Source organism: Fukomys damarensis, unplaced genomic scaffold (genome assembly GCF_012274545.1).
Source record: "Fukomys damarensis isolate Sample0158 unplaced genomic scaffold, DMR_v1.0_HiC HiC_scaffold_34, whole genome shotgun sequence".
NCBI classification, from domain to species: Eukaryota; Metazoa; Chordata; class Mammalia; order Rodentia; family Bathyergidae; genus Fukomys; species Fukomys damarensis.
Window position 1 is genome coordinate 21,862,024 of NW_022900946.1, and position 66,926 is coordinate 21,928,949.

Genomic DNA, 66,926 nt, shown 5'->3' on the forward strand with positions numbered 1-66,926 from the left:
AAAAGTATGAAACATCTCCAAATCCTCAAGTAAAAAAGATTTTTTTCCGCATCCGTGAATGGAGTCAGGGCCTCGTGTATGGTAGACAAGCACTCTACCACTGAGCTGTGCTCCCAGGCCCAGATTGTGTTCTTAAGAACACAAAGCCCAATGGTGATAAAGGAAAAGATTGATGCTTTGACCTCACTTCAAACTAAAACTGAACGATGAAGACCCTGGGGGGGATTAAGCTGCAGATGGGAGGCTACAATGTAGTGTCCGGAATATATCAAGAGACAGGGATTCAGCAATTTCTTGTGACGGCCCTGGATCAGCCAGCAGGGAGGCTCTCCGACCTGAGCGGCAGGAGAGTCGAAGTCTTGCTTCCCAGGCTCCTCCCCATGCAGGGCTCCAAAGAATTAGAGGCCACCAAGCCCTGCAGTTTGAGGGTTGACCGAGGCATGGTGCTTCTACGAGGCTGCTGGCGAGGGGGTGTGGTTGCTGTCCTTTGGGACCTCTAGTGGGAGAAGCAGTGGCCTGTGGCCACATGGCCAAGGCTGAGCAGGAAGATCTGTTCAGCTGCAACACACACACACACACACACACACACACACACACACACACACACACAATGCTACACACTCTTACACACACACGTATGCACGTCCACCTGCTCACAGCCTGACTGGTGGCAGGTCCCTCCCCAAGCTGGCTGGCAGTATGGTTTGGTGTGGTCCCTGGGGGCTCTGCTTCCAGCCTATTCTGAGTTTTTAATGATGTTTTAAAAAACCCAGTTCCTGCTCTTAGATTTCTTGATGCTCAGACAGCCAGTTGGTTTTGCCTGAGCCCAGCCTGGTACCACAGAGCCGACAATCCCAGCAGGGAACCTCTAGGGCCCGGAAATGAAATGGGTATCTAGCCCCACAGGTAACTGGCTGAGCCTGTGTTCCTCACTCAGTCCCCCCGCCACCCCTCACCATGACGTTTTATCATGAAAACTTTCAAAGACGCAGAAACGAGGAAAGGATTTTTGCAGGGAGCCCCTCCACCCAACCATTACTCGGCCTCTATAGGCAACAATCCCAGATCTCTTCATGAGTCATAATCAACACACCATGAAATTCGCTCTCGTCTAGGCACACTTTGCTGGGTTTCACTCATTCACAAGTACGACTGTCACCGCTAGCTACTTTCTGAATACTTCATTGGCCTGCAAGAGAAACCCTGTGCAATGGCTCCTCCCTCCTTAGCCAGGATAGCCACTGTCCCCCTCTTCCGCCAGGCTTCCCAAGTAGATAGAGTCTCATTCAGAAGCACAGACCCCAGCTCCTGGGCTGGCTGCTCAGTGAACATATCCTCAGGATTTAAGTCTCCACCCCCTTCTGCCTCTTGCCTCAATCCTGGCTGTGCACTTGTCTCTTTTTTCTGGGTCCTTTTTTGGGTTCTAAGAGGCTCTCTTTGGGCGTGCAGGCATTTGCCAAACTTTTCCTCTACCTCCCTCTGTTCTTCAAGATTGTTAAAATCTCTCACCAACATGTCCCTCCTGCCCTTCTGCCTTTCTCTGTCGGGTCCCTGCATCCTGGAATGGAGAAGTGCCAGTTGTTCTACCGGGTGGAGCCTGGAGCCCTGAAGAAACACACTTAGGAGACTTACCGTGGGGCCCCTCACCTCTGCACTGCTGTCCTGTGCCTCCCACCAGACTTCAGGCCTCACTCATTTTACTGGAAATCCAGCTGGGACTATGAACATGGCCTCCTTACACCAATCCTTGGTTAAATCCCACATGAGTATTCCTGATTTCCCCACACTCCCGCACCTGTCCATCTGTGGTAGTTTCCTGGGCTGCCCCAACTATGTGCCACAGACTGGGAGCAGAATCTTATTCTGTCACTGCCCTGGAGGGAGGAGTCTAAAATCCAGGTCTCGGTGGGGAGGGTCCCTCTCAGGCTCCTGCCTGCTTCCTAATGGCCACCCCAGGGTCCTTCCTTACGGCCACCTTGCTGCCTCCATCTCTGTCCTCCTCAGTCAACTCACTAGCTCTCATCCTCCCTCTAGTTTCTCTTTTTTTTTTCAGCTTTGAGTTTATTGGTACATTTTAGGGATACAGTACAGTTACATTCATTGTTGGGATCTTGTACCTCTACATGACAAGTCTTGCTTCTCATTTTTTCCCCTAGTCCCTGCCCTCCCTTCACCCCTCCTCCCCTCCCCATCTACAAACACTTTATTTTCATGTTTTCATTCTCTCACATTTTTTTCTTTTCCCTTTTTACTCTTCCCCTACCCATCCCACCTTCCCTACACCTTTAGCTCCTTTGTTCCCATTTCTAAATGTCAGTAATCTTATTAGAATCTTATGCATTGTTTCAGATTATTTACACCAGGGAAACGATTCGGTATTTACACATGTGTGACTTATTTATTTCACTTAGGAGTATATCTTCAATATGTATCCATTTTCCTATGTGTCGCGAGCCGCGACGTCAGGATCCTGCCAGCAGGTCCTAAACCTGAAAGGACGAGGACAGAGAGACGGGAGGCACCTTTCTTCTCAAGTTCCTTGCTTGCTTTATTACAGAACTTCTTCCTTTTATACTCTCCAGCTGCACGGGAGCGAGGGCTGCACGGGAGCGAGAGTACCGCCCACACATTCCAGAAGGAAGCAATAACAATTATTATGAGTTACATCTGCTAGGCAATAGATCAGACCACCAGCTGAACTAGCCCGTTGCTAAAGAGACGGCACGTCCACACTGCTCCGGTGAATCACAGGTCAATATGGCTGTGCTCATGTCGTGTTCCTTTACAATACTCTCCATACCTATGAATGAATCTATTTTCTCATTCTTTATGGCTGAGTAATATTCCATTTTATAGAAAAACCACAACTTCTTTATCCAGTTTCCAACGGATGGGCAAATAGGCTGTTTCCAAGATTTAGCTATTACAAACTGTGCTGCTATAAACATGGGTGCACATACTTCTCTGTGATATGATTCTTTTAGTTCTCTTGGAAAGATACCCAGCAGAGGGATGGCTGGGTCAAATGGAACCTCCAGTCCAAGCTCTTTGAGGTATCTCCATATTGATTTCCATAGTGGTTGCACCAGTCTGCACTCCCACCAACAATGGAGAAGGGTTCCTTTCTCCCCACAACCCCGCCAACATTTGTTATTGTGTGATTTCTTGATAGCAGCCATTCTTTGTGGGGTGAGGTGGAATCTCAGTGTTGTTTTCATCTGCATCTCTCGAATGACCAGTGATGTGGAACATTTTTTCAAATATTTTCTTGCTGCTTTTACTTCTTTGTCTGAGAAATGTCTGTTCATTTCGGATGCCCATTTTTGAATTGGGTCTTTATATTTGGGGGGACTGATTGTTTTGAGTTCTTTATATATCCTTGATAATAGTCCTTTGTCTGTCCCTCTAGTTTCTCTTAAAAGGACCCTTGTCACTGGATTTAGAGCCAGCCTAACCCTCAACTTGATTACATTTCCAAGTAAGGGCCCATTTCCAGGCATAGGGTAGGCATAGTTAGGATTTAGACAGATCTTCTGGGGTACCTTGTTCACTCCATCACAGCACCCAGCTCTTGGGGGGAGCCTCCAGCAAAGACGCAGTGTGGCAGCCTCTCAAGTCTCCCCCTGAAAAAACCCTATTTAGGTGGCCGCATGCTTCATTCCACTGTAACCTGCTTTTGCAGAGCAGAATCTGGGTGCTTGCCTCAGTACAGGTCAGAGGCTCTGGCTACCCAGCCTGGATCTCACTGGCCAAGACATCCTTTCGCTTCTGGCAGCCTCGCCAGGAGACAGGTCATAAGGAAGGCTTGGCCCTCACCCTCCTGCTCAATGGGCTCTGCTTTGCGGGCCATCTCTAGTCATTCCGGCCGTCCTGGATACCTGCTTCAGGCATCAGGGTGGAGGCTGGGCCTGTCTTATACCCTAGTCTTCACACAGCCACCGTGTGCAGAGCCAACTTCCCCGTGTCTCAGTCAGACAGGGCTCACTGAGAACCAGAGCCCTGGCTGAGTACCTGTCCTCCATTCCACCTCTCCCTGTTCACAGACCTCCTGGCTTCCAGCTACTCCCTCTCTCCTTGTGCCTGCAATAAAGCCGTCCCGTCCCTGGGCCTGAGCAGACAGCCTGAAGCAAGGGTGGGCTGAGCAGGAGGCGCTGAGCCTCCTGGAGGCTCCTGCAGAAGGGAGGGCGTGCTATGTGGACAGTAGGGGACTCAGGGACCCAGCCTCCTCAAACTTGCTCATTCCTTGTTTCTGAGCAGAATCCAGTTCTGTTTCTCTCTTGGGGAAATGCCATTTCTTCAAATTCTCCAGAACTTGGGGTTCAAGGTGTTGGGTGCCTGTGTGTATGTGACTTGTGTATCTGCCACAGCCCCATGGATGGGCACAGGGGAGCAGTAGCTCTGTCTCTCGGTGCTGGAGGCCAGAGTCTGAAGCAAGGTGCTGACTGGGAAGGCTTCCTCTCAGGCTCCAGGAGGGTTCTTCCTATTCCTCCGAGCTCCTGGGTACTCCAGGCACTCTGTGGCTTATGGCCAATCATTTAATCTCTGCCATCTTCGGTGGAGTCTCCTTGTGTCTGTGTTTTCTCCTCCTCCTTGACATATAAAGACACCTGCCTTTGGGTTTAGCGCCATCCTGATCCAGGTTGACTTCAACTTTGATACTGGCAGAGATAAGATCACATTCTGAATTTCTAAGTGGAAAGAAATTTGAGGGGGCTCTATTGAACCCCATTCATGGAACTTAAGTACATTTATTACATCAGGAAGAGTCTGAGGTCACAGTCCCTCCTAGGATAGACGGGATAGACCCTTCAAGGGGTCCTGGACTTCTGTGGCAGGATCAGGATGAGAGCCTGACTTGGGACTCAAATGCAGCTCGGGGCCCCTTGCATGGCCGGTACTGCCTGTGGCTGGTGATGAGTGAATCTGCCTCAGCCACTCTGTTTTTCCTCGTTTTCAGAACTCAGTAGAGCAGGGCTGGGTGAGAAACTCTTCTCCACAGTTCTAACCTTGCCCCTCCTTTCAGTTTCCCCCTGGAGAAGCTTCACAGGGGAGCGATGGAGCTCACTGGTGAGAACGTCCCGTCCACAACCCAGTGCCCAGCGCACACGTGGGTATGAAATGAATGTTACGGGCTTGTTCTGGGACAGAGGAGCAAGGCCCCTGGCCCACTCTAGCCTAGACTGTGCTCTCAAGCGGTCGGTCCAGGCCATCAGATCTCCCTCTCCCTTTCTTGAAGAATGAATGTAACACGCACCTATGACATTAAACCAACCAGCGGCGGCAGATGTGGGGAAGACAACCAAAGTTAGGTTTGGGATCCAATTCTGCCCACAGCATGTGGGACGGGGGGCAGTGTAAAGTGCGGTTGGCTTGAGAGGAGGTTAGGGATGAGTTCTGCCCTTGCTGAAAGGTGAAGGGTAGTAAGTAAAAGAACAGAATTGTAATGAATAATTTCTAAAGCAGGAAGCGAGGAGAAACGAAGAGAATTAAAAATCCCATCAAGCCAGAAGATAGTTGAGAAATAAACGCACACTCTTGTTTGCTGAAATCCTCTTCCGCTCGCACTGACTAGGGTGGGTTCTCACGCTGTCACTAGGAATAAGGCAAGAGTGAGAAGGGGGTGATTATTCACAGGTGACAACTGCCCGTGTTCAAAGAATCTACCAACAGACAGGCTGCTGGGACCAGTCACAGCCCACAAGCCTGTTGGACCCCACAGGGCAGTGCAGAAAAGCAGAGCACCCCTCAAGGAAGACACGGAGCAGAAAGATCATTTTTAAAAAAGATGGACATGTGCAACGGACCCACAATTATCAGGCACGCAGGGACAAACTTAGCGGATGTTGTGTAATAAGAAATTCTGAAAATGGGACGATGGGCATCAACGGTGGTCCACAAGAAAGGAGAAATAGATGGGAACTTTGAGGCTAGAGAGATTGCTATTCTCCCCATCGATTCAGAAATCCGACTTGATTGCAGTCAGTATCTTATCAAGGTTTTCTACAGAGATGGAAACACTGATTCTGCTACACAAAGGAAAGAGCTAATGTCCAGGAACCACAGGAATCGTTGAAGAGGAAGAATAAGGTGGTGGTGGTGATTCTGAAATATAAAGACTAGATTAGGAAGCTGAGCTGAAACAGGCACCCTCAGAGAGCTAGACATGGGGCAGAATGGCTCCTCTTCACCCAAAGGACACTGGGACTCATGCAGTGGCTGCTGCCCCTGTCACTCAGTTCCACAAGTGACAGCAAGAGCTGCTCCCATCCCTGTATTGGCCATCTCCTTCCAGAGGCCCTGCCCACATCCAGCTGCCTGGGGACATCAAGCACTGGCAGGGGCTCAGCAAGGACACTCTGATTTCCTTTGGCCTCAATTCAGGCCCACTTGAATGATGGAACATATTATACAAACTCGTACTGATTTAGTTAATTTTGTAGAGTATTAGCATCTTGACTTATTAATTTTTGTCATGTAGTAAGCAATGCATAAAGAGATGCAGCCACAGCATCCTCCATCTGGCCCTCCAACTCTGGCACCTGCCCCTAAGGCCATTCCCTCCTGCAGGTAGAAAAGAACATGTGTAAATGGCAAAAAGGCTGGTTCCCTGGTCTTGCCTGTGCCTGCTGCACAGGGCCAGCCTGGCCCTGAGGAAGCCAAGTCAGCAAGTACCTTGGTCTGAGGAGCGACTCCCAGGAGCCCAGCAGTATGCCCCGGTCAAGCCAGACCACCCCTGGGCACTGCCCCCTCTTGCCAGGTATTGCCCTGCATCCTGGGGCCCCAGAACAGCTATGGTAGGACACACAGGGTGCACCTGCAACTACGGTATGCCCACTTCCAAGCTTAGCCCAGGCACGTGAGGCCATCTTGACCCAAAACCCATGACTTGGCCTAGACACCAACCTAAGTGATCTTTCCAACATGAGCTATTCCTCCTGAAAGGCCCTCAATGAAACAGGTCCAGAGAGAAGACCTGTGTCAGGTGCAGAGGAGACAGAATCCAGGGTGTTCCAGGTGCTGATGGGCCTGGGAGACATGTGCATGCTGGTCCATCCAGTGCATACACATTCACACACACACACGCACACAGTAAAAACACACATGCACATACATGCCCACATGCATATAATATGTGTGCACATAAATGCACAGGTGCATATAATGTTCTAGTGCTCACACGTGCCATACAACCCTTATACATGTGCAGATATTCACATGTACATAATGCACATGCTAGCTCACCCACAGCCATATGCACACACAAGCTCACATGTGCACACACCTGTTCCAGCTCACCCAATACCACTTAGGTCTACTTTTTCACATCACCTCTGCAGAGACCTTCACTGATCACCTATCAATGTACTGTTCCTTCCTCTTATCTAATTGCTAAATTTGCATGTGGTAGAATTTGCTCTTTTTTTGGAGGGGGTACTACAGATTGAACCAGGCCTTGTGCTTGCTCGGTAAGTGCTTTTCCACTGAGCTACACCCCTAGCCATTTTTGTTTTGAGACAGAGCCCCAGCATATAGCCCAAACCGCCTTGGAACTTGTGGTCCTCCTGCCTCACCCTCCTAAATAGCTGAGATTATAGGGCACCACATGCACTGAAACCCCCTCTTGGTGGTGTACGGCTCTGTGGGTAGAAGTTCCAAGTCCCAGTCAGCGTCATAATTCTCCCACTGTCCAATAGTTTAGGGTTTTTTTTTTCCTTCCCAGTACAGGGAATCGAACTCAAGACCTTGCACTTGCCAGGCAGGTGTGGTGCCACCGAGCTAGACCTCCGGCCCTAGGCTGAAAGTATCTTGAGGGCTATATATTGGCTTCACTTTAAGCAAGTGGATTGTTGAGTAGTTGTGTGAAATGGTGCTTGAGTAAAAATCGAACGGATGGGAGAATACATGGACCAAGCAGAGGACGGTGATTGGTTGGAGGGAGGGACGTTACAGGGGTGGGTAGATGGACTGAGGGGTGAGTGGAGGGACAGAGCTGGATGGCTGGACCTGTGGATAATGAATGAATGGATAAATGGGGGTGTGAGTGGATGTAGTACAACGACTCGGTGGTCTCAGCTGGACTATCGTTTTGGACCCAGACACACTTGACTCGGGATTGACGATAATTAGGTAGGGCAAACACACATGCAGGAATGTTTATCCCATCACTACAAAAGTTTGGAAACCAATAAATGTCTGTCCATGGAGAATGGGTTAAATAAGTTAACTCCAAACATATATAATTAAATAGTGTGCCTTGCTATTTAATAGCGTGTGGTTCAGGTGGGTGCAGAGGTGCACACCAGTAATCCTAGCTACCTTGATGTTGAGGGAGGGCAATCACAAGTTCAAGGCAAGCTTGGAAAACTTAGTGAGATCTTCTTTCCAAAGAATAAAAAATAAAAGGGTTGAGGATTTAGCTCAGTGGTACAGTGCCCCTGTGTTCTTCAGTAAGAAAAAAAGTGCATTTCATTCACCTCACAAAATAGCTGCATGTACTGTATCTGGCAGGAACTTGATGTATCTATCAAAATCCTCTTGGAAAAACCATCTCTTTGCCCAGGAGGGCAGTGGCCGAGGGGCGGGGGGAAGTGGGGACACCTGGTAAGGAAGACCATATAACTGCCGGCGACAGAAGGTGAAGCTGAGCGGATTTGATGTGGTGTCCAAGGCTAGATTCTTCTCCAGGGCTCCCAAAAGAGGGAGAAAGGAACTTGTTCGCATGCAGGTGCACTGTGTCCAACCAGGAACTCTGGGATTATCACTCAGGTGGTTCCACCCGCATCCCAGGCTGGGTTACAGTAGGGATGCAGGAGAAACAAGATCATGGATGATGGCTTCCAGTAAGTTCAGGCCCTCTCAGTCTCTGTTGTGAGATGCTGGTGTGTGATTGGTTCCTCTGCACCGCCTTTCCCAACCTGCTCTCTTACAACACTGGCCCTGGGCAGCCACGCCCTTTGCCTAACGGTGTCCATGATCCATTATCATTGGCTGTGCTCCTGACCCAGTCCTAACGGTTGCATGACCCGCTCATACAGTCTGGGTTCTCTCTCTGATGCTATCACCGAAGGCCCTTATGGTGGCCTGGTCCAGACCCTATCAGGGTGATCTGACATCTTGTTGCCAGGCCTCGTTGCTTAACAGTCCTAGCCAGGGTCACCAGCGGGGAGCCTCAGGTTGATCACGACCAGATAAAGGACCAGAGGCCCCACCATTGGTACAGAGAGCAGCACACACAGAGTGAGTGTGTTCCTCACAGAGATGGCCTTCTTGCCACTTACTAGACTGTGGTGGCTGTCCCAGGAGGGCATGAAGGGTGCACCCCTGTTCCCCCAAGTACACCATCTGTCTGGAAGGTCTAGGCTGCCTCCTCAGCCACACCTGCTGGTTCTCCGACACAGCCCCCTCCTCTCCTTTCCTCCAGGTTGGGAGCCAGGTTGTCTCTGGTTTTCACAGGGCTCAGCCTCCCTCCCTGCCGTCTCCCTGCAGTATCACAGCCTGGGGCCCTTGTAGGCTCAGACTCATGCCCCCGAATGCCAATCCTGGTGTCCCTGGAATCTTCGGGCCCACCCTGCCCCTCAGAGTGTGTGGGAAGTCTCTTAGACTCCTTTCCCATTACCCAGCCTGCTATGTGGGCTCCAGGGCCAGACTACTGCTGAAGGGAAAAGAGAAATGTGTGCCCTGGGCAGGGACAGGAGGAGCGCCACCCGGGGCACCTTGGGGGTCCAAATCAAGTGTTACTCAGACGTGAGATGGGACACACCAAGGTTAGCCACAGTGACCCTGGGCCCAGGGCAGTAGAGATCCCTGCCATGGCAGTAGGGAGGTGGGCTGTCAGCTCCCACAAGCCCGCTGCAGTCCTTGTGACCTCAAGGATGTCTCTCACAGGTTTGTGCTTAGGCACAGTGTGCAGGAGCTGTGTGGGGTGCAGTTCTGGAAGGGAGAAGCTCAGCAGGGGCCCTGGGACACCTGATTTCCCATGATGTGGATACTTCGGCCATATGCTCTAGCCTGGGATATTTGGTCTCTTGGTTCTGAGTGTCACCTCTACAGCTGTGCATGTGTGCATGCATGCATATGTGTGTTGAGGGGGTAAGGGTGGTTTGAGGATAGGACGAGGACCAGATGAAACTTCAGTGACCACAGGTCGAGGCTAAGCAGCCCTGCTCTCACCACACCTTCATAGTCACACTACATTTCATTTGTTGATAGCACACATGGGTGCCCTGAAAGGACACAGGGCCACTTGTCTGGATCTCTACCACCTATCACAGCCTGAGACCGAATGCCACTTCCTGCTTATTCCTTCTTCCAGGGAAGCACAGGTCAAACCCCTCCTACCCACTTCCGGTGGCTGCAGGATAAAGGGGCCCAGTGGCCTAGGGAGGAGGAGTGTGGAGTCACGCCACGGTAAGGGCCCATCCCCTCCTGCACCTCTGGTGGCTCTGGCCCTCTCCATCCCTGAGCTGGCCACCCCAACCCCTCCGTGCCTCTCTGCTCCACAGATGCTGAGCCTGCTGTTTGTGACCCTCTTCCTCGTAGGGTGCTCTGTCGCTAAGCCCCCAGGTGAGTCTTGACCCCCATCGTGCCATCCCATTCCCAGAGGCCTTGGCGAGCCCCGTCCCCAGCTCCTGGGGCCCGTGCAGCAGACTGAGGGTCTTCTGTCTGAGCCCAGCCTCCCTGATGCTCCACATATTACTTACAGCAGGGGCCATCGACAAAGAGCTGGTGGGCATCGTGGGGGGCCACAATGCCCCTCAGGGGAAGTGGCCGTGGCAGGTCAGCCTGAAGGTGTACAGCTACCACTGGGCGGCCTGGGTGCACAGATGCGGTGGCTCCCTCATCCACCCACAGTGGGTGCTGACTGCTGCCCACTGCATTCACCAGTGAGTACTGCTTGTGCTGTCCTGGTGGGATGTGGGTGGAGAGAGGAGGTGCGGGTGAGGTCTGGGGACTGGGGACTCCAGGTGGTTCTGCTCAGGACTTCTGAGCCCTTCCCACGTACTCAGTGGGGGCCCCATAATGAGCTGTCCTCGGGGCTTCTGACTGCAGTAGAAACGCTGACCCGTCAACCTACCGGATCCAGGCTGGGGACGTCTACCTGTACGGGGACCAGACGCTGCTGAGTGTGAGCCAGGTCATTGTCCACCCAGACTTCGTTTATGCTCATCTTGGTGCAGATGTGGCACTGCTGAGATTGGCGGAACCCGCAGATTGCTCTGCCAACGTGAAGCCTGTCAAACTGAGCTCCCTCAATCTTAAGGTCACCCGGAAGGACGAGTGCTGGGTGACAGGGTGGGGCGATCTCAGTTTCTTTGGTAAGTGTTGGCGACGACCTTGTGTATTCCATCGGGAGCCTCTGTAGCTGAGGCCGAGGCAAGAACAGGACTGAGGGCAGAAATACTTCTTATTCTTTTGTACAGAAAAAAGTTTTTTTGGAAACAGAACACATAGCTAGCTCTCTTATTTCTCTGATGCTTCCATGGGTAGAATCTTAGGATGGCAGAGGGACATGGGCCAGAACATTGGGTTCCCCACTCTGTTTTCTAGGAGGGGAAGTTGAGGATCAGGGTTGAGAGGGACCTGGAGAGGGCGCAGCTCACCTCAAGCCTGGATACGGTGCCCATCAGGACTAGCCAAGTTCAAGGCGCTTATGGGAGGGGCCCGAGCACCCGCACTTCTGCCAACTCCGGCTCCCTCCCACCCCCAGGATGGCTGCCACCACCCTTCCGACTTCAGGAGGTGAACGTGCAGGTGGTGGAGAACTCTCTCTGTGAGGAGCTGTACCAGAACGCTTCTAGGCACCGCTACAAAGACAGGAGAATCATTCTCGACAGCAATGTGTGCGCTGGCAGTGAGGGCCGGGGGCCCTGCTTTGTGAGTTCAATCTACCCTTGTCTCCTGCCATCCCCTTCATCTACGCTTCAGGGCCAGTATTCATCGTTCCTTTTTCTACCTAGGGCGACTCCGGTGGCCCCCTGGTCTGCAAGGTCAGAGGTTCCTGGACCTTGGTGGGAGTGGTCAGCTGGGGCTACGGCTGTGCCTGGCGTGACATTCCTGGAGTTTTCGCTCGGGTCCAGACCTATGTGCCCTGGATCCAGCAGCAGATTCACAGTTCTTCCTGAGCCCAGTCTACTGACCTCCACTGGCCAGCCAAGGAGCCTGCTGCCCTCCAGCGCCTGGGTCTGCTGCTTCTGCTTTTGCTTACCCAAGACGCACTTTCTCCTCCGGCCTCCTCACAGCCCTGGACTTCCCTGACTGCTGGCAGGCTGAGGGCCTGTGCCTGGCTCTTGCTGTCTGTCCCTCATGAAAGGGCACAAGGTGTGTGGGGCGGGGGTTTGAGCTCCGAGGAATTCGTGCCGGGCTTGCTGAGCACCGAGCTGCTGGAGGACACCTGGATATTTCTGCTTTCTGCCTATTCTGAATAAAGATGCTACGAACCATCCTGCTGAGGCTTTTGTGTGAGCACAAATCACCCTTTCTCTGGTACAAACACCCACAACCGCCACTTCAATGCCCTTTTCCAAATTCCCAATCAAGGCCTTAACCCTCCAAAGTTGGGGCTCAGGTGAGCCCTAGGTCTGACACATGCCAATCCCGTCTCTGCGTTCCACATCTTGTCCCCTACCCTGGGACTCACAGGTGGTTATCAGGTGTAGATCTTGTCACCCTGTTCCTCCAAGGACAGAGAACCCACATATGTCCTGGAGCCCAGACTTGACTGTGCAGCACAGGAAGTGGGTGACCCTCACGGAGGCACCTGCCCATGCCCCGGAAGGCTCAGTTCTCCAGCCCAGCCCACCAGAGGGGCAGGGCTTTCGACCCTGCTCCAGGCCTCCTAGGACGGTCAGGGAAGGGGGTGGGAATTCAAGGAGGAGCCTCTGCTCCTTCTCTGTGCAGGTCCTCAACCGGCAGAGAAGAATACGGGGTGGGGTGGTGTGGTGTAGACAGAAAAAGGATTTGCAAAGAGAGCCCTCTGGGAGAGCGGACAAAGGAGCTGATTACATGTGCCCGGCATGCACACACCCTGTCCCCACCATCTGGAGGGACGTCACTTCGAAACACAGGCAGGAATTCCACAGCAGCACGGGAGGTGGTTAAAAACCAGGCTCGCAGCTCACGTGGCCAAAGAGAGCCCCACGCATTCAACCTTCAGCACCAGCACTGACCAGAGCACTGACAACGTGTGCCCACCTACTCGCTGCCCACCCGGGCTCCCTACCTGTTGGTCCTCCGAGTATAAGGCTGGGTGCTTTTCCCAGGATGAAGACACCACATGCATTAAAACTCAGCTCCTTCTAACACGAGTTGCCTGTGACCACCCGGTGGTGAAATCCATCACAAGAAGAAGCATCTTCTGGAAGCTTGCCCCTGGCCAGTAGAAATTACTGGCCTTTAGCCCACCCCAGTATGAAAAGAACAGAAATCTGCTTTTTCCTTTTGTTCTGGGAGCAGCAGCTTGGCCAGTCCCTTGAGCAATTGTTCACAAGACATTCCCCAACCTTGTAAGGTCTGGGCTGGGCGGGAGTGTGCGGGTTTGAAATGTGTAGCCCGGGCTCATTTTGACTGTCTCTGTGTCCAAGGATCCCTTTGCTTGGTATCAAGCTCTTCCTTGAAAGACTGGTCATGCAGTGGAATGGAGCAAGCTTATGATGTCCCTGCTATGTAGTTTATAAACCTCCCTCTGCTGGGATGGAGTGTGGAACAGGGCACTGTGGATATCTGTGTAAGCCAACTGACGACAATGGACAGTCCCATGACTTTCTGGCCAGCATGTCTGGCCTGTCAACATGGGACAGCTCAGAGGTGCTGTTCTTAAGTGTACAGCCCTGTAGATTCCCTGAGCGATGCTACTGATGAGGGTGTGACCCTTGTGAGATTTTGCTGAGTGGCATTGCTGGATTTCTGCATGCTTTTCGTTGGCCTCACTCTGTAGCAAGTTGCAACTAACCCTAGCCTTTGCTGTGGGTGCCCGTTGATAAGTCATAGTAAGTCACATGGCTCACAAGCTGGCTCTGTTTTCTTCAGTTTTGCCGCCATAGCCCACTGTCCCAGTGCACCCAGGCCATGGGTTAGACCAGATGGGCCCTTAGTCTACAGGGGTGCTAGTTTCCAAAGAAGGGGCTCTGGGTGGGGGTGGCTTGCTGCACTGCTCCGTGATCCTCCCTCAGTCTCCATCAGCCAGTGGCTTTGTCTCCAAGGTTTTGTCCTCAGTCTTTGGGAACATCTAGTGGGACATCCCTAGAGAGTGGGGCCGGATGCCTCCGCAAGCCGCCTCATTAGCTGCCCTTGGTGCTGCCCACTGTGTCCCCAGGTGATCCCCACAGTAGGGAGGCCCAGGCTGTAGCCCGCTTTAGCTCAGAGCTCATGGGGAGGAGAATAAGTATCCCTAAGTCAGTGCCCTCTCCATGCAGGTCTGGGGGCGTTCTTGACTTCCTGGCACAGGTTGGTAGTTCCTGCAGGCTAGGCTCCTTTCAAACTTGCTGTTCCCTTAGGAATGGCCCAGGCTTTGCCCAGTTTCCACAAACACAGAAGATGCACTTTCATTTTGGCTATGGTACTAGTAGAAATGTTTTAAACAGCAAATGCTGTTTAAGGAGAAAATTCAAAGGGAAACCCATGAAACAGCAACTGAATGCCGAGTCCCACACAGAGATCATTTATAATAGATATGGTCATAGTCAAGCTGAGCTATACCGCGTTAGGTTCCCTGAAGAGGTGCATAGCGAATACAAAACAGGCTTGTTATATTTGTCATTTTGGGGTTGATATACGTTTCCCAATTTTCTTGGTGCCAGAATGCTTTCTGGAATATTCCTGGTAGACTTACTTCCTGGAAATAATGACCAACAGCCCCTGGGTGCTTCCTAGGGCCATGGTTCAGTCCAAGTATTACCAGGTGGGTCACGTTCTTGTCCCGAGACAGCACTACCATCCCTATCTTGTTGAAGAGAAAAGTGAGGCACAGAGAAATGCGTCATTTCCCCAGAGCCTGCACACACCTGCAGACACAGGCTGGGGCCGCACAATCGCCAACCCTGGGTCTTTTCCTGTTTCCCTTTTAGGCCAAATCCCACAAGAATACACAGTGCAGGGTCAGTCCAGGCGCTCACAGTGAACACAGGGCACCAATGCGGCAAGACCGGCTTCCCCAAGGGGCCCAGGCTGCCCTGACCAAAGGCAGCTGAGAATCCCAGGCCTTCCCACGCCGCTTCACCCCAGGCCCCCTCTCCCATCCCTGCCTCCCAGGCTGATGTCCCACTTGCCCCAGCCTGAGCCCGGCCACTCCCAGATACCGGGGTGGGGGCGCCCAAGGTGCTCTACCATCTCCACAGCCCCACTGACTGTCATCTAACATGAGAGACAGCAGGGAGCCAGCCTATCTGATCTTTTGCCAAGATCTTTTGGAGTCTTCTCCAAGATTCTAAGCAAAAGGCAGGAAGGACTTTTCTGGCCTTGCAGGAGCACTGTACCCGGCGAGGGATTCTGCGATTGTCACTCGTGTGGTTTCATTTGATCCCAGGCTGGGTTATTGTAGGGACTGGGGAGAAACAAGATCACGGACCATGCATCCCCAGAGGACTCAGCCTCTGTCCTGAGATGCGGTGTCCCTGACTGGTTCCTCTGCTCAGCTTTCCCAACCTGCTGTCTTGCAACACTGGCCCTGGGCAGCCACATCCTTTACCTAACGGTGTCCATGACCCAGGCATCTTTGCTACAGGGCTAGATGCCACATATCATTGGCTAGTCCCCTGACCCCGATCCTAACGGTTGCATGACCCTGCTCACACATTCTGGGTTCTCTCTCTGATGCTATCGCTGAACATGTCCAAGGTGGCCTGGTCGAGATCCTATCAGAGCCACCAAGTTCCTGTCCAGGCCCTGGTGCTGAACAGTCCCAGCTAGGACCACCAGTGAGGGGCCTCAGGTTGATCCCACCCAGATAAGGACACAAGGCCGCAGCATTGCTACAGAGAGCAGCACAGAGTGTGTCCCTCACAGAGGTGGCCTTCCTGTCGCCTACTAGGCTGCTGTGGCCATCCTAGGAAGCCGCTCCAGGCAGGTATGAGGGCTGCACCCTTTATGCACCAGTACTGTTATTTATTCCTGTCTGTCTGCCCCAGGCTCATCTGTCATCTTCCCAGGCCCAGACTCGTGCCCCTGAATTCCAATCCTGGAGTCCCTGCCATCTTTGGTCCCATCCTTTCCTTGTGTGTTTGTGTGGGAAGTCCCTCAGACCAGGCTCCAGCCATCCAACCTGCTATCACTTTCCTGAATCCAGCCTGTCACTGTGGGCAAAAGAAGAGTATGTGTTCTGGGTAGGAACAGGAGTGTTAGCTGGGGGCCTTTGGGGCTCCCTGGCATAAGAGTGACTTCGATAGGTATGGGACACACCAGTGTTTGTCACAGAGGCCCCAGGCCCTGGGAGTTGGTGATTTTAGCCTGTGGTAGGCTCCACCCAACTCTGGTTTCTCATATCTGTAGTGAGGTGGGCTGTCACGTCCCTGAAGACCGCTGCAGTCTGTAGGACCTCAAGGATTTGTCTCCCAGGCACACGTGTGGGCAGTCTGCAAGCACCACAGAGTGGGCAGTTCTGTAAGGTGGAGGGCATTTGCTCTCTCATGACCTCGATACTCTGACATCTGGGATGGTCATTCCCCCGGTTCAGAGTGGGATGTCTGCATGTGGGTATTGGTTGAGGTGGTGCTGACCTGTCAGACTCTTGTTGAGGGTCCTGCCTAAGAAAAAATGACACATTTCTGAGCATTGATCTGGGCCAACCAGCTCAATGCTCCCAGTGACACTACATTTCATGCACAGATGAGGAGTCTTGGTGCCCCAGCATCCAGGAAAGGACACAGGGCCTCTTGTCTGGATCTCTACCACCTATCACAACCTGAGACCGAATGCCACTTCCTGTTTGCCCCCTCCTCCAGGGAAGGACAGGTCAAACCCCTCCTACCCACTTCCGGTGGCTGCAGGATAAAGGGGCCCAGTGGCCTAGGGAGGAGGAGTGTGGAGTCACGCCACGGTAAGGGCCCATCCCCTCCTGCACCTCTGGTGGCTCTGGCCCTCTCCATCCCTGAGCTGGCCACCCCAACCCCTCCGTGCCTCTCTGCTCCACAGATGCTGAGCCTGCTGTTTGTGACCCTCTTCCTCATAGGGTGCTCTGTCGCTAAGCCCCCAGGTGAGTCTTGACCCCCATCGTGCCATCCCATCCCCGGAGGCCGTGGTGAGCCCCGTCCCCAGCTCCTGGGGCCTGTGCAGCGGACTGAGGGTCTTCTGTCTGAGCCCAGCCTCCCTGATGCTCCACGTATTACTTACAGCAGGGGCCATCGACAAAGAGCTGGTGGGCATCGTGGGGGGCCACAATGCCCCTCAGGGGAGGTGGCCGTGGCAGGTCAGCCTGAAGGTGTACAGCTACCACTGGGCGGCCTGGGTGCATAGATGCGGTGGCTCCCTCATCCACCCGCAGTGGGTGCTGACTGCTGCCCACTGCATTCACCAGTGAGTACTGCTTGTGCCGTCCTGGGGGATGTGGGTGGACAGAGGAGGTGCGGGTGAGGTCTGGGGACTGGGGACTCCAGGTAGTTCTGCTCAGGACTTCTGAGCCCTTCCCACGTACTCAGTGGGGGCCCCATAACGAGCTGTCCTCGGGGCTTCTCTCTGACTGCAGTAGAAACGCTGACCCATCAACCTACCGGATCCAGGCTGGGGACGTCTACCTGTACGGGGACCAGACGCTGCTGAGTGTGAGCCAGGTCATTGTCCACCCAGACTTCGTTGATGCCGGTCTGGGTTCAGACGTGGCACTCTTGCAACTGGCAGAACCAGCAGATTGCTCTGACAATATCACGCCTGTCAAACTGAGCTCCCTCAATCTTAAGGTCACCCGGAAGGACGAGTGCTGGGTGACAGGGTGGGGCGATCTCAGTTTCTTTGGTAAGTGTTGGCGACGACCTTGTGTATTCCATCGGGAGCCTCTGTAGCTGAGTCCGAGGCAAGACCAGGACATGAACACAGGACTGAGGGCAGAAATATGTCTTATCCTTTTGTAAAAGAATGAATAATGACAACAACAGAACACATTTCGGGAAACAAGAGAACACCTTGAGCCCTTATTTCTTAAATCCTCCACCTGCAGGTGGAGACATGCGTGGGTATCGTAGGGGACACGGGCCAGCACATGGGCCAGCACATGGGCCAGCACATGGGCCAGTTCCCCACTCTGTTTTCTAGGAGGGGAAGTTGAGGATCAGGGTTGAGAGGGACCTGGAGAGGGCGCAGCTCACCTCAAGCCTGGATACGGTGCCCATCAGGACTAGCCAAGTTCAAGGCGCTTATGGGAGGGGCCCGAGCACCCGCACTTCTGCCAACTCCGGCTCCCTCCCACCCCCAGGATGGCTGCCACCACCCTTCCGACTTCAGGAGGTGAACGTGCAGGTGGTGGAGAACTCTCTCTGTGAGGAGCTGTACCAGAACGCTTCTAGGCACCGCTACAAAGACAGGAGAATCATTCTGGATGACATGCTGTGTGCGGGAAGTGAGGGCCGAGACTCCTGCCAAGTGAGTCCCACTTATCCATGTCTTCTCAGACCACCATCACCCAGGCTTCAGGGCCAGTATTCACCATTTCCTTTGCTCTCCAGGGTGACTCCGGTGGCCCCCTGGTCTGCAAGGTCAGAGGTTCCTGGACCTTGGTGGGAGTGGTCAGCTGGGGCTACGGCTGTGGCTGGCGTGACATTCCTGGCGTTTATGCTCGGGTCCAGACCCATGTGCCCTGGATCCAGCAGCAGATTCACAGTTCTTCCTGAGCCCAGTCTACTGACCTCCACTGGCCAGCCAAGGAGCCTGCTGCCCTCCAGCGCCTGGGTCTGCTGCTTCTGCTTTTGCTTACCCAAGACGCACTTTCTCCTCCGGCCTCCTCACAGCCCTGGACTTCCCTGACCGCTGGCAGGCTGAGGGCCTGTGCCTGGCTCTTGCTGTCTGTCCCTCATGAAAGGGCACAAGGTGTGTGGGGCGGGGGTTTGAGCTCCGAGGAATTCGTGCCGGGCTTGCTGAGCACCGAGCTGCTGGAGGACACCTGGATATTTCTGCTTTCTGCCTATTCTGAATAAAGATGCTACGAACCATCCTGCTGAGGCTTTTGTGTGAGCACAAATCACCCTTTCTCTGGTACAAACACCCACAACCGCCACTTCAATGCCCTTTTCCAAATTCCCAATCAAGGCCTTAACCCTCCAAAGTTGGGGCTCAGGTGAGCCCTAGGTCTGACACATGCCAATCCCGTCTCTGCGTTCCACATCTTGTCCCCTACCCTGGGACTCACAGGTGGTTATCAGGTGTAGATCTTGTCACCCTGTTCCTCCAAGGACAGAGAACCCACATATGTCCTGGAGCCCAGACTTGACTGTGCAGCACAGGAAGTGGGTGACCCTCACGGAGGCACCTGCCCATGCCCCGGAAGGCTCAGTTCTCCAGCCCAGCCCACCAGAGGGGCAGGGCTTTCGACCCTGCTCCAGGCTTCCTGGGCCCCTCAGACATGGGAATCCAAGGGCAAGGGCCTAGAGGTGGCTCCCAGTACTGGTGACACTGGCCAGCGTTGGATGGTGGTGGCTGTCATGGACCAAGGGTAGAGAGAACCTGAAGCTGCTGAAATAGGCCATGTCCCATTGTCCCCTTCATGCTGGGGCAGAGCTGTGCTCAGACTTTCCTCTCCTCCAGCTGAGGCTCCTCTGACTCCCTGGGAGAAAGGGCTGAGCCTTCAGGTCCTATGCTGCATTCCCTAGGGCCCCAGGGGAAGCAGTGCAGCCTCTCCATCCAGCTGGGATACAGGGTGTGGTGTTCTAATTTGTCACCTCAAGGTCCTTTTAGGTCCCTCTCATCACCAAACTCCCGTTGCTTTCTGCTGGTGGTGTCCAGGGAGCCAGATTGCTGGCAGTGGCCAAGTTCAATTTCATTTGGTCTTGGCCTCTTGTTCAAAAAGCAGGAAGCAGACTTTTATATTCTTTAGGGGTTGCTTTAAAAAAAAACTGGTAATGGTACCCTTAATGATTACACTGAGCTACATTCCTAGCCCTTAAAAGACATTTATTTCAGACTGGTTTTCACAACTTTGCCACCTTGCCCAGGCTAGGATGAAATTGCAATCGTCTTGCCTCAGACTCCCAGAGTGTACACGCTGCTTCTGGGTCTCTCTTTTCGGAAGCTTTATTTGCTGTTTTCCTGCCTTGCTGCTTTGGAGAGGTATGCTGGGAAACCCGAACTCCCCCCTCCAACCCCCCAAGGTGGATGAGAAATGAGACCACACACGTGTAGAATCCACGCACAGGGTCTCCACGCACAGGGTATCCCAGGCCTGAGGACTCCAAGGCTCTGCTCCTGCACCTGGTGCCTTGGCCACCTCCCCTCCTCAGATCTCCAAGTTTCCACCCTGAGCCAGCTTGTCAGTTCTTGATGCTAAAGAAAAATCAAGGCTGGGGTCGTGGAGCCACCTAGTTCCTACCCACTCAAGACGTCGCCGTCCCTGCCACGCACTGGTGTCCACATCACCCCAGCGTGTCATTCAGCACAGTGTTGTGGAGGGGAAAATCTCTGAGGTGGGAGGTGGCGAGATGGGGTGGGTGTGGCTGGAGATGTTCCCAGGGTCCTCCAGCTCCAGCAGGGCGATGTCTGTGCAATTTCGGACGGTGTAGAACCGGGAGTGTGAGACGATCCGGCTGATGGGCAGCAGCTGGATGTGGTAATGGAGGTGCTGCTCACAGTTGCACCCGGATTTTTGTGGGATCGGTGACATTCATAGGGAAAGGAACTCTATCTGGAACAGGCCAAGTGCACTTGGCACCATGGAGGAAACCATGCTCCACCTGCTATCTCCAAGGACACTCATGGTCTTAGGCAGTGAGCTGCAGTCAGCACCCACTGGGAGTGGATGAGCGAACCCTGCAGAAATGTATCCAGGTGAGGTGTTGACCCTCAGGCTCACCTGCCAGGGCCACTTGCGGCCAGGGGCCTCCTGGCTCCCCACTATGCCATGGTGGGGTGGGCCAGGTCTGGGGGTGGGGCCAGGAGCAACCTCAAAACCAGAACACAGCCCCACCCTGGTTCAAGCCTCTAAACCCATCTGCCCCAGCCTGTGGGGTGTGGGCAGAGACAGGGCCAGTCCAGGAAGGACTCACCAGGGGCTGATGTGGACCAAGCTGGACAGGAGGGACACCCCTAGCGCCAGCAGGCTCAGCATCAGGCTCAGCATCTGGGAGAACCGGGAGGGAGCAGTGTGAGCCCGGCCAGGAGTACGGGCTGGTTGGGGTCAGAGGAGGGTGGGGCCCATCAGGATTGGGGGTTGGTGGACACCGGGGTCTGGGGCGTCAGCGCTCCAGCATATGCTCAGATGTTGGGGTCTCTGAGTCAGGAGAATTTATCCTGGCCAGGCCTGCTGTTCTGTACTCCCCATTTATCCGTCCAGAGTAGCCAGGGTCAGAGGAGGGGTGCCCCATCCTCCAAACTAGAGGAGGAGGAAGTGGATGACTCAGAGTCAGAACCCAGGCAGCCAGGGCAAGATAGGATCGGTCTCACCCTCCCCTGAGAGACCCAGACCTACAGATAGATCCTGCATTGTGGCCTCTGAGCCTTATCTGCGCAGCCATCCTAACTGGAGTGTACCCAGTTATCTTGGGGATCTGTGCTTCATCAGCTGAGGTGACAAGTGCACGGGCTCCAGGACAAGATGGACTCCAGGCCACTGCCTGCATGTCCATCCACCCCACTCCTGGTTTTCCCCAAGGACCCCTCCTTACCTTGGCCTCTGAACCCCTGACCTGTGTGTCTCCATTCTGGCCTCTGCACATCCTAGGGCATACGCTCTGGTATCCTCCCGGGAAGCATGGGGCAGACAGGTGGTGTTCCATTCAGTGAACCTGCTCCCTCCTCATTCTCAAGTCGAGGGCAAGTCTGATGAGATGGGACCAGCAGGTGCCCACAGGTGATGGGGAGGTGGGCTGAGAAAAGATATGGGACTGGGTTGGGAGGGGAGGGACATGACACAGAAGTCCAGGTCTGCAGACACCACTAAATCATGAGACCTTTGGACCCGGTCCTCCATGGAATGTTCCAATTGGCTTAGACCTGGGAGGTAAACGAATCAGTAGCTGTGAAGATGTGAGTGTTATGATTGGTGGACGCTCGATCAATCAGCAGCTGCGAGGATAGAAGTGTTATGATTGGCTGACGTTGGACCAATCAGGACTGGCCTGATGATGCTCTTCCCTTACTGGAGAGGAGAGGAGGGGAGGGGAGGGGAAAGGATAGTTACATCTTGAAGTGTTTCTCTTACATTTTTCTCTAGTAGTTTCAAAGTTTCATGTCTTACATTAAGGTCTTTGATTCTTTTTGCGGTGATTTTTGTACAACATCGGAGATAGGGGTCTAGTTTTAATTTTCTACATGTGGGTATCATTTCTACTTGTTAAAGAGGCAGTCTTTTCTCAAACTGTATTTTGGGCAACTTTGTTGAGAATTAGATGATTATAGATGCATGGGTTTATTTCTAGGCCTTTCTGTTCTGTTTTATTCTATTAGCGTGTGTCTATTTTTAATGCCAATGTCATGCTGTTTTTGCTAGAATGGCTTTATAGTAAATTTTGAAATTGGGTATTGTGATGCCTCCAACTTTGTTTTTTGCTTAGGACTGTTTTGGTTAATTGGTGTGTTTCCATATGATTTTTAGGATTTTCTATTTCTTTTTTTTTTATCTTATTGAGTTTATTGGTACATTTTAGGTATACATTACAGTTACATTCATCATTGGGATCTTGTACCTTGACATGACAGGTCTTGGTTCTCATTTTTTCCCCTTACCTCTAGGATTTTCTATTTCTACGAAGAATGACATTGGCATTTTCATGGGAATTATACTGGATCTGTAGATCATTTTCAATCATATGGCCATTTCAACATTTTTTTTTTTGTACTGGGATCGAACTTGGGACTCTGTGCTTGCAAGGCGGGTGGCGGCGCCACTGAACTAAATCCCCAGGCCTGTATTTCAGCAGTTTTGATTCCCCTGGGCTGGGGATTTAGCTCAGTGGCACCATGCCTGCCTCCCAAATGCGAGGTCCTCAGTTTGATACCCAGTACCAAACAAAAACAAACAAAAACAAAACAACCCAAACAACAACCCCCCCAAGCCCCCCATTTTGCTTGTCCCAATCATGAATATGGGGGGTCTTTTCATTTCCTAGTGTCTTCTTCCATCTTTCTTTGCTTCCCCTCCTTCCTTTTTTTGTTTTTTTTCTGAGACAGGTTCTCAATAACTTGTGGTTCACCAGCCTCAATCTCCTACGTGGCGGGTTTGTAGGTGTGAGCCACCATGCCCAGCAATTTCTTTCTTAAATGTTTTACAGTTTTCATTGTCGGGGTCTCTCATCTCTTTGGTTGGGCTTTTAAAAGCTATTGTGAGTGGGATTTGTGTGTGGTGATTTTGCAGCCTGATATTTGCTGAATTTGTTTACCAGTTCTAAGAGCTTTCGGTGGACTCTTTAGGGGTTTCTCGGTATAGAGTCACATCATATGCAAACAGGGATAATTTGGCTGTTTCTTTTTCCTTATATACCCCTTTTACTTCTTTCTCTTGCCTCACTGCTTTGACCAAAATTTCAAGTATTATATCAAGCAAGAGTGGTGAGCACAAACACCATTGTCACATTCCTGCTTTAAAAGGAAATGCTTTCAGTTTTTCTCCATTCAGTATAGTGTTGGTTGTGGATTTGCCATACACAGTCTCTGTTATGCTTCGGCGTGAAAATTCTATACCTAGTTCATTTAAGATTTATATCATAAAGTGATGCTGAATTTTATCAAAGGTTTTTTTCTACATCTATTGAGGTGATCATGTGACTTTTATCCTTGGTGAATTAAACTTAATAATTTGCATTGAGGCTGCATCATGCAGATCATCAGGTCATTTCTCTTATGCCTCAGTTTCTCCACATCTGGGAGGGCAGCCCTGACCTAGAAGGCCTCAGTTGGACCCTCTAAGCCTGGCCTGATTTGGAGCAGAGAAAGTCCCAGGCCCCAACAAGAGCCCCAAATCATCTTGGCCATCAGACCCTGGCCAGACAGAGGACCGTTAGGAAAGATCTGCCCTGTGCCTTATCCTGTGGTAGAGACCACGGGACCTGCGGACAGATGAGATGACAGGGACTTTGCAGAGGGTGAGGACTCTGGTCACAGGGGGCCGAGCTTCCCTGGCAGGCTTAAATCGGCCCTGGGACTGTATTTCTGTAATATTTTCTTTCTTTTTAAACATATTAAAATTCTAAAAATATTTTAGAACAGTTCGTTTATTTTTTAGTACTAGGGGCTAAACCTAGGGCCTTGTGCATGCTAGGAAAGTGCTGACCCCCAGCTTTCTTTTTACTTTTATTTTGAGATGGGGTCTTGCGTTTTTCCTGACACTAATTTCTGTGTCTGTGTCTTATTGCACCTGATTAGAACAAATCCCAGGCACAAATTTTTAAAACAAACTGAAAACTAGAGAATAGGTCTACGACATACTGAAGTGAAAGTAGAGGTAAATAAATGGAAAGACATCACATGTTCATGGCTTGAAAGCTGTGACAATATTACTGTGAGAATTCTACCCATAGTGATCTACAGATTCAGTGTAATCTCTATCAAAATTCTAGTGGCCTCTTTTGCTTTTCAGAAATGAAAAAAACCAACCCTCAAATTCATGTGGAATTAAAAGTAGCCCCAAATAGTTAAAACCATGTTGGGAACAGAAAAAAGGTGGAAGGTGCCAGGTGTGGGGGTGCATATCGGTAACTCCAGTGATGCAGGAGGCTGAGGCAGGAGGATTGCAAGTTCCAGCCTGGGCAACTTAGTGAGACCCTGTCTCAAAATAAAAATAAAAAGGGATGGGATGTAGTTCAGTGGTAGAGCATCCCTGGATTCAGTTCCCACTACAAATCAATGTCAAAATTTTCTACAGGGCTGCAGGAGTCCAAACTGAAGTACTGATGTAAAGACAGATATACTGATCAATGAAAGAGAACTGAAAGTCCCAAAAGAGATGCGCACAGAGGGTCACTTGAGTGCCCCCAGAGTGCCAGGACCACTTTACCCCTACTAGGGTGGGTAAAAAGGAAAATAGCAAATGCTGTGGAGAAACTAGAGCCCTCGTAATGTGCTGGTGGGGATGTGCAGGGGTGCAGTGCCTGTGGAAACGAGTTCAGCGGTTCTTTGGGAAGTTAAAGGTATAAATACCGACGACCCAGAAATCCCATCCGAAAGGCACTGACAACAGGCCTTCCATTACAGGGAGACACATGTTCACGGCAGCACTGTTCATGAAAGCCAAAGGCAGAAAGGATTCAAACAATGTCCACGAGTGGATGGATGAATAAACACACTGGAGAGTCCACAGGGGGGCGCTGTTCAGCCGCAGGGAGAAACAGGGCCCAGATCCACGCCAGAACACGCAGGAACCTGCAAATCGCGGGGAGACAAAGAAGCCGGACCCCCGCCTCCCCCAAGACTGCGATTCCATTTGTATGAAATATTTGGAATCAGTAAATCCACAGGACAGGACACAGACTGGAAGTTCACAGGGGCTGAGGGATGGGGAGCACGAAGGGTGTCTGTTTAAGGATTCAGGGTCTCCTGTGGGGTGAAAGTGTTAATGTACTGACCGCTACCAACTTATTCACTTTGAAATGATGAATTTCACGCTGTGCGAATTGCACCTCGCAAAGTTTTAGTTGAACGGCAAATGAAAAACAATTTCACTAGTTTCAGTACTGCCATTATGTGTCACATGAGGAGAGGTCACTCATGTACAAAAACAGCTGTTAAGCTGTTTCTGGAGAGTGGGCTGTTTTAAACTTCCTCCTCCTGCCCCAGTTTTGGCTGCCTCTCGCTTCACCAGTGTGGCGATTACCTATTGGGACCAAAAGGATTCTAACCCTGGGCAGCAGGATTCCTGCCCAGCTTTAATGACCAAGCGGCTGTAAGATAACATAACGTACCAACACTGAGTAAAGGCAGAATAAGATAAAGATAAATCTTTCTCCCAGTGAGAAGGGGGCTTCTGTGAGGCGGAAGTAAATGATCTTGTTAATTTGAAACTGAGGTGTGCAGCTGTAGTTTTGATGCAGGTCATCAACAAGGAACAAAATTCCCTGAACAATGCATTTCCCCCACAGCTACATGTATTAACTGAGACCATTTCCCACATCCTCTTCATCCTTATACAATCCTCACCTTGCAACCCAATAAAATCTTTTCTTATTCTAATTTGGGTAAATTGTTTTTACCAACCCCCATCATTGGCCCTCTACACAATAAGCACTTGGTCTTGTCATCCTATGATATATATATAGGAGACAAGGTCTCACTACATAGTTGAGACTGCCCTGGAACTCACTATGTAGCTCAGGCTGGTCTCGAACTCACAGCGATCCTTCTGCCTCAGCCTCCCGAGTGCTGGGATTACAGGTGTGTGCCACCACGCCTGGCTCTCAATCTGTTTCTTTTCCACAGTTATTATCTGATGTATGAACTGGCCCTGACGGGACTCTACGGGCTCCTGTAGCTGGCTACTGTGTCCTCATGTCTCTTGGGATTTTCCCTTGCATGAGATTATTTCGAGGTCCCCTTGCACTCCCCGGATCCAGACATTTCTCCAGGAAGCCTGGGTCCTTCCAGGGGCACAATGTGCTTGGCAGCCAAGAGGGAGAGATGGGTGCCGCTCAGGACTCCTGGGGGGTCTCTGCGCTCATCAGCCCTTCTCAGGGGACAGAGCGAGGGAATACACGTGTACCCACGTATGCACACTACCGCCACGTGTGCACGATGGGTTTACACACAAGTGTGCACGCACATTCACGTGTGCACGTGTGCACAGCAGCTCACCCCGGTGTATCTGCATTTCGGTATCTAGGTGGGAATCCACGGGCTCCTTCTTTCTCGTGCCTGGGTGGTAATGCTGCCCCTGGCGCTCACCCGGATCGACTCTTCTCCATCTTGGGCCGCTCCCATCCTCTACGGCTGATTTGCCTCCTCCGCACTCTGCATGCATCTCTCCCGCTCCCATGCAGCCTGACTCCCACCCTGTCCCCGTGGCTCCCAGAGACTCAGAACAGAGGCAGAGAGAAGTGGGCACGGCTTACTTGTTTCGACAGCTGCAGCCCCTTTAGGGCCTTGTCTGCAGCCCCCGGCTGACCAGCGAGGGCAGTGTGCCCTTCACAGATCACCCACACAGACCGCCGCCCGTGTTTCCGCTGGACCGAAAGCCTTATTGTGGCACTGGAAATGTGTTTTTCTTTCTCCTTTCCTTCCCTCTCTGCCTCCTCCATACTTTACTTTTGGGCACAGATACACATGCTGTAGATGCTTTTCCTGGGCTCTGGATGGCTCTTTTGTTTTCAGAACAGTGCCATTCAACGAGCAGGAGGTTTTTTTTTTTTTTTTTTTGGTAAAGTCCAATTTACCCAGTTTTTTTTTTTTTCTATGTTAGTGTTTCTCAGTGCCCTCTGTCTGTGCAAGGTGGTAATTCTCTCCCTAGGTGTTATATAGTTTTAATTTTTATACTTAGGTTTATGATCCGTTTTGAATCAGTTCCTAGGTGTGGCTGGAGTAACAGCTGATGGCCGATACTCTGGAATAGACATAAATATTCCAGCAACATGTGTGGTAAGGTATCCTTCCTGTCTGACAGTTTGTGTGTGGGTTTCACCTGGACTATTGCTTGCACCGATCCGTACACCATCCTATGGTCTATCCACCTCCCACCAGCGCAGGGACCACAGCCCCGACCCTTCCTGCGTCTGTGCCTTTCCTAGAGCCTCTGTGGCCCCCATACAGCCCGCGAGAAGCAAAAGTCTCCGCGGTGGACTTGCAATCAGACCTAGTCCAACCCGCACGGCACCATGCACCCAGAACTGCGGCTTGCATGGGAACACCTACCAGGTCGTCCCCACTCGGACTCGGCGGAGGGCTGTTCTCACCCTTCTCTGGAGGGCCTCCGGTCTGCCCAAAGGCCGGGGTGGTCAGCTGGGGCTGTGAACTGAATCCACCGCCCCTCCTGGCTGGCCTCTTCCCGTGGCTGCTGGTCTTGGGAGATCCCGGCAGCCCAGTACGAGCTGCGCATCTGACCTTTGACCCTGGCCCGCATGACCCCGGTTCCCTCTTCCACGCAGAGCAGAGAGGGAGAGGGCCACATCCGGGACCTGCTCAGGGCCGGCAGCAATCGTGGTCATCCCTGCCTCCTCTCCTCTTGGGGGAAACAGGTGGGGAAAGGGCAGTTAGCTGCCAGGGTCTCACCAGGAGCCGAATCACTGCTTCTTGTTCATATTCGCCCAACCTTGCAGGACCTATGGTAGCCCTGGCAGGTGTTCAGCACCAACCGGGCGGAGGGCAGTTACCGGCTGCGCGACAAGACAACGCCGCTGTAGGTGGAGCAGCCCAGCCCTGCCCCGCTGAGTGGACTGCAGCGCGCCCCCTCTGGCGGAGACCTGGTTCAGAGTAAGTCAATCGTAAGGATCTCAGTCCCTCAGACACTGATTGGTCTGGAGTCAGCCGATCATAATACATCCTCATAGCCACTGATTGGTTCAGTGTCAGCCTATCAGCACAATCTTATCCTCACAACCACTGATTGGTCTGAAGTTAGCCAATCACAGCAATTGCATTCTCACAGCTGCTGATTGGTCCACCTCCCAGGCCTGAGCCAATTGGAACACTACTTGGAGGACCAGCTCTGGAGCCTGTGACTCAGTGGTTCCTGCAGGCTCCAGACCTCTTGTGCCCCCACCCCCTCACCATATATGGGTGCTCTGGATCCCATCTCATTAGCCTTGGCCAAGAGAGGCTGGAGGAGTTTGTTAGAGAAAAACAAGGGAGCAGATTCATTGAGTGGAATACCACTTGCCTGTCCCATGCTGCCTGGGTGGAGCCCAGAGCAGTATGCCCCAGCGTGTACAGAGGGCAGGGTGGAGGGACCCAAGGTGGGAGTCCAGGAGCCCAAGGTGAGGAGGGGGTCCTGGGGAGAGCCAGGAGTGAGGTGGATGGATGGATCTCGATGTGGAAGGGCTCAGAGATGGTTTTGGGGAGGAATGCCCAGAAGAGATGGGTGTGGGTCTCTTCTTGTCTCTGCCTGCCGTCCATGCACCATGCCCTCTGTTGATGGAGTGCAGATGCCTGAGATAATCAGTTACTCTCTGGTCAGTGGAGCTGCACAGATAAGATCCAGAGGCCATGCTGCAGGATCTTTCTGCAAAGTGTGATCTCTTGAAGACAACAGGGCCCCTTCCTGGCCAGAGCACTTGGTACTGCTCCCTCCGAGGCTGATTCTTCCTCTGACAAGGAGGCCTCATATGACTGTTCTCCTGAAGCGAGGCGAGGATAGCTGAGCCCTGCTCTGGAGACTCAGAGGACTTCGGGTGAGGCGACACTGCTGTCCGTGGCACCCTGTTGCTCCTTCGAGGGAGGACACGGACATGGGCTCACACTTTGTGTCCTATTAGGAAACACACAGAGTGCGGGAACGTGTAGTCCCCAGTTGCCACTGTGCCTGCAGTTCTTTGGTGAGACATCTTCGCTCCTGACTGGGTTAGTAGTCCGACCACAACAGCTGAAAGCTGGAACCATTCTAGTGCTAGAGATCCAGCAACTGAGAGAGGGACCCTCAAACATGCAGTACTCAGCTTATCACCAGGCCCACCGAGGAACCCCAATACACAGAGGGACTAGTGGATCCTGTGAAAGGAGCCCCTTTCACTCCCCTAGTTCACTGCAACTGGACTAGGGAATCACAGGGCCTGAAACTCCAAGACCCTATAAGAGAGGGTGGCTGGGCCTCTGCTCTCTAACAATAGGACTGGTGGGTACCAGATGGACATATGGGTAGTGGGGGCATGTGTCACATGGCAGACCTGGGTCTGAGTCATCCACTTCCTCCTCCTCTGGATTGGAGGGTAGGGCGCCCCTCCTCCTCCAACCTGATTTGCTCTGGGGAGATAAATGGGGATTTGAGGGCAGGCGGGGCAGAGAGGAAAAGGACTGGCCAGGGTAAGTCCTCCTGACTCAGAGACCCTGACATCTGAGACTCCAGTGTAGACCAACCCCTAATTTCCACGGGCTCCACCCTTTGCTGACCCCAGCTAGCCCTGACCCCTAGCCAGATTCATGCTGGGGGACTGACCCTCCTGATTCCTCTCAGATGCTGAGCCAGATGCTGAGCCTGCTGGTGCTGGCACTGCCTTTGCTGTCTGGTCCGGTCCACGCAGTCCCTGGTGAGTCCTGCCCAGGCTGGCCCCGTCTCTCCCTGCAGCCTCGCACCCCATAGGTTGGGATGGGTGGGCTCAGAGAAGCCCAGAGTCTCCCCAGCACTGGGCAGGGTTGAGCCAGGGTGGGCCTGTGGCCTGGTGTTGAAATTACTCCTGGCCCCAGCCCCAGGCCTGGCCCTGGAGCGAGCAGGCATTGTGGGGGGCCAGGACGCCCCTGGCAGCAAGTGGCCATGGCAGGTGAGCCTGAGGGTCAACAACAACTTCTGGATGCATTTCTGCGGAGGATCACTCATCCACCCCCAGTGGGTGCTGACTGCAGCTCACTGTGTGGGACCGTGAGTGTCCACAGGGCTGGCGGGTGGGGCGCGGTGCCAGTTTCTCCCAGGGTGCTCCAGAGCACAGGCCTGAGTAGGGCTTTGATTTTCCCAGGCACATTATGAGCCCTGAATTCTTGCGGGTACAGCTCCGAGAGCAACACCTTTATTACCAAGACCACCTGCTGCCCATTAGCCGGGTCATTACACACCCTGACTACTACGAGGTCCAGACTGGTGCAGACATTGCCCTGCTGGAGCTGGAGGACCCTGTGAATGTCTCCAGCCACATCCACCCCATCTCTCTGCCTCCTGCCTCCGAGACCTTCCCCTCAGGGACGCTGTGCTGGGTGACGGGCTGGGGTGATGTGGACAGTGGTGGTGAGTGGCAGGGACAGTGAGGGCTTGGACAGGCAGGGACCTGGGTATACCGGCTGCAGGGCTCCTTTGGGGGGACAGGGATGGGCCTTGATCTGTTCCTCCCTGAGATTACTCCTTCTCTCACCCCAGAGCCGCTCCCGCCCCCATTTCCCCTGAAACAGGTGAAGGTCCCCATAGTGGAAAATCACCTCTGTGATGCCAAGTACCACATTGGCCTCTCCACGGGGGACCACGTTCACATCGTCCGCGAGGACATGCTGTGTGCTGGGAATAGCCGAAGAGACTCCTGCCAGGTGGGCCCCAGCCACACTCACCGCACACACCTGTGCATTCTGGCCTTGCTCTTGAGCACTGACTCTTACCCTCCCCAGGGTGACTCCGGAGGGCCACTGGTCTGCAAGGTGAGGGGCACCTGGCTGCAGGCGGGCGTGGTCAGCTGGGGTGAAGGCTGTGCTCAGCCCAACCGGCCTGGCATCTACACCCGTGTGACCCATTACCTGGACTGGATCCACCGCTATGTCCCCAAGGACGCCTGAGCTGGCTTGGCTGGGCTGCCCCTGCATCAAGGGAGAAGAGGCCCCTCTCGCCACCAGCAGGCTGCCTCCTGCCCAGCTGAACCCCACCCAGTCTTCCCTGCTTGCCCCGAGCCCCCTCCCCTGTCTGGAGTCCCTGGCCCTCACACCCTTCCCCTATTTGGGTAGCTGATGCGCACCCTCCTGGCAGCTGTGTCTCATTAAAATGCATGAAAAGCATTCATGGATGTCCCTGGGTCTCTTGTTGTGGGTCACTGGGGAGAAGGGTCCCGGGCAGGGCCAGGTATGGCTTTGTGGCTGTGGGGTCCCCATCCCCTGAGGCTGGTGTGTTGCCATGGGAGCCCTCTTGCCTGAGCCCTTGTCCCTAGTGTCTACTCTGCAAAGGCTTACTTCCTTTTGGTGAGCAGCGCCACGGCCTTGGGACATGTAGAGCAGAAGGGACAACCTGAAAGATGAAAGTAGAGGACAGCTAGGCACCCTGCGAGCAACAGGGTCAGGAAATTGAGCATTATCGTCTGGAGCCCCCAACAGTCATGGTCCGGTTCCGACCCCAAGCATCCTCCCCACTGTCCCGAGCGGACTGTGCTGGGAACTTGCCCCGTTTCTTGTGTGAGATTCCTCTGTGATCTGCTTGGAGCCACTCCTGGAGGTTTGCCTTTCCCCTGAACCCCACATCGATGGCATTCTCGGTCATTAGCTGCTGCTGGTGGACTTTGGGGTGTTCCCAAGTGGGCCTCCAGGACTGTAGTCACGGTTCTTCTTACGCACACGGGTGCTGGTGAGGGCTCCCAAGCCCTAGCCGCTGCACCCTGTGCGAGGAGGGCAGCCTTTTCTTGGCTGGAGCCAAGGTGGGGCCGAGGGGTCCACTGTCCCTGTGCCGTGCTGGGGCGGAGTCTCTGAGGTCATTACCTTCCGTGCTTCCTGATCCTTGAGTGCTCTCCTCTGGGATGCCCTGTTTCTGCCTCTACAGCAACTTCGGATTGTTTTCTCCTGTATGCATTTATTTATTTTTTTCAGCCTAGACCATTCCCCTCATATAGGATCCCAAAAGCCTCCTCTTGCAACTATGCACGATTGTGTTCTAGATGCCCAGCCCTGCAGCCTGTCTGGGACATACGGGGGCTGGAAGGGTGTCCCTTCCTACCACCCTTTCCTAAGTGAGCTGCAGGAACTTGGGTGCTCAAGGAAAGGATGGAGGGGACTGATATGCCCATTGAGGAAGTCTGTGCTCCCTCTGGCCAACTGTTCCTGTGCTCTGGCCTTCAGAGTCTTGCGCCCATCACGAGGCCCCCTAGCAGATACGCCGCCCTATGTTTGCACCGGCTGTTTTGTCCCCACCCTGGTGTGCATTGCGCGTGGACACGATTGTGTCCATAAGCTGTAGAAGTCAGCTTCTTGGACACAATTTAAAGTAGTTTCATGGGACGCATTTTCTTTCTTTTTTTGTACGGGGGATTGAACTCAGGACCTTGCACTTGTGAGGCAGGTGCAGTGCCAAGGAGCTACATCCCCGACCCTGGCTCATGGCTTTTGGAGGACTCAGTTCATGGTTAGCTGCTTCCAAGGCAGGAACGTCATTGTGGAGGAGAAAAGATGCCCGGTTTAGGGTGACGGAGAAGCAGAGCAGGAGGAGTGCCAGAGAGGAAGGGGCCGGGGACCAGACGCAGCGCCCCAGGCCGGGCCTCCATGACCTACCCAGGCGAACTCAGAAGGGTGCCCCGCCAATCTCCCCAGTGGATCCCAGAGCCAGTCAAGCTGAAACTGCACACTAATGCCACACAAGAAAAATGGGTAAGTTACACGGCTCGGTCCTTCAGGATTCATTCTGGGGCTTTGAGGTGAGATTTTTCACTTTCCTCTCCTCCCCGTTGACAGGTGCAAATGCACTCATGGTAAAATCCCTGGATGATCTGTCCTCCTCAGGGGAGATTCTGAAATGACCCACCTGGCTCTTCCCCAGAGCCCGATTTCTGTGGGCCTGCTGTCCACAAAAAGGAGGGGTGAGGATGCCAGCAGCGTCCCTGGGCCCTGCTCTGCCCGGTGACAGCTCCCCACAGTCCTGCTACCCTTACTCTCTGGAGCGAAATCAACTGGGGAGGAGGTGCTAAACCGCTCCATTGTTCCACTTGGTTTTATTTTTAATAACATATTTGCACTTCAAATAAATCTGGGAATTGTCGAGAGCCGCAACGTCAGAATCCTGCCAGCAGGTCCCAAACCCGAGGGAGGAACAACAGGAGAGCAAACAGTTTCACGAACTTAGTTCCAGGCTCATGCTCTCTTCGTAGCAAGGCCCGATTTAGTTTTCAGGGTGGGGTATATATAGGCTAAAACCGAAACCAAAAGTGTAAACATTTATACTCTTCAGCTGCATGGGAGTGAGAGCTGCACGGGAGCGAGGGCGCACGGGAGCGAGAGTACCGCCCACACGTTCCAGAGGGAAACAATAACAACCATTATGGGTTCCATCTGCTACCAGCTGAACTCTCCCGTTGCTATGGGCGAGGTGATTTAGTTCAATCATGGCTAGGCCTATGTCAAGGCTCACCACGATGGCTCGCCATAGGGAATCTGTCCCTCCTCCCTCCCACCCACCCATCCCATTCACAATGGGATGCTTTCACTGTGGGCAGACGGGCTGACCTCTGGAACATGTTAAAACTCCAATAAGTGGATTTACACATCCTTAGTGGAGGCTGTGCAGGGTGCAAGGCAAGGGATAGAAGTCCCCAGGAGAAGGCAACGCGGCCCTGGGGATGGGGTTGGAAGGAAGGCGACAGGAAGGGCTGGAGGAAAGAGGGCAGGGTGGCCTCACGCTGGGCCTTTCCTTATATCTGGCCCTCATCTGAGGAGCCCAGTCCAGTGGCACATGGCAGATGAAAGTGAGGGCAATGGCGCACACCTGTTATCCCAGCACTCAAAGGCTGAGGCAGGAAGGTTGCTGTGAGTTCAAGGCCAGTCTGGGCTCTACGAGACCTTGCCTTAAAATGCCCCCACAAAAAAAATGTTAGGCCAGGGGTTTAGCTCAGTGGTGCCTGCCTTGCAAGTGCAAGGTCCTGAGTTTGATCCCCAGTACAAAAAAAAAAAAAAAGAGCGAATGTTGACACTATTGAGGTAGCTGCCAGGTAGGGCCAGGCCAGCAGGAGCGCTAATCTTCTCTGTACGGCCGGGGCTTCTCCCCCAAGGACAGATGCCCAGGAGACAGATGTAGCCCTAAGCTGTGGCTTTCCTGGGGTCTCAGCTACAGGAGATGTCAGAAGCCACCACCAGGGCCGGGCCACTCCTCCCCCCACACACTCTCTGGAAGATGAGGACAGACTGACACCTGTCACAGCGTTGCCCAGGGGACAGAACAGGCTGGTCTGGAGTATCTTTCTTGACAGCAGGCCTGGGGATCTGGGGGACACTGAGGGCTCTGCAGGGAGCAGGGTTCTTGTGTTCAGGTGGGGCGATGAGTTCCCTGGTGCTGCAGGTGAATTGGGCTGGGACAGGAGAGAGCCCCGAAGGGCTCCACTGGGGTGACCCGGAAGGACCCTGGGGGGCAGGTCTCAGGATCTGATTCCATGAAGAATCTGCTCTCCCCACCTGCTTCACCCCCCGCCCCAGATGACAGCAGGCTCCCGGGTCCCCAGGTAGGGACAGCCGGGACTGGAGATACCTGGGCTCCCACCCTGCTGCCCCTGGGCTGAGTGACTGGACAGGTCTCTCCCTCCCCAAGCAGCACCTCCCAGGTGTGGCTGTCCGGAGGAGGGAAGTGGGGACAGCTGATGTCAACCCTACTTGTCGGTAGGTCAGACAATTAATACGTATCTTTAAGCCAAGGCTACCATTAGCCAGATCCTAGTATGAAGGAGGCCACGTCTGTGCCCGGTGAAGTTGCATCCTGTAAATTACTGGGTTATACGCCATGTCTCAGTACCTTACACTTAAAAGGGGATGCTTGACAAGCCCAGTCTGTGATTTGGAGATGGGGAAAGTTGCTGGCTCTTCCTATGGCTCATTATCAGTTTGGTCATCAGGCCTCATCCATCTGGGAAGCCCTGGGCAGCTGGAGGGCTCTTTCCAGCGGATCTTTGGCACAGATGAGCGAACCTGAGGGACAGGGACATGGTAGCGGGTAGGTTATCACGGAAGCCTAAGCTGACTGTGCCAAGCTTTCTGGCCCTTGGGTTGGGATCTTCTTGAGAAGCTGTGTGGGCCCTACAGGAACCAGTGAGGGCTTCCCGGTAGAGGTGGCATTGATCCAGCCTACCCTGGGACAGCAAATGCTCAGGTTTGCAGTGGGGGCTCCTGGGTCTCATCCTGTCCATTCTGTGCTCTGGCCTACTCCTGAGCCATCCGCTGGTTGCCTAGGCTGCACTGTCCACATGAGGACAAGGGGAGGTGACGATTCCTCCTGCAGTAAGCAGAGGAACAAGGCACCCTTTCCTCCTCTTCCCTCCCTGCCCCAGATATCGGGTGTGAAGACTTCCCCACCCCACCCCACCTTGTATCACTCCATGCCAGCAGCCCAGGGCTCAGGACCATCGCCCTGGCCCTGGTGAGGACAGAGGACATGGTCTGTGAGCCCATAACCTCCTGTAGCTCCTGGCTGTGCCTGGGTAGAGGTGGGGGTGTTGCTGGGCGAGCATCTGCACCCTGCTGGGGTGGGGTGGACCCTACAGCTTCTCTGGGGTAGTGCTGATGCCGTATTTCCCATCAGCCACAGAACTGGAGGCCAAGAGGGGGAGATACTGAGTTCCCTGGAGGTGGGGCCCAGCGTGCCCTGTGCATAGCCTGCACTACTGGGTGAGGTGCTGGGGGCAGAGGCACCAGGAGGGGCTAGGAGCAGCAGCATGCCCAGACCCCAGACATGGAGAGGCCTTCGGGTTGGGCGGTGCTGGAAGGCAGGAGTGGGCAGGGCCAAGGCCGAGGCTGAGCTGTTTATAGTCCTGACTGGTCACTATGGCTACTGTTTATAGTCACGGCTGCTTGGGGCCTGGGCAGGTGGCTGGCAGCCCCACCTGTCTTCCTAGATAATGGTCTCAGGTGCTTAGGGCAGGGGATCCATCCTAGGGTCACCCTGGAGCCCAGTGGGCATCCCTCTGAACTTTGTGGCTGGAGGTGCCTCCCTGGGCATTTGCCCTGGCCCTGTGAACCTGTCCCTAGGTCTCAGGTTCATCCCATGGGGCTCTGCAGCCAGCTGTGCCCCCGCCCCACCCCAAAGGAGTGGCGGCCTGGCAGGAGTATCTGAAGGGACGCTCCATTCTGGGGGCCACCTGGATCCCAGGGAGGGCATTGGCTCATCACGGGAATGTACTCAGGAATCCTGGCTGAAGGTGCAGGCTGGGCCCCCGGAATGCCGCCCCTCTCCCTTCCTCGGTTAGTTTGGGGTCTTTCACAAAATATTTCAAGGCCACACAAAACCTTTCGGTCTCCTTGTTAACATCACCGATGGCTCTTGCCTGAATCAATACTATAGCTGTCACCTTTTGGTGACTTAACCAAGTTCTTGTCCCCTCTGGGGTAGCAGTTGGCATTGGGGCAGGAAGATGCCTCCCCGTCTACTTATCAGTGTGGACAGCTTCTCATTTCACTTAGTTGTACAGATTTTAACTATTACTGTCATTTTGTGTGAGCACAAGGGAACCTAGGTCTCACCACTTTAAACTGGACTGACTTTAAAAATTTTTTTTATTGAGGTGAAATTAACATAAGAAATTAGCCATAAAAATGCTTGCTGGGGTGGCATTTAGCTCCTTTGCAGTGTTGTGGGACATAACCTCTATTCTCATCCCAAAAGGAGGTCCCATTCCTACCCAGCAGTTACTCCCGACCCCCTAGCCTCTGAAGTCTGTGGTGCCTGCCTCTCCGAGCCCTTCTTCCATGGCCACCACCCAGGGTCCTGCTACATTAAAAACCATGGCTGAGGAGCTGGGGCGCTCCTTACTTCTGGAGTATCGTTTTCTGTACAATCTTTCTGGGGCGCTCCCAACAGACAGAAGATCCCCAAGGTGGGAGCGGTGATGAGGGAGACTTCCAGAGAAAGGGCAAGTCGTCAGGAAGCAGGCTCAGAGTGTGGTCAGCCCCAGGTTTTGGATGCAGCGGATCCTACTGCCCTAGTTAGAGTGGGGTCGTGGTGGGCCAGCCCCTGCCTGTGAGAGATGCACATGTGCGCAGCGTCCTGTGGATGCTCACTGCTGCCAGGGAAACTTAGTTTCCTCTTTAGTAAAGAGGGAGAACATTATCTGTTCACTTGGTGTGGCAGTGTGCAGTACGGGGCCGAGAATGGATCTGCTAGACTGGCTGGTGGTCCAATAGCAAGGGGTTACTTCTGTGCATCTTTATCTGTCTCCTGGGCCAGGCAGCTCCCTCCCTCCCCACCGCCGAAATCTGTCCCGAGCAGCCCCTCTAGGGCTCAGGAGTGACACTGGCCTCCATCATGCTTACCTTCCTGTCAGGAGCATCAGGGGTCCAAGGTGCCACCACAGTCTTAGGCTCAGGCCTCAGTGGCTGAGGGACAGCTGGAGCCTGGCTAAGGTGGGCTCCGGATGTTGCCTGTTGCCTCTGCAGCTGGCCATTGGGTGGTGATGACCCCACACCCATGCCCTGTCCTCCAGGTTCCTGAATTAATCCAACTATCAGGTCTCCCTGAAAGAGCTAACAACCACATCCCCAACTTCTCTACCATTATGTGGGTTGATTTATACCCCAACTCCCAGGACCTCTGGGATCTAGCCAGGACATTGTCCTTGTGCATCTGGGTGGACTCTTCAGACAGGTCATGCCTGTCTGCCTTGTAGAGGCCTGGGATGACTTCCACCCTGGGATGCAAAGCTGGGTGATAGGTTAGGGACCCTCCCGCCACCCTGTGGGGATGCAGGAAGGGAAACAAAGTCTGAGGTGGGATCATCACCTACCCCCATGGCTGCCCCACCTCAGAGCCCACTACACATCTGTCCACACCAAGGCCAAGGTGGCCCAGTGACCAGGTAACCATGGTCCAGGGTCTGTATCTGAATGAGAGACATCATCCATCCTTACTCCCAGCAGTGCAAGAGCAGGAAATTGACACCCCATGAACCCTTACCTCCCCTAGAGCCTCTGTGTCCCCCATAGTTTGCAGGAGCCAGAAGTCTCCGTGGTGGACCTGCAGAAGGCCTATTTAGCCTAGACAATGCCATTCAACCAGAAATGCTGTGTGGACAAGACTTGGGACATCCACCAGCTAAGAGTGGGGCGTGGGGAGCCAGTGAGGTCTTCTGCCTCCTGGGTGGCCTGTTCTCGCCCTTTTCTGCCCACAAAATGATTCCAGGGGGCCTCTGGTTTGCCAGAGAGATGGGAACCCGGCTGTAAGTTGGTGTGGTCAGCTGGAAAGAGGGCTGTGGTTGCCCTAAAGGGCCTGGGTTGGTCTACACTGCATCCCTGCGTTATTTAACTGGATCTGTCGCCACATGCCAGAGTTGGTGGTGGAGGCTTCCCCTTCCGGAGGCCTCTTTCAGCTCGGCCTCCTGCTGCTGCTGGTCTTGGACATCTCGGTGGCCTGGCTCAGCTCCCAATCCCTCCCAACCTCGGACACTTGATTCTGAGGTGGTAACCAAAGTGCATTTCTTAAATAAGTTAATATTTATTCTGCTTTGCTCCTCCCCTCCCCTTTTCCTTAAGAAGCTGAGTTTTCTGCATCAGATTATTGCAACATGTGACCTGAATTTTTATAACACAAAGGGAACAGAACAGAAGGTGTCAACTCCAGGGCTCCAGGCCACAGGGCTGGCCCGGTGGGAGGCACCATCGGAATGGGGCCCGGGTGTCTTATTGCACAGGTCAGCCCCCGGTGAGGTGGCCTTCCCAGAGTCACAGGACGTGCCTAGAACCCCCAGGCTGACGTAAAGGGGTGGCATGGGAGGGGAGTGCGGAAGGTGACGTATGGAGACTCAGACTGAGCAGAGGTGACACTGGCCGTGGTAGCCTCAGGGACCCAGCCTGCTGCCGAGGACCTGAGGCTCAAGCATGTGCTCCCTGTAACAGTAGAGCGTGGGGACGGTGCTGTGGCTCCCTTTCCCACGGACCGAGTCTTGTCACAGGCCTGCTGATGGCCTTACATGGCCACAGATGGTGGTGGCGGCAAAACTCAGGAAACTCAGACCTGAACTGACCCAGTGGGTGGCCAGAGGTCATGGGCCTTGACTCCCACAGTATGGTGCACAGAATGTGCCCACGTGCCTCTCCTGGGCTGTCCTCCCCAGCCCTCTACCCACCGTGGGGCCGGAGTCAGGGTCCACTATTGGCCTGCCTGAGACCACTGCTCTGCAGGGTGTCCCTAGCCCTGTGCCGAAGCCCTGTGTGCCCCGAGCCTGAGCTACACGGGCTCATCTGCACTGTCACCCGGGGCAGGGGTGGCTGAGGAAGAGCCCAGTTTCTTCACTGGGGTCCCGGGAACCATGAGGTACAGTCCCCGACCCCTCTCTGAAGGGTCCCCAGAGGGCATGGAAGGCTCTGTTTCGTGGGGATCCAGAGGCACTGCAGCCCCCGAGGAGGAAACTCTGGGCTCTGGAGTTACACTCTGACTGCTGTCCAAGAAGGGGCTCCCACTAGGGCCCCCCATGTTCAGTGGCTCAAAGGCAAAGCTGGGGACAGTTAGGTGCTCTGCCCGGCAGGGGACCTGGCCCCACCGATCTCCCTTGGCAGCGGGGTCCCCTCCGGTGCCCTCACTGGGTTCCGGGAAGTCCCTGTGGGGCGCAGCCTCACAGGATGGGGTTCTGCGCCGGAGGGTGCTGCTGCCCTCTGCCACTGAGGGCCGTGCAGAGCCCTCATCCTCTGCAGGGGGGTCCACAGAGATGCAAGGGGGGCTCATCTTCTTCTTTCTGCGTGCCCCCAGGGCTGGCTCGAGTTCTGGAACCCGGGCCTTTACCTCCCCGGGTTCCAGGTGGCCATCAGCACCACCCAGCTCCACCGAGGGCCACCTCTGTGTGTCTGCCCGACTTGGTGCGTCCGGGAAGCCCTGGGTGTCTACGCTGCAGAGCCTGTGCAGGTCCCGCCTGCTGCCTGCTATCCCCCGGGCTGCAGGAGAGGCCGCAGGGGAGGTCTCAGGGCTGTGGGGCTCAGCAGCAGGCCACGAGTGGGCGGAGCTGGTGATGTGTCTGACCTCCTCATCTGCCGGATCTGCAGCTTCAGCCTCATCTCCGCCAGGGGCCAGGAGCCGGCTGGAGATGCAGTGTTGTCCAAAAGTGTGCTTGCGGGTGCGAACACTGGCAGGCCGTGGGGAATGGGGTGGAGACTGCAGGGAGGCCCCCAGGGATGCCTTTCTCACTGGGGTCTTCTCTACAGGACCTGTGGAATCCGGGCCGCTGTCCCCAGGGCCATCAAGCTGCCCTTCCAGTGACTCGGTATGCACAGCCTCCTGCAAGGGCCCAGGGTTACAATGAGGAGGGATTCCAGCCAGCAGCAGGGCCAGGGACACCCTCCTACCTGGGACCTGGGGAGGCAAGAGATGCCCCCACCCCAAGAAGCCCAGGGGACAAGCCTGTGCCTACCACACTACAGCCACCAACAGAGGCCGCTGCCTGTAACACAAGGACCCAGGTCCCTGTGGCCAGGTCTGCTGTCACAGGCTGGGCGTCATGGTGGCCCTGATACTCTGAGACCGCCTAGTAGCAGCCAGGAAACGGGCTGCGCCTCCTCTAAGGGGGTAGAAGAAGCCATAGAATTCCCAGGTCCAAGGGGCAAGAATCCCCTACCTGTCTGCACAGCAGCCGGCCGAGGCTGGGGGAGCGTGGTGTACCCCGAGGGAGTGCGGCACACTGAGGGTCACTGCCCCTGGCTGGGGAAGATGTCGCTGGTGGGACCTGGAGGGAGGCACAGGGCTCCGAGGGCGGAGAGTGAGCGGAGGTGGCTTGGCCTGGGCAGGGATGTGTCTGATGAGTGCCCCACCACTCTGTCTCCTACCACCCTACCCGTGCCCAGTGCAGCCCGCTCAGCCCAATCCCCACCACCCTGCTGCGAGTCCCGTCTGCCCCCTACTCATCTGGGCCCAGTCTCCCGTTCTTCCCCTTGCCTGGTCCTGCACCCTGCACCCGTGCCAGGGCCCGTACCTGAAGGGGCAGCTGAGTAGGTCTCCATCTCCACTTCCTGAACTGGCTGGGGAGCTGCAGCAGGTACCACAGGCCGGAACATGTAGCTGTCACTGGGCAGCGACAGCATCCTGGACACGGATACCTTGCGCACGACCAGGTTTGGGGCATCTGGCCCACAGCCTGGGCTGTCCTGGAGGTGGGGAAACAATGCCCACTGGCCTAAAGCGACCTCTGCGCTGCACCCCTCCCCCTCCCCGGTCCTTGCTGGACTTACCTGTGCCCCGGGCAGGGGCTGTGCTGGGGGCCCCTGTGCCAGCTCTAATTCGACCTCTGCATCCATCTCGGCGTCCTCGCGGGCCTCCTTGTTGCTCTCCTCCAGGTGTTTCATGAGTACGGCCACCACAACGTTGACCAGCACAAACTGGGCCACCAGCACAAAGGTGACGAAGTAGATGGGCGACAGTGCCGGCAGGTAGCTGAGGCAGTGCTTGTCCTCGCGGGTGCACTCACGCAGCGTGTCCTGGGCCGGCAGGCGGCAGGGTCACGCTCCGGCCGTCCTCACCACCCGCCCGCCCCGCGGGCCCCACCGCTACCTTCATGATCCCATTCCAGTTGTCCCCGGTGGACACGCGGAAGAGGGTGAGGAAGGCCATGCCGAAGTTGGCGAAGGTGGCGTGGCGGCTCAGGCCCTCGCAGGGGTTGTCCTCGCTGCACTCTGCGGGGGAGGTGGGGTGGTGGGAGGGTTGCCGGCCGCTCCGCCCTAACCCATTCTGGGCCGACAGCATTGCCCACGCTTCGCCCTCCTGCACAAGCCTGGCCGCCTGGCTCGCAGCTGTGAATGGGCCGTATGCCTGTGGCTTCTGTGCAGGGACAGGATGGCCTGGCTGCTGGGCCTGGTCCAGGATCCTTAAACCCAGCTGGGGAAACCCAGGGTCCTGGGAAGGAGCTGGAACACCTCCACCTGAGTAGGAGCCTGGTCTGAGCTCCCACCTACCAGCCAGGACCCACCGGGCCCAGGTTGCCTTGGCAGCTGGAAAGGGGCCAGCGGGGACTGGGCTGCCTATGAAGGTCCCTACCTACTCCAGCCCAGAATGGGCAGTGTCTCACGTGACAGTCTAAAAGGACACAGAACGGGGTGTGTGGTCCACGCCCTCGAGGCCAGCACTTTGGGAGGCTGAGGCAGGACTGCAGGTTTCAGTCCCGTCTCAGCAATCTAGTGACTTTGGGAGACACTGCCTCCAAAAACAAGAATCTGGGAATGCAGCTCAGTGCAAAAGTGCTGGGTTCAACTCCCAGTACTGAAAAAAATAAATACATGAATAACAGTAAAAATAAAAACAAAGCCAGGGACCTAGCTCAGTGGTGCCATGCCTGCTTGGCAAGTACAAGATCCTGAGCTTGATCCCCAGTACCAAAAAAAAAAAAGAAAGAAAGCAGGCAAGCACACTGGTGGCACCTGTCTCCTGGGGACCATATGGGGGTCAGAATGAGGCATGCGTGTGTGACTACGTGCACTGTACGACGTGAGCATTCAGTGTGTGTGAGCGTGTGCGCACCTGAGTGTTTGAGTGAATGTTTCCAAGTACACCCTCGTCTGCCCTGAGTGTGGTCTTGCCTGCCCGTCTGGGGCATGGGTCTGGGTGCAGGCACATCTGTGTCACAGGCCTGTGTGTGCAATGGCTTCCAAGAAGGCTGACCGAGGCTGGATGGGTGGGGCACCCCAAGGGGCTGGCAGCCTGCCCAGGTCTGGGCCTGTGTGCTCGTGGCTGGGCAGAGCAGTCACACTTTGCCAGGTCCAGGTGTGTGTGCTGTACTCACCAAGCCTCCCGAACAGCTCCACTCCCAGGGCAGCATAGATAAAAAACAGGAGCATGAAAAGAAGGCCAAGGTTCCCTACCTACATGAGAAAGAAGCAGAAAGGGGTCAGCCTGGCTGCCATCCGGCCCACGGCACAGGTCTGGCACCCACCGTCCAGAGAGATTAGCTGAGGGCCAGAGATGGGCTCAGGCTGTTCCAGCTTTGCAAGCTCTTGCATGACCTGGAGCTCCCTGTCCTTGCCCAGTTCCAGTGCCCTCCCTTCCCTGCCCATTTCTGGCCCTCACAGTTCCACAGAAGGGTGCCCACTGCCCCCATGACCATGCCACCTCTGTCCAGCAGGTGCTATTCCCAAGGCCTGGAGTGTGCTGTTCCCTGGCCCAACCTGTGCAGGCCGACTTCACCTCAGATCCCAGGATGGGGAACCCCCGCAGGTGCTCAGTGGACAGGAAGATCATCCGGGGACGCTGCCTGCTGCCCCCAGGTCTGCCCACCCCCATCCCTCATTTCTATCCCCAGGAACACCTCAGTTCAACGAAACTGAGCAGCACTCGGGAGCGCTGCTGGGTGGATGTGTGGATAAACAGGTGCCAATGCAGAGGTTGCTAGAAGGACGGGGGTAAGTGGGTTGTGGGAGAGGCGGCCAGGGGACTTTCAGCTGAAGGGCAGAGTGACAAGGTGGGTGGCCTGAAGGTTGGGCAGTGGCAAATGGCTGAATGGGGACGGATCCCCACAACAAGAGTCTTTCATTAAGGCCAGAAAGAACATGGTGGGGCCAAGGGCACAGAAGCGAGGACATGTGCCCCAGCAACGCCAAGGCTGCAGTTCTCCGTACGGTCACAGGCAAGCCTGCCTCGACCCCTCATGCCTCTGCCTTCACTCCCTTTCTGGGGCCCCTTGCCTCTAGAAGTGTATCACTGGGGCGGACCATGGTCACTGTTTTTGCCCAGAGGCTGGCGCCAAGGCAAGTGGCCTATCCACCTCTTGCAGCTCAGCTGAGGCACACATGGGTCGTGACCTGAGCTGTAGGACCAGGCGCATGAGGGAAGGAGGGACGTGAGCCAGGCCCTTCCTGCGGCCTTATCCTTGAGGACAGGTGGTGCCCACCCTGGGGCGGTACCTGGGCCCCGACCTACCTGAGGCAGGGCTTGCACCACGGTGTCCAGCAGGGCCCGCATGCCCGTGGCCATCTTGAGCAGCTTCAGCACTAGGGCCAAGAGCTGAGTGTCAGCAGGCCTGGCTAATCCCTGATTGTCCAAGGACAATGAACAGCCCAACCCCTTGCTTCCTGCCTGGACTCTAGAGCCCCCAGCCCAGCCCCAGCTGCGGAGGTCTCAGACGTACCTAAGGATGGACGCCAGGCACAGGGCAGAGTGCATCTGTCCTGCTGGGCCTGGGACTCAGAGGCCACCAGTGGGTTCTGAAGGCAGTGATGGCGAACCTATAGCATGCTTGCCACAGTGGGCTGTTTGTTAACACTGAAAGCTCCAAAGCATTTGTCGTCACTGGCCTAGGGGTCCCCAGGGTGCGTGCACGGGGGCCACCTACCGCGGGCGATGCGGAGCACACGCATGATGCGGATGATGGTGGGGTTGATGGGCAGTGCAGCATTTATCTCGATCTCCTCCAGGGCAATGCCCATGATAGACAGCAGGACAATGGCCAGGTCCAGCTGGTTCCACCTGGACAGTGGAAGGGACTTCTCAGCACGGCCACTATCTCAGGCCCCACCCCCTACAGCCCAGCCGGGAGGTGGCACAGGGGCCTCCTCCTTGGTTGCCAGGGGGATCACCCATACCTGTCCTTGAAGAACCTCCGGAACCCAAAGGCCACCAGCTTTAGTGCGGCCTCAAAGACAAAGACAATGGTGAACACGTAGTTGCAGTACTTGAGGGCCTCGTCCAGTGACTAAGGGCAGAGGGAAAGGCTGGTGGTAGGGTCAGAGCCAAGCTACCCGTCCCTCCCCATGCTTGCCACCTCCCCATAAGGCCTCCTGTAGTCACACAGTGGTGGCCGAGGCTGGCAGGTGTCTCCCTGAATGCTGGCAGCCAGGTCCCAGTCTAGCTGGGCACACATAGCCCGTGTTAGAGTGAACCCGTGGAAAGGTTGCCTCCCAGGTCCGTAGCCCAGCAGTTGCCCAGTCAGTGCAGCTCCTGCTGCACTGCTGACCAGGGAGCCCTGTGAGGCCCGCCACTGAGCACTCGCTGTCTGCAGTTGGTGCAGGGATTAGGAGGCATCACCCTGTGACCCTGTAGCTGCCGAGGGAACTCTCAATAGAGGACCCCAGAGTCCTGGTCTGTCTGCAGCCTAGGCAGGGCCCCCAGCAGACCTGCTGTCCCTAGCTTTGTACAGAGTGACATTTTTAAGGCTAAGCACAATCCCAGTGAAAATTTGCTCTTCTATGGCCTTGGCCTTCCTCTAGGGAAGGAGACACTAACTGAAGGTTGGAGATGCAGGTTTAGCAGGTTGCAAGGGACCATGGCTACCCCAGGCCTGCTTCACTGTGGACATCACAGCCAACGTTTCCAGTGCTGGAGAGGAAACCGCACCCCGCCCTACCCACCGCCCCAGTGCGAGGCACTGGAGTTTCCACCCATCTAAAAAGGATGGTTGATGGAGCCACTGTCTCCACAGCCCCATCCCAGTGTGGGATTGGTGGGGCGCTGTGGGGCCCCCACGCCAGCACAGCCCTCCAGTGCCCCTTTCTGGCCAGCGGCACCTTGGGCTGGTTGTAGTGTTCCATAGACATGGTGATGACGTTGAGCCCGATGATGAAGGTGATGAAGAGGTCCAGGTAGTGGCTGGTGCACAGTGTATGGACAGAGCGGCGTGTGTGAGAGTAGTCAGCGTAGTAGGGTCGGCGCTGGGCCTCTGCGGGGAGAGGATGGGTCAGTGCTCTGATGGCACCCGGATGTCTCCATCTCTTCCCAAGAGGCTAAGGGTGGGGTCGATCGGGGAGGGTCCGGCTGAAGCCCAGGAGCTCATGTGTGGCTGAAGGAGGGGTTTGTTTTGGGAAGAGACCCCACTCTAGGTAAAATGAAGTTCCTTGGGAACCCATGGGCCAGAAAATGCCAGGATGCCTGAGGCAGGCCAGCTTCCCAGACCATGGTCCTGGGCGGCCCCAGGAGGGACTTAGAAGCTTCTACAGCCTCCCTCTATCCCCTCGGGTCCCCACCCAGGTTCTATCCTCCTGGGGCTTCAGGTGGGCAGCAGGAGGGCTTGGCCTGTGTCCATGCTGTGCTGATACCCCAGAGACACGGGCCTGGGCAGGACTGCCCTCTCGTCTCATCCACTGGGCTCTGCAGACCCCAGCTGAACAGAGATGAAGGTGCGAGCCACAACTCCTAGCCCATCCAAGGCTGATGTCACAGCAGTAGGACAGTAAAATAGGGGCCTTCCTGGGGACACCCCTCACGGTAAGGTTTCTCTGCACTAAACCCTGCCTGCAGCAGGCCCCGGTGTCCACTAGGCAGGCCTGCAGAGGATGACGTGGACTGCCCCCTCTAGGGCAGGACACAGAACCAGGCACTCGGGGCTGAAGGCCAGCGCCAATGAGAAATGACCCACCATCCCGGACACTCATGCTCCTCGGTCCAGCATGCGTCACTAGAGCTCGGCTTAGCTTGGGCAGCCAAAGGAGCCGGTGGCCAGTGCAGAAGACGGCAGCCACAGCCAGCAGGAGGAAGGTGGCTCTTCCCTGTCCCCGCCCCGTCCCCCAAGCATGCACACATGCAGACTGCAGAGGGACACACAGGAGCGACGGTGGCAGTACGGACGCCAGCAGGCAGCCTCAGCCCTTTACCCCACTACCCCCACTGGCACCCATCACCCCGGCACTGTGCCCACCCTGTGGTGGACCCCAGCATCCCTGGTGGCACGCCCCTCCCCGTGCAGTGGCTGGCAGCAGCGGGCTGAGCGTGTGTGCGGGGCATGCAGGCGGCAGGTACCTGGGCTGGGGAAGGTGCCTGAAAGACAAGGAGACATCTGAGTGGCCACAGTGAGAGGCAGAGGGGACTCTCAGGCCTGTGCGGGAAGCCCCCTGCCCCTGAGCCACAGCCTGCTCTAGCTCCACACAGGACGGCCAGAACCCGAGCGTGGCAGGCAGGAGGCATCTGAGATGCCCCATCTACCTCTCAGGCCCCGCTGCCCCTCCTGCTAGTCCCTCTGTGAGGCTGGTCCATGCAAGGTGCCTGTGCAGAGCCATTCCGGGAGGGGCTGCAGGCCCGGCACGGCGCCACCACACAGCGCGCACGGTACCGACCCGCCACCTCAGGCGCCTTACTCCTGCGCTTCCTCTCCAGCCTCCGCAGCCGCTTCTCCTCCCGTCTCCGCGCCTCCTCGGCCTCCTGGTGCTGCCGGCACTTGTGGAAGTTCTCGACCACGACGCCCACGAACATGTTGAGCACAAAGAAGCTGACGATGAGCAGGAAGGAGATGAAGTACAGCAGCATCCAGGGGTTGTGGTTCTGCACAGGCTGTAGCATACGAGGGGGTGGGTGTCCGGCCTGGCTGCCTGTTCGGCCGCCTTGGGACCTCCTCCCGGCCTGGCTCACAGCACACCTCACCCAAGTGCTCAAGCATAACACAGCCTCCGGGGTGATCTCTGAGGTGACTCACCCCGACCCCAGGGACACAGGACCTTGTTCAAGGTGATCCATGGTGGACGCCCAGCTACGCACCTGCTGGTCAATGCCCACAGCATCTAGCCCATCATACATGATGTTCACCCAGCCATCCTTGGACGACAGCACGAACAGGGACATCAATGCCTGTGGGGTGGGAAGATGTCACTGGTAGGGCTGGGCTCACCACCCTGCCCAAAAGGACTCCCCCCACGGCTGCTCTGCCCACCTGTCCCAGGTTGTCGAAGTTATACTTGCGTCGCACCCAGCGGTAGTGGGCAGCCCGGCACTCAGCCTTGGTGGAGATATTCCTGGTGTCGGCGCCATCACAGAAGTAGAACTTCCCCTTAAAGAGCTGGTAGGGCAAGGCTGTCACCCAGGGACCCCGCTGAGGCACCCTGCCCTGCCCACAGGCCCAGCCAGCATTCCCAGTCCCGCTAACCATGCCCACCTGCACTCCCAGGATGCCAAAGATGATGAAGAAGGCACAGCAAATGAGGACGATGTTCCCGATGGGCCTGAGAGATGATATCAGAGTCTCCACCACCAGCTTGAGGCCTGGAGCCCGGCTGATGACCCTGGAGACGGCAGAGAGGGTGTGCTGCTGGGCCCACTCAAGAAAACACAAGGAAAGTGCCATGACCCCAAGGCGGAACCAAATGAGTGGCAGAGAGCAACTGCGCTGCGGGTTCTCTCTGGCCCTATGAGGTTCTTCTCTGTTCCACCCACCTCAGAGGCCGCAGGGTCCGCAGCAGGCGCAGCACACGCAGGATGCCTAGAATCTTGGCACCGCCAGCTGAGGCCATGGCCACTACAATGTCAACCAGGGATACCAGGACCAGCAGCCCATCCAGCACGTTCCAGCTGCTCTGCAGGTACGCATGCTCTCCCCACAACAGGCCCAGGGCCACCACCTGAAGAGAAAGCGTCCATGTGCATGGCTTGGCAGGAAGGGTCCAGGGTCTGGGGAGCCAGGGGCAACGGGGCAGGATGGAGACCCCAAAAGACAGGGTAACAGGGACACCTTGGTACCTTCACCATCATCTCGGACACGAAGATGGCTGTGAAGATGTAGTTGGAAACACTGAGGAAGGCTCGCTCCTGTAGGGAGAGGCTGGTGGGAAGGCTGCACCCGCATCACCTGCTCCCCGCTTGGCCGGCTGCCCCAGCAACTCACAGTGCTGCTGGGGTCGATGTCCGGCCGCTCTAGGGCTATGGTGATGCAGTTGAGGAAGATGAAGAGGAGGACCACGTGGTCAAACATCTTGTGTGCGATGACCTTCTGGCAGAAGGTGCGCAGCCTAGGGAGGCGGCTGGGTCAGTGTACCTAGGTGGAGTCCCAGGACTCCCAGGGAGCCCTGGCCATGCTGCTGCCTCACTGGGCCCCTGCGGCTACCCCGGAGGGAGGGCGAAGCTGGGCCAGCGGCGGAGGAGGGCCTTACCGGTTCTGCGGGGAGAAGAGGTACAGGGCCCAGGACTCTCGACTGCGGCACCACTGGGGCGTGTAGGGCTCCAGCACCTTGTGTAGGCGGAAGCAGCAGCTCTGTGGGGAAGAGAGGTATCAGAGTCTGTACCCCTTTCTCGGGGCCGTCCACCCGCATCCTCTCCATCTCTGCCTCCCGAGCCTTGTCCTCCCCGCTCATGTGATGGGCGACCATGATGGATGTCCACAAGGCTACGGGGCCTCCTACCAGGCGCCTCCTGGTGGCTGACCACCGGGGCAGGGGACGTGGGCTCACGGCAGTTGACACTAGACTCCCTCCCTGGCCAGTCTGCTCCTACCCCCTTGAGTGCCATCAGGGACACCCAAGTCCCTGCCTAGGCCCTGCTTTGGGGACCCACAGGAGTCAGGGTGGTTGGCCTGACCAGGCCCCACAGTGCCCACCCACTCACGTCCTCCACGTCATCCTCAAGGTCGGCCGCCTCCTCCCTATGGCTGTCGATGCGCAGGAAGAACTCGCTGGGCAGGGCCACCGTCTGCCCGGGGCAGTCATGGAGCTTGGTAGGCAGGAGGGTGGCCAGCCGTGGGGGCCGCAGGTCCAGAGCGTTGCGGTGGTCCAGGGATTCGGCACGGCGCAGTGGACAGGTCACCACGCCTGGCCTGCCGTCCTCAGCCTCGTCATCTGTGCTGCCCTTGCCCTCACCGGATAGCAGTGACTCACGCTCCCCACACTGGCTGCGGCGCTTGAGGCTGGGTGCACGGCCAAGGCTGTTCCAGCTTGAGCGCCGGCTGCTCCAGGCGCTGTTGGGGCCCCAGTGGGTACAGGGTGAGCTGCGCAAGCTGGCCTGGGGGGTGAGGGTGTGTGAACAGGCCGGTCACAGGTATGGGACTCCCAAGACAACCACTTCCAGGCTAGAGGGGCCTTTCTCACATGTCCCTGTCAGAGCCATGGCTGGTGTTTACACAGTACTCGCCATGTGTGGCCATCACCTAGCAAGTACCCTACGGGACATAATGCCTAGGTTGTGTCTTTTTTTTGAGACAGGCTCTCACTACGTAGTTGAGACTGATCTGGAACTCACTATGTAGCCCAGGCTGGTCTCGAACTCACAGTGATCCTCCTGCCTCAGCCTCCCGAGTGCTGGGATTACAGGCGTGCGCCACCATGCCCGGCTGTAGGTTGCATCTTCAGGTGACACCTGACAGTGCTGGGTACTTGCTCTGTGGGTGACATGGGTGCATCTAGCAAGGACCAGGTACTGCCCAATTTCCTACCAGTCATCTCTGCATGTGCAGAGAAGAAATGTGGCTACTGTCTCAAGGTGTAAAATCAACCCATCTTGGCCTCTTTCCCGAAGGTCTCTGCTTCGACCCTCTGCTGTAACCATCTTTGACTGCTGGGTCCAGCAGAAGCGAAATCCTGCTCTCCGCTAGCCTGTCTCTGCCCACTCCTGGGGACCCTGGCGATGGCTCTGATGAAATGTGCTCAGTGGCTTGGCCCGCAGGGGATCCCTGTGTCCTTTGTATGCATCTCCCTCACCCTCTATGCTGTGTATCTGCTCCCTGCTGTCCCTCAGCTTATGTAGTTGGCCACCCTCTGCCTCTTTCTCCCTAGGTCCTTCTTAGGGGACTCAACAGCCAGATCCAGCAGCAGCCATGGAGGCAGTGTCCTTAAAACTTATTTTCAACAGACATGAGCTGCTGTGCTCATGGGTGGGATCCACGGGCCCTCCACTCCAGGGTCATCCTGACTCACAGGCCCTGTTTGGTACAGGTTTTTGCTAGCCTTTTTCTGCTTTACGCTCTGAAGTCCTCTATGCTGAGCCGGCTATTATCTTGTCTCATATCTGGCTGCTGTGAGTGATGGCCCAAGCCCATCTACAGAGCACAGCACCTTTCCTGGTCTGCACAGGACCCTCCTTTGATTTTGAGTGGAACAGGAGACAGTCCCTACCAGAGACTTCTGGTCCACCAACTGCGGGTCCACAGAGCCACTGCTGCTGCGCCGTGAATCCAGGAGGCTGTGGGCTGCATCCAGATGTGGTGAGCTCCGGGGGGTGGGCATAGGTGTGGCAGCTGTGTGCATGATGAGCGGAGGGGGTAGGCTGCCCCGGCCTTCTAGATGCCCGTTGGGCGTCACCGCCAGTGAGTACATCTTCATCTCTGCTAGGAGGAGTCCCATGAGCCTCTGGGGTCTCAGGAATGGGAACTTGCTCAAGGGCCACCCAGTCAGCCCCACCTTCTACACACTCACCTGTGGCTTGCAGATCTCTCAACTTGTCAAAATCCTCCTCAAAGCGGGTGGATGTCTTGTCTTCGTCTGTGTCTGACCTGTTGGCATCGCCCTGCATCCACAGAGCACAAGGTAAAGGTGAGTCCCTGTGCCTGGCACAGGATGGCAGTTACTACCGGGGGCAGCATGGTGTGCAGAGGGTCCAGCTTGCCCGGGCTCCTACCCTTCACCCTTCCCTGGGCTTCTTACCTCTGCCTGGAAGCCCTCCACCAGGATGGCCACCAGCAGGTTGAAGAGGACATAGTTGCCGAAGGTCATCAGGGCCACGAAGTAGAGGGCAGCCCAGGAGGAGGTAGAGGCCATGCCGTTGTACAGAACCACATTCCAGTCCTCCTGCGTTAGGATCTGGGGGGTGTTCTCGCACTGAGGCAGCTCAGGGCCCAAGGACACCCACAACCTCCCTGGGGATGGGGTTCGCCGTCCCTACTGTCCCCGCTGCTCAGGGCTCTAGCCCTGCAGTACCTGGAACACGGTGACGATGGCCCACAGCAGGGAGTCAAAATTCTTCCTGTCAGGTACGGTGTCCCCTGTGTCTGTCTTCAGGCTGAACTTGCAGCCAAAGAGGTGCATACCCAGGATACTAGGGCAGGGCAGGCAGCTGAGCTGGAGGGTCCCCCGAGGTGGTGCCTAATGTCCCCCTACCCCAGGGATGAGCTCTCTACTCTAAATGAGAAGAGGAAGGTTGGAAGAAGGATGGCCACTCTGGTTCCAGGAAGTGGCTAGGACCTGGGTGTCATCTTGAGCCGTTTGAGGCAGAGACAACCCCCAACCCACCAGAAGCCTGGTTCATTCTCAGCCCTCACTTCATCTCTCTGGGGGCCCCAGGAGAGCACAGCTAGCCCGGCCCCCCAAGATCCAGTTTCAGTACACAGTTAGGGCTCAGTGACTGTGTCGAGCAGGGGAGCAGTGACAGTTTCTGTGGCTGCTGCGATCAGGGCCAGCGGGGAGGTCCTCCTCCTCCCCAGGGCTCAGGGCAGGGCAGGTACCACTCTGCTGCCCACACAACCCCCTATCTGCTGCATGGCTGGCACTCACCTGAAGATGAAGATGAACAGCATGAGCAGCATGCAGAATGTGGCCACGTTGTCCATGGTCTTCATGAGCACCACAAGCTGCCGCCTCAGGGCCGGCAGAAACCGCACCAGCTTCAGCACCCGCAGCAACCGGAAGGTGCGCAGCACCGACAGCCCGCCATCTGCCTGCCCCACGATCTCCCAGACACTGCAGATCAGCGTCCGGGCGAGGGTTAGGGAAGCCTGACCCTTGACCCCACCCTCCTTTTCTTGAATGCAGGATGGCCGCCAGCCTGAGGGCCACAGTAGCCTCTGCTATAAACTGTAACTGGGAGCCTGTTCATCTGTATCAAGATGCCCAAGGGGCTGTAGCGATCTCTCAACGGTTTTACTGGCCATTGGTGGCTTCCCAGCCCTCCAAAACCCTCTGGAAACCCCAACTCTGGTCAGATCGGAGAAGCTTCTTCACCAAAGACCTCTCAGGTCTTGACCTCCACAGCCCCACCTCATCTGCTTATACTCAAAACCCCCCTCGCTGCTGGGTGCAAGACTTCCTCTTGTAAGGCTGTTCCTCTGGGGAAGAGGTTACTCTCAAATTCCTCCATCTAACCCTCTTTGGTTTTGTGCAGCACAAAGGTGCCCAGCTTGGCTCAGCCTCCGAGCTGGCCCCTCAAAGGACTGGCCCCTCAAAGGACTGGCCCCTGAGTGGCTGAGCCTCCAGGCTGGAAGGCTGCTGACCATCTGCTCTGTTCCTGCACAAGGTGGCATTCCAGAAACACCTGACTGCGGCGTGGATGACCTGTCCATACCTTACTACGCTCGCAGGAGGGATGAGGACACGAGGTCTCTTGCCCCTCCCGCTGGCCTGCCTGAACCATGCCGTCACTAATGCTCCTGCACCTCAGACCCCCTGGAACCCACCTGATGACCACAATGATGCCATCAAAGATGTTATAGGGGTTCCGGATGTAGCCCAGTGGGCCACAGGCCAGCAGCTTCAGCAGCATTTCCAGGGCAAACATGCTGGTGAACACAATGTTGCTGATCTCTAGTGCGTTGGTCAGCTCGTCAGGCTGCAGGTGGGAGAGGGGTGGTCAGGGGGCCCTGCCCGTGGCTCCCACATCTCCTGGACCCTGACCTGCAACAGGTCTGGCTTCATCAAGGGCACAAGGGACAGAAGGGCTGCACAACATCTCAGGAACCCAGGGAAGAAACCAGGGTCCCAGGGTATCACTACCTCCCCAGCTCCCACAGCCTTCCCGGCTGATGCCTACCATCACGACAGGGAACAGTGTCTGCCGGAGGCCCCCAGAAACACCCCCTCCCCACCAGGACCACAGGCACAGGGCTCGACGACCAGGGTGAGGCACTGCACCAGGAGCCCAGGGCAGGTTGTGGGTGTGCATCAGGGTCTCAAAGCAGAACAACCTCTGAGCAGCTCCAGGTCCTAGCTACTCCTGCCATTGGCAAGGCTCTGGCTCCGGGGTCGAACAAGACCTGGTGTGCAGGTCCTGCGGTCCCCAACAGGCCCCACCTGCTCGTGGTACTCGACGCCCATGCTCAGTGTGTTGATGAGGATGGCCACCATGATGCCACGGTTGAAGTACTTGCTGTCCACAATGCGACGCAGCTTGCTGCCAAAGGAGGCCCAGAGGCGGCCCAGCCCACCTGGCTCACCAGAGGCTGCCGGCCCCTGCGGTCTCCGCACACTGCCCTGGCTAGGAACATCCACTGTGGGTGGTGTCTGCATGGCGTCCCGGCAGTCACCATGCCGCACATCCTGTGTGAATTCATACACCCCGTGGGCATCGGAGTCCCCACTCTCTGAACCGCTGAACTCAAGCTCGGGGTCCTCCAAGGCGCTGGCACAGTACGGGCAGCTCTTCAGTGCACAGGTGAGTGTGCCCGCAGGGGGGCTGGGCAGGGAGCAGGGCACATTCAGGCCTGACAGGTGACTGGGGTCCCGGCCCAGGCCTGCAGGAGGGCACAGACGGGTCAGGCTTACAGTGACACTACACCTAGAGTGCCCAGGAACCCATGCCCACACGAGGGTACCTTGTCCCAAAGAAAGATCTATACACATCCTAAGCCCAGAGCTCCTAAGTGTGGCCTCATGCAGATACGGGTCCTTTGCAGAGGCCATCAGGGAGGGTGATGTCACCCCAGAGCAGAGAGGGTCTTAACCAAATGGGTATCCTCCAGGAAGGGGAGAAAGACGTAAGGAGAGGAGAGTGATGGCCACCAGAGGGTAGAGGGCAGAGAAGCTTGCCCTGGGGCTGTACCATCCATGAAAACATAACCCAGGGTGCTGGTGGGCAGCTGTAGGAAACAAGTCAGCCAGGCACAGCCACAGTTACTGTTCCCTGAGAACTTTCTAAAACTCTGGAGCCCCTGCTTCACGCCAACAGCGCGCTGCATTGTGGGCTCTGAGATCACTCTCAGGGGCAGTTAGGCTAGAGGCACACGCGCCCAGAGTATCCTGGCAAGCCCAGACCCTCCAGCACTGGTGCAAGTGGGCACCACCCAACATGCCATCCTGCACAGGACCCAGCAGGGCCTCCAAGTTAGCACAGAACCTGAGCACCTGGGGATCCTGGGGTCTCCTCTCTGCTGCCTGTCCTAGGAGAGCTCACTTTGAGTGGGAAGGACCCCACTGCACTGGGGTGGCGGCGCTCTCCTGACCCTCATGGGCTCTGTGACCCTGACTTCCCCTCCGATACCACCCCAGCATCAGCTTCCACACTTTGAAAGAGGCTAGCCCCGGTGGTCACTAAGGGCTCTGCAAGTCCTCAGGGCCGTGGCTGGGACAAGGCATGGGCATGTGGTCCTTCTCTGGCCAGGGAGGGGCCAAAGGAAGTGGGCCAGGAACCTTGATAGACTGTTCCTCACCCGATCAAGAGTGCTTTATTTCTGGTCACACTCTGCTGCACTGGGCTGCTGGCTACCTGGGTTGTGCAGGCAGGGTGTGTACAGGCAGGATCTGCCTTCCCTTCTGGTCACAGAGTAGGGGCAGGGGTAACACCCAGAGCCTTACCCTGCCCTAGCCTCCCTCTTCCTTCTCTGAAGAGTGGGGCCAGAGTCCTCACCGTGTTCCCCAACTGCATGCTGGATCTTCTCACAGGGGTTAGGGCTGCCCAGGCTCAGGGGGCTGTGCCCTGTGGCCCCCAGGGCTCCAGCATTCCGCTTTCCCTTGGGCTTGGGGCTGGTGCTGCCTTTGCTGGCATCAATGCTTGAGGGCAGGATGGTAGGGTAGTTCATGGTGCCCAATCCCGAGGCTAGCTTGAGGCTGGCTGTGGCGGTGGCTGCAGCATGGGCCAACCGTGCCCTTTCCTGTGGCCCCTCCACGTGGCAGTCAGCATGATAGATACTGTGCACAGACTCAGAGTTTGGCGGCCCCTGGCTTGGGGAGGGTGGGCAGGGAGGTACACCAGCCCGGACAAGCCTGGTGTCACTGGGGTCAGGGTCGGGCCTGCGAGGACCACCGTGGCTGAAGTGGTAGTGGTGATGATGGTGGTGGTGGTGGTGGTAGACCAGATGGTGCACAGAGGCTGCATGCCTGCCTGCCTGCCGCTGCCGCTGCCCAGGACCCTGGCCGTGCAGGGTGGCACTGGGGTCTGCCTTCTTATGCCAGCGGCTCTGCCAGCGGGCATAGAGGCGCAGGCTTCGGCGCTTGACCTTGCGGAAGACATGGCCCATGTACTTGAGCAGTTCCTCGTAGCAACTTCCTGGCTCTGAGAAGCTGGCCAGTGTGCTGTCATTGGACAGGTAGCGGGCACGCTGCTCACGCATCAGCTGGTTCTCCCGTTGCTTGGTCTCTGAGAACTGAGTGGCGATCACCACCAGGCACAGGTTGATCATGAAGAAGGACCCCACCTACGGCAGAGTGGGCGTGAACACCAGTGTGGCTCCATGCTGAGCCCCAGCCGCGTCCTGAAGGCTAGGACCCAGCCACGACACTATAGTGGGGATGCCGCCCACAGGACAGGGCAGATACTTCACACTTGCTTGTGGGACAGGGTCTAACCCAGTACCTCCCTCATGGTCACTATGCAGCCTGCCCGCCTTTTCAGGTCCATCCAGAAGCGACACCCTACTGTGCTGTCCCCAGCCCTGACGGCTGGTGTCCTCAGCTGGGGCTGCCGTCAACTCCCACGTAACCCTCGTTTGCTTAGAACACACATGGTGTCCACCTGTCTCCCTGCCGAGTTCCTACAGGTGGCTCCCTGGACACAATTGGCCAGCAAAGCCCTGCCCGCAGCCCGATAAGCAACCTGTCCCTGCTTGGGCGCCGCAGTCACAGGGAAGAACACAAGAGCCACACCGGGGGCTTGGAAAGCAGGCTTTTCCCCTCAGCTTCTCCCCACCCTGGAGCTTCCATCCTCCCTGCCCACCCACTGGAGACTGGAAGGAAGCCCCCGGCCGCCCCAGCCCAGGTAGCCCCGAGTCCCTGCAGTCTTTGCCCAGGTGACGCAGGGACCCTCACACAGGACTCCCGTCCTCCCGTTATACAGCGTAACTGTGGAGCTAAACACATGCTCGCCTAGCCCACACTCACGATGATGAGCAGGATGAAGTAGATGAAGTTATAGAAGGAGTGGGCGTCCATGACGTAGTACATGATGTCTACCCAGCCCTCCAGTGTGATCACCTGCAGAGGGAAGCAGCAACTCCAGGACTCCAGAAGCAGATGCTAATGCCCTCTGGGAGCCTGCTCCATGCCTTCAGTGCCCCACTGTGACAGACAGGGATCCTGTGGCTTGGTGCCTACCTGGAAGATGGCAATCCAGGCATAGCCAATGTTGTCAAAGCTGATAGCGCCATTGTGGGGGTTGGAGTCCCCTGAACGGCAGACGTTATAGTACTGGTTCCAGTTGATGCAGCCGTTGCGGCCAGCACCTGCAGCCTCAGCTGGGGGCTGCCCGTACGCCTCCCAGCCTAGCGTACACTGCACACGCAGCTCACGTCGGCTAGGGATATGTGAGCACTTCTGCATGCCATTGTCACGGCGTGAGGAGCAGATGAAGGGGTTCTCTTCGCCCTCCTCTGGCTGGTAGTATGGCCTCAGGAAGGTCAGGTTGTTGTTCCTGGAATGCCAAGGCTGAGGCTCAGGTGAGGCCACATACACTCCTCCCCTGCCCAGCTTTGTCTGTCCAGGAACTGTGGGCCTGATCCTGCACAGGCATGCTGGCCTTTGGAAAGTGACTGCCCTGGTGGAACCCTCCACTGTTCCTGCCCTGGGCCCTGGCTGCTAGGGACAGGCAGGCAAAACAGGATGAGGTGGGTGAAGAGCCCATGGAGATAATAACAAAGCAGATCCACACAGCCCTTTCAACCCTAGGAGCCCTGGACCTGCCCTGACAGCCCCACTCCTGAGCCAGCAGAGCCTGAATGGGCCAGGGGATCTCTACCGCTTCAGGTCCACGGAAGCCTCCTCCCAGCACCCCCTCCAGTCCCCTCCCTCCACAAGCTCCCCAAAGGCCCTGAGTCCCATGAACCCAAAGGACAGATGCCACCTCAGTGGGCAGCCAGGCTACAAGTGTGAGTCTCTGACTGTGTGCTGGGCATTGGCAGCATGGGGCATCTGTAGGGCATGGCAGAGGTGGGTACCTAATAGCACTGCAATGTGCATGCCAGGTTGCCCACCCTGACAGCTGCAAGGGGTCAAGGACAGACAGGAAGTGGGTATCTATGGTCCACCATTCCTTAGGAGGAAACAGTAGGACAAGCTCTAGCTTCTGCTCTAAGGAGGCTTCCAGGACTATAGACTCCTAGTGTTAAAACAGCAGCAACACATGGGTCAAACTGCCCTGGGGGAGGCAGCCTCTATCCCCAGCTCCTCCAAAGCCTGTCCCAAAGTATCTAGCCTTGCACCGGTATCTCCACCCTCCGGTGATCCTGGGGACCATCGTGTTGCTGTACACAGGCTCCAGATATGCCCTGCTGCTATGGCTTTGTCCTGAGCAGGGCTGAGTACCACATGACAGAAGCCCCAGAAAGCCCTCCTGGTCATGCTCCTCGACCCACCCAAGACCTCCAGGGTCCAGCAGGGCAGGGCTAAGAATTCCTGGAGCTGGGTGCAAGAGAAGGCAGATGAGTGGAAGTCCCAGCCTGTGCATGCTGTGGGGTCAGAACCTGATGCTGGAATCCACAAAAACAGACACATGCAAGGAGAAGAGAGAGACACAGAAACAGAGAAGGTGACCCAGGCAGGAAAACTGAACTAGACCCCAGTTCCCATTATGGACTGCAGTCACCTGGCAGAAAGGCTCTGCAGGGTGGGAGAAGCCTCCCAGAGCGAGTGTGGCCTGAAGAAGCCCAGTAGGTGGTGTCCTAAAGGGAGGAGACTGAGGGTGCAGCCTGCACAAAGGGTTAGGGCCTGCACACCTGACAAAAGTGCTATCCAGGAAGCAGCGGTTCCTCAGCAGGCCAGCCCAGAGCTGCACACCCACAATGCCGAAGATGAAGAAGACAAAGAAGCAGAGCAGAAGGACGTTCCCGAGCATGGGCAGCGTGTCCAGCAGCAGGGTAACCAGGATCCGCATGCCTGCGGAGGCAGGAGAGGCAGTCAGCATGCTGACATGGGTCAGGTGAGTCTTCTGGTCAGCTGCACCATGCTCCCCAACCTGATGTTGTACAGGCCTGAGAGGTGCTCCTGGGTCAGAGCTGTACCTAGAGGGCTGCAGTGAGTGAAGGGGTGAGAGGTACAAACGGAGGAGCAGGCCTGACCACGCAGCATCCCGGGTCCTCGGGTGACCGGCTGGAGACCAATGGCTCCAAACTATCTGAGGCCCCAAGGAGAACACAGCAAGTGGGGCTCTAAAGCAGAAATGAGGCTTTCTGTCTCAGTCCCAGTGGGAACTGCCCTGGGCAGAACTGTAGTTCCATGCTGAGAGGATGTAAGGTCAGGCTGTGTCTTCTTGAGGCGATTTTGAAGGCTGTGCTTTGTGCAGTAGGCTATGCGCACTTGAGCAAATTCAGGAAGCAAGTTGGCCATGGCCAAGTGCCTCTGCCTCTGTCCTGGGCCTGCATGTCCCCAGGCTTCAGGTAGGACAAAGCTTTGCTCTACAGAACCCAAGCAGGACCAGTCTAAGGCTGCAGGCAGAGCCTGGGCCAAGGGACCAGGAACAAAAGGGTACCAGGTTCTCTTGGGGCCCCTGAGGGTAGTAGTGGCAGACTGGGCCCACAGGTCACAGGGGAGTCCAAGCCAGAAGGGACACTGAGGTCTCAGACACAGAGAGAGGAAAAGTCACAGGAGATGGGTGATCAGCAAGCTCCATCCTGGCCAGATAGCAACTGGCTTCAAGCCCACAGTTCTAGGGGTCGGAGTGGACCCAACATGTAGGAGAATGCAGCCCTGAACTATCCTGGGGCTCCTTATGGGACCCAGGGTCCAGCCTGGTGGAGCCCCTGTTTGGGACAGGACCATGTGCATTTCATCTGTCACCTCACTGCTCTCATGGGCAGGAGCATATGGAAGGGCCATCAGCTCTGTCGACAAGACTGAACACGAAGAGGGTGCCAGGAAGTGTCCACAGTCAAATGTACGTCCCTTCACTGCCATCCTGGAAGTACCCCTGTTGTCCACTGTTAGAGCAGGAAACTGGGCCTCTAAGCGGTTCAGTAACTTGCCTAAGGCCATTTAGCACTTGAGCCCAACCTGACCCTTTCAGGTTAGAGCCAGGCAGGAAGGTGGAAGGCTGGCATCTGGCCTAGTAGCTGACAACTGGGGGAGCTGTGGACAAGCTTGGGTAGCAAGGCTCCCAGGTCCCAGGTCAGATGGCCAAAAGGCACGAGCACAATACGTGTGGGCCCAAGGAGCCACGCCTGCACAGGTGTGGACATTTCTGTACTGCCTTGAGGCTTGGCTAAGTACTCTGAAGAAAAACCCCAGACTATCCCTAGATACAGGTGGAAAGCCAGTGTCCACACAAGTGGTATCCAGACACACAGCCACGTGATTCCTGAGTCCCCTCCATGAGGCACGAGCAGGTACAGCAGGTCTCCCTTGACCCTCTTTGCACCAGAGACCTGGAGTTCTCTCTGCAGGTGTGGATGCCTGGGCGGGGCTTGGCCGCAGGGACCAGGTGCTATGCTGGCGTGTTCTGCTGGGCTACCACGCTAGGCTCCTCTCCTCTGGCTGGGTCCTGTTCTGGGACAAAGGTCTCCTTGTTCCCCTGCCCCTCTGGGAGGGTGAGGTTTTGCAGAGCCCTCAGGACAGCTAAGCCATAAGTGTCTCTACTATCCAGAAGCCATGCTGGGATTGCCAGTCAGTGAAGCCACCTGCAACCTGTTCAGCTCCCAGCCTTGCCCCAGATGCTGCATACAGGAGGAACCTGAGATTCAGAGTGACTCCTATCACTCAGCACTGGACCCTTTACACTTTGACTTTGCAGCACACCTCAGCTTAGATGTCCCCAGGAAGGAGGCAAGTCCTCCAGGACCCAGGCCAGCAACACATGTAACCTCCTCTCCCCCTTTTCCCCTTGAGCCAGGACCTGAGCTGGGCAGAGGGACCTGAAGCTGTCACCTCCCAGGCCCGGGCCCAGGATCTCTCTTAAGACTCCCAATGATACACATTTGGCTTACCAAGGGGTGGTGGACACTTACTAGGCACACGGTTGATAGCACGGAGTGGCCGCAGCACGCGCACAGTACGGATGGCCGAGAGGCTCACGTTGTGCCCATCCAGGGAGTACTCCATCATGCTGGGGAAGAGGAAGCTCAAGGGAGGAGCTGCAGGAGGAGTCATGCTCCCGAAGAGCTGGCACCTCTGGTCCCCGTGCACACTGACCCACAGTTTAATCCACTCTCTTCTGTCACGTGCTGCACTTGGGAGACCCAGCACAGACCTTCCTCCCACCCTTCTGCCCACCAGAGGCCAAGCTGGGCACCTGCTCATCCAGGTCCCAGATTTGTGCCTCCTCTCTCCCTTTGGGGGAACAGGTGTGTGGGGCTCTCCTGAGTGCAGCCAGGCACTCCGCCATACCCTGCCATGACGATGAAGAAGTCCAGCCTGTTCCAGGTATCACCCAGGTAGCACTTCTGCCCAAACAGCCCGAGGGCCACCATCTTAATAACCATCTCCACAGCAAAGAAGGCAAAGATGAAGTCATCAAAGGCCTGGGGGGAAGACAGGTGGGGGTGGGGGGCATGGGTCAGGGCAGGAGGAAGTCCCCACTCCACTCAAGGGCCCACCCACCAGAGATCCACCCAGCCCTACCCTGGAGCCCTGCCCTACCTGAGGCCCCCAACCAGATCTATGCCCTGCCCCCTGTGTCCTCTCACCTCCAAGATGCTACAGCGTTCAGAGCGGCAGGCGACATCCTCACATGGCCGGAACATGCCGAGGGTCACGCAGTTGAGCATGATGACCAGCATACTGACATGCTCGAACCATGTGCACATATTAAGGACCACATTCAACCAACATCCTCCTCTCCGCTCAGGACTCCAGTATCCATCAGGCCACTGGGCTGCACCCTCACCTAAGCATGCTTAGGGGGCCCAAGAATAAGGACATTGTCCTTTTGAAGGAGGCCACCAGGTGGTGCTGTGGTGCTCCCCCCATACCCTCCCTCTCCTCACTGGGCCCGTTTTATAGTCTTAAGGCTAGGGAAGGGGAGCTAGCCCTGCCCTAACCACCCGAATAGCTCATCAAGAACTTAGCTGCAGTAACTCACAGCCTGCTTGTCATGCCTGAGGCCCAGTGGGGGCCGCTTGGGGGTTCACTCATGCACCCCACCCAGTACTCCACACCATCCCACCCCAGGCCTACAGCCAAGAGGGAGAGAAGAGAATGGAGACCACTGACAACCAGGAATGACCTTTTTTTGGGTACCAGGGATTGAACTCAGGACCTTGTGCTTGCAAGGCAGGCAGCAGAGCCACTGAGCTAAATCCCCGGCCCAGGAATGACCTTTCTTAAAGAGATGTGAACACTCATAATCCTAGAACTCTAGGAGGCTGAGCTGAGGCAGGCGGATTCCAAATTCGAGCCTAGCCTGGGCAATAGTGGCTCAGCAAGACCCTGTCTCAAAAAAAGGGTTGGGAATATAGCTTAGTGTGAAGGCCCTGGGTTAAACCCCCAGTAAAACACACACACACACACACACACACACACACAAAGGAGGAAGATTCAGCCTTTGGAACCAGCCAAGGGAAGTACAGGCCTGACTGCGGCACCCTGACCCCACACCTCAGCAATTAGCAGTGACAGGGATGGGACGCTCACCCTCACACCAGGCTAGGCTCTAGACTGTGCCTTACAGTTCAACTCTCACGGCAGGTGACCCTGATCAGGTCATCTACCTCTGAGCCTCAGTGCCCTGCAGCCCCCACCATCCCCTCAGAGGTCGCTCTGGGGATCAAGGTGATGATGACTAGCTACCACACCGATCTCTGACCTGCACATGGCCACATGCCAGTGGTGCTCCAAGAAGGCACGTAGGAGCACTGGGCTGCTGGGGCTGTGACTTCAGCCCTCAGGGACAAGTACGGGATGGTCCCAGGAGATTCAGGCCCCACGAGGTTTAGGGCTTCCCCACTCAACAGGCCAGGCCTGGAGCCAGGCAAGGGGATGCAGGGCTACCCTCCTGAGCGAGCCCCTACCCATCCCAGTCTCTGACTATCTTCCCTTCTTTAGAGCCAGGCCCCCAGCCCATGGGGTCCTTGCACGGCGGTGCCAAGCCGCCACTGTAATTACATGTTCCTGCAGAGCGTGTCGTAATTACACTTAATGGGTTCAGCAGTAACAAGTGCCTCTGCCATAATGAGGCTGTGGAAAACAGAAATCAGCCTCCCACTAGGGCAGATCACATCTTCATCCTTGGGCTGCAGAGCCCTCCTGCCCCCACTCACTCAGGAGAGGCTACAGTTCCAGACAGCACCACAGGACACCCACCTGTGCCCTGGCCTTGCAGGGCTCACTCATGACATGACGGAGGGCTCAGCTGTGCCGGCAGGGTCCCCAGCACCTCGGCCTCCCCTGCACTCCAGAGTCTGTGCCTCCAGAGCCTATGGCAGCCTCGTATGCCCTCTGTGGCTCAGTGGGGAACTGCTATTTCCCAAGGGTCTTCTGGGTTAAACAGCAGGTGGTGTGTGTGGGGGCACAGGGGCTGTTGAGAAGGACAGCACAGGCAGAGGGACAGTACGGCATGGGCCTGGGCAGGAACCAACAAGGGCAGACAATCGAGATGGAGATGGAGAGCTGCCCCCTGCTCTAAGCCCATGAAGGGGAAGACATAGGCATTTCTGGGTCTTGGGGAGGCTCGGAGAGGTCAAAGGGTTACCACCTGTTTATGGGTTTGGGGACTACGTTCTTGGAACTGGGGCCTTCCTCATCCTACCAAGCTCTCCTCCAACCCTCAGGCCAGCAGGTGGCTTCCAGCCCACCCCGACTGCCCAGACTACTACCAGGTTTCTCCCAGGCCTGCGCCACATCGAATGAGACACTCCTCCCCTTCTGCAAGAAGGTCCAGGCTGGAGCTGAAGTGACATCCACTACCACGTGGGTTTGTGCCCCCTCTCTCACCTGGCTGACCTGCCTGCACAAGCCCATCAGGCACCTGCCACCCCCAGCCATAACTGAGGCTACAACATAGCATCTCCTGGTGCTGAGGGGGGCCCAAAGGACTGGGGGGACATGGAAAGGGGAGGTACAGGCATCCCTGGCTCTTGGGGAGGCTTGGAGAAGCCCTGCCAAGAACCCTGGCCTAACAGTGGAATGGGCAGTGCCTGTCTGAGGACCTCGACAGGTGCCCACATCCTGCCCGTGGGCCAAGAGGGGCTGGCAAACTTGGGGCCACTCCCTAGCAGGTGCCACCAACAATGCTTCTCAAAAACAGCCTGCCTCAAGGTTTCGGGGCCAAGTCCTATGTCGTCCACCCCACTCCCCTCTACTATGCCACCGAAAACCCTTCCGAATCCCAGCAAGTCCCTGAGCTGTGAGTTGCACCAAGTACACACTGCTAGAAGACTTCCAGGCAGGACTACCTTATATTCAGATACATCCCACTCTGGTAGCAACAAAAGGTCATGTGTAACCCACTGTGCTTCAGACAGCAGCCCACCCTGACTGGGTACTAAGCAGACACCAGGGCATGGAGACATTAATATTCTGCCTAAGGCCATGCTGTCAGGGTGCCTAACTAAATCTTGAATCTAGAGTTGCCCCAGAGTAAGTCCTTGGCCTCCCCTTCCCCAGCATTTTGCAGATTCACACCAGAATAAAAACCAAATTCTACAGATTAGAATCAATTTCTACTACGGGTCAGTGGAAGCCAGGCTGATGTGCAGACAGGAGGCAGAGTTGGAGGAACAGCCAGGACACTCAGTCAGGTAGGGCTGCAGGCCTGGGTCCCTTTTGGAGGACTGAGGTGGCCTCTCTCATGGGCTCCTCCGGGGCTGAAGCTGGTGAGCAGCAAAGAACTAAGGAACAAGCCCAAAGAGAGGTTGGGAAGGGGCCCCAGGTGGCCCTGTGGTGAGGAAACCCGTTCGGCGCAGTGCCCACCCTGTCAGCCCATATTCCACACAACTCACAGCACACACTGTTATCCTGGACAGCCTCTTCCTCACTCTCCTTCCCTCTCATCAGCAACCCCCCATCCCCCACACACACTGCCAAGGTCCTACCCGGACTCTGGCTCTACAGTTTGAAGACAAACCCCTTTTATCAGACCCTCAGGCCTGCTGGGACAGGTGGCAGAAAGGGGCCTATCCATCTGCCCATAAAGGCCTATGCTGAAGTCCATGCAAGTATCCACAGACCTCTCAGGTCACCAGAGGGCTACTTCCTGAGGGGCTTGGTTCCAGTGCACCTCAAATAAATGCTACAGAAGTTGCTCCAAAGTTGAGCACAGTGGTACACACCTGTAATCCCAACTACTCAAGGAAGCTGAGGCAGGAGGCTCACAAGTTCGAGCCCAGCCTGGGCAACTTATCGAGATCCTATCTCAAAAAGTTAAAAGGGTTGAAGGGTGGAGATGTAGTTCCATGGGAAGGCCTTGGGTTTAATCTTCAGTACTTAAAAAAAAAAAAGAAAAAGAAAAAAGAAAGAGCAACCCTAAGCCAGTATAGTGGCCTATGCCTGTAATCCTAGCACTGAGGAGTACGGGGAGGCTGAGGTAAGATTGCAAATTCCAGAGTTAAAATCCCACCTCGGTAACTTAGACAGACCCTGTCTCACAAGGTATAAAATGAAAATGGCTGGGGATGTAGCCCAGTAGGAGAGTTCACATGGCTTCAATGCCCAGTACTGTAAAACAAAACCCAAAGCCAAGCGGCCTCACAAGGGCTGCAGGAAGCGGGCAGCCCCCGGGTGCTGTCCGTGGTACTGAAGCGGCCCTCCTGCTGGGGCACATCCATGGAGCGCAGGGCTGGGTACAAAGCAATCTGTGAGGAGCAGGGGCAGAAGGGGAGTCTGGGGAGCACACTGGCCTCTGTCCCCACTGAGCAGAGCAGGGTACCTTTCTAGGAAACCCCTGCTTCCATCTACACTTTCTCACCCCAGGGAGTCCAGAGGAAAACCCACAGGGCCACAGTGGGTTGTTCTAGAACTTGCCTGTTGATGAAAATGACAATGGCCTTTCTATCTCGTCCTGGGTCCAGGTGCAGAAGCTGCACACCCCTCTGCTGAGTGACAAACCTAGGTGGACACCAGCATTCCTGCACCAAGGCCACCTGTCTTCTGTGCGGCAGAGACAGAAGGGCCCCAGAGGCCATGCTCTCCTGTGGAGGGGGCAGAGGTCCTTGGACAGGCCTGCATGGCTCTGCATCATCCAAACCTCAGCGCTCCTGGTCTACATGAAGCTTTGAGTGTAGTTTCCAACCTGCAAACTTGGGGGTCTCCCAGGCTGGCCCGCTTACCAACCCAGGGACATTCCCACTATGGGGCTGGGAAACTGCAGCCCGACCCTAACTGTACACCACCAGCCCCTCAGCCTCTCCGAGCCTCAGTCTCCCTGTATGTATAATGGGGGACACGACACTTTCTCTTCCAGACACTGAGGGCGCCCACGCCGAACCTTCTAGGCAGAGTCACTCCACAGGGCCTTGGATCCTCACCCACACTGAGGCATCTGTTTGCAGGGGAAGGAATGGTGTTTCCACAGGTCAGGACAGGACTGCTGCTGTCCCTCACTTCGGTGGACAGGGGCACATTGCCACATGCTGGCTGCAGTT

The 66,926-nt window shown here is 55.9% G+C and overlaps 4 protein-coding genes and 1 long non-coding RNA gene across 9 annotated transcripts in view; 3 read left to right on the forward strand and 2 right to left on the reverse strand.

Annotated features, from left to right (window-relative positions):
• Positions 1-10,500: 10,500 nt before the first annotated feature.
• Positions 10,501-12,432, forward strand: LOC104859761 (serine protease 29-like). The gene is made up of 5 exons (XM_010620532.3): positions 10,501-10,563; positions 10,703-10,883; positions 11,050-11,315; positions 11,708-11,874; positions 11,958-12,432. The coding sequence occupies exons 1-5, from the start codon at positions 10,503-10,505 to the stop codon at positions 12,120-12,122; spliced, it is 840 nt and encodes a 279-aa protein (XP_010618834.1). The 5' UTR covers positions 10,501-10,502; the 3' UTR covers positions 12,123-12,432.
• Positions 12,433-17,024: 4,592 nt separating this feature from the next.
• LOC104859762 (serine protease 29-like) lies at positions 17,025-19,122 on the forward strand. The gene is made up of 6 exons (XM_010620533.2): positions 17,025-17,029; positions 17,125-17,185; positions 17,325-17,505; positions 17,675-17,940; positions 18,398-18,564; positions 18,648-19,122. Exons 2-6 carry the CDS (start codon positions 17,125-17,127, stop codon positions 18,810-18,812), a joined length of 840 nt encoding a protein of 279 aa, XP_010618835.1. The 5' UTR covers positions 17,025-17,029; the 3' UTR covers positions 18,813-19,122.
• Positions 19,123-20,091: 969 nt separating this feature from the next.
• On the reverse strand, positions 20,092-28,375 carry LOC104859886. Of its 2 annotated transcripts, XR_002025231.2 has the most exons (4): positions 28,321-28,375; positions 21,795-21,995; positions 21,177-21,250; positions 20,092-20,940 (listed from the first exon to the last, which is right to left on the reverse strand). It is a non-coding gene; the product is annotated as an uncharacterized LOC104859886 (long non-coding RNA). The 2 variants fall into 2 exon arrangements; XR_002025230.2 differs by lacking the exon at positions 28,321-28,375 and having other exon boundaries at positions 21,795-22,474.
• A 19-nt stretch (positions 28,376-28,394) lies between these two features.
• Positions 28,395-31,724, forward strand: LOC104859763 (tryptase beta-2). Of its 2 annotated transcripts, XM_019206994.2 has the most exons (8): positions 28,395-28,521; positions 29,293-29,438; positions 29,523-29,607; positions 30,218-30,290; positions 30,448-30,619; positions 30,714-30,979; positions 31,109-31,272; positions 31,351-31,724. In XM_019206994.2, exons 4-8 carry the CDS (start codon positions 30,218-30,220, stop codon positions 31,513-31,515), a joined length of 840 nt encoding a protein of 279 aa, XP_019062539.1. In that variant the 5' UTR covers positions 28,395-28,521; positions 29,293-29,438; positions 29,523-29,607; the 3' UTR covers positions 31,516-31,724. The 2 variants fall into 2 exon arrangements, with proteins under 2 accessions (XP_019062539.1, XP_010618838.1); XM_010620536.2 differs by lacking the exons at positions 28,395-28,521; positions 29,293-29,438; positions 29,523-29,607 and adding an exon at positions 30,047-30,066.
• A 5,494-nt stretch (positions 31,725-37,218) lies between these two features.
• The window catches only part of Cacna1h (calcium voltage-gated channel subunit alpha1 H), a 57,721-nt gene continuing 28,013 nt past the window's right edge, over positions 37,219-66,926 (reverse strand). The window contains exons 2-35 of one of the 3 annotated variants that reach the window (XM_033758499.1): positions 62,034-62,145; positions 61,735-61,868; positions 61,356-61,453; positions 59,133-59,292; positions 57,517-57,832; positions 57,304-57,396; positions 55,835-56,621; positions 54,283-54,722; positions 53,670-53,821; positions 52,771-52,956; positions 52,198-52,315; positions 51,925-52,080; positions 51,697-51,787; positions 51,397-51,605; positions 49,895-50,287; positions 49,444-49,544; positions 49,179-49,302; positions 49,034-49,102; positions 48,731-48,915; positions 48,453-48,579; positions 48,231-48,356; positions 48,059-48,148; positions 47,662-47,854; positions 47,327-47,344; positions 46,099-46,250; positions 45,178-45,287; positions 44,928-45,061; positions 44,516-44,586; positions 43,383-43,461; positions 42,158-42,279; positions 41,839-42,084; positions 41,583-41,754; positions 41,229-41,389; positions 37,219-40,891 (exon numbers count right to left, since the gene is read on the reverse strand). In XM_033758499.1, coding sequence (XP_033614390.1) covers positions 39,851-40,891; positions 41,229-41,389; positions 41,583-41,754; positions 41,839-42,084; positions 42,158-42,279; positions 43,383-43,461; positions 44,516-44,586; positions 44,928-45,061; positions 45,178-45,287; positions 46,099-46,250; positions 47,327-47,344; positions 47,662-47,854; positions 48,059-48,148; positions 48,231-48,356; positions 48,453-48,579; positions 48,731-48,915; positions 49,034-49,102; positions 49,179-49,302; positions 49,444-49,544; positions 49,895-50,287; positions 51,397-51,605; positions 51,697-51,787; positions 51,925-52,080; positions 52,198-52,315; positions 52,771-52,956; positions 53,670-53,821; positions 54,283-54,722; positions 55,835-56,621; positions 57,304-57,396; positions 57,517-57,832; positions 59,133-59,292; positions 61,356-61,453; positions 61,735-61,868; positions 62,034-62,126 — 6,747 coding nt within the window. In that variant the 5' untranslated portion in view covers positions 62,127-62,145 and the 3' untranslated portion in view covers positions 37,219-39,850. Of the gene's footprint in view, positions 40,892-41,228; positions 41,390-41,582; positions 41,755-41,838; positions 42,085-42,157; positions 42,280-43,382; positions 43,462-44,515; positions 44,587-44,927; positions 45,062-45,177; positions 45,288-46,098; positions 46,251-47,326; positions 47,345-47,640; positions 47,855-48,058; positions 48,149-48,230; positions 48,357-48,452; positions 48,580-48,730; positions 48,916-49,033; positions 49,103-49,178; positions 49,303-49,443; positions 49,545-49,894; positions 50,288-51,396; positions 51,606-51,696; positions 51,788-51,924; positions 52,081-52,197; positions 52,316-52,770; positions 52,957-53,669; positions 53,822-54,282; positions 54,723-55,834; positions 56,622-57,303; positions 57,397-57,516; positions 57,833-59,132; positions 59,293-61,355; positions 61,454-61,734; positions 61,869-62,033; positions 62,146-66,926 lie in introns of all 3 variants that reach the window. The other 2 variants (XM_033758500.1, XM_033758498.1) reach the window with 2 other exon arrangements.

What these genes read in the sequence shown, in the direction of transcription:
- LOC104859761 (XM_010620532.3), top strand. Translation starts at nt 10,503, where the DNA reads ATGCTGAGCCTGCTGTTTGTGACCCTCTTCCTCGTAGGGTGCTCTGTC. An exon ending in CTCTGTCGCTAAGCCCCCAG is followed by an intron (nt 10,564 to 10,702) that starts GTGAGTCTTGAC and finishes TATTACTTACAG; the next exon opens with CAGGGGCCATCGACAAAGAG. An exon ending in GCTGCCCACTGCATTCACCA is followed by an intron (nt 10,884 to 11,049) that starts GTGAGTACTGCT and finishes TTCTGACTGCAG; the next exon opens with TAGAAACGCTGACCCGTCAA.
- LOC104859762 (XM_010620533.2), top strand. Translation starts at nt 17,125, where the DNA reads ATGCTGAGCCTGCTGTTTGTGACCCTCTTCCTCATAGGGTGCTCTGTC. An exon ending in CTCTGTCGCTAAGCCCCCAG is followed by an intron (nt 17,186 to 17,324) that starts GTGAGTCTTGAC and finishes TATTACTTACAG; the next exon opens with CAGGGGCCATCGACAAAGAG. An exon ending in GCTGCCCACTGCATTCACCA is followed by an intron (nt 17,506 to 17,674) that starts GTGAGTACTGCT and finishes CTCTGACTGCAG; the next exon opens with TAGAAACGCTGACCCATCAA.
- LOC104859763 (XM_019206994.2), top strand. Translation starts at nt 30,218, where the DNA reads ATGCTGAGCCAGATGCTGAGCCTGCTGGTGCTGGCACTGCCTTTGCTG. An exon ending in GCAGCTCACTGTGTGGGACC is followed by an intron (nt 30,620 to 30,713) that starts GTGAGTGTCCAC and finishes TGATTTTCCCAG; the next exon opens with GCACATTATGAGCCCTGAAT. An exon ending in GGGTGATGTGGACAGTGGTG is followed by an intron (nt 30,980 to 31,108) that starts GTGAGTGGCAGG and finishes CTCTCACCCCAG; the next exon opens with AGCCGCTCCCGCCCCCATTT.